Consider the following 61,140-nt stretch of genomic DNA (forward strand, 5'->3'; position numbering starts at 1 on the left):
AAAAACTGATATTCAGGTATTTCAAGAAAAAAGCTGCCCGAATGGAAGAGAAAAGTAAAGTGTTCATAAAAATACTGCCTACGCCAAACAGTAGCACGACTACTGAGGATCTGGAAAAGGTGATCCAATTATCATGAAGACATGGGAAGAAATTCTCTTCTGGCACATTGTACAGAAGTTGGTACAACTTAGACGGAGGCAATTCGGAGACTAAGCAGGAATTTGTTCCCATTGGTTCATTGTAAATTAATCAAACAAATCTCAAGATATATGCTGTATCTACTGGTTGTGCATCTGCTGGTATCAATTGGATTGGCTCAGACTAGCTTTCAGGACATAAGTGCTGTAGTTAGGATATAGCTTCACCGGCAAGAGGAAAAAGCGATAAACGAGCCGGAGAGGAATATGATAAACCGCAGCATCCAAAGATTGGCCGACTCGTGTTTTTGGGATTGGAAGGAGTCTTAGGGGAGGCATTGGAGCATATTCAGAAGATGACACGAAGAAAAGGTATAGACTAGTTACCTTTAACCATTCTAAAATACATTGATTATATTCTTTAATTAATATCTTTCATTATGTTATGCTTAGGATTTGGATGAGAAATGGAACAAAATTGGTTGCTTGGCTGGAAATACTTGCTTTTCCAGCAAGTAAGTGTAAAGGGAGACAGCATGGGCAACAGCTTAGAAGTGGTGGAGAGTTTCTAACTCATGCATGCTTCTCATGCACACATTTTGGCTTAACCGATCACTTTCTACAGCCAAATAAACAAGAAAAGTGAGGCTCATTGCCATAATTAATCACCAGTGCCCTCAAAAATATTTCTTTGTTGTTTTTACTCATCGATCACCAGAGACCTTTCTGTAATCATCCAATAATTTATTACTTCAGTCGTTGTATTAATAATTTATAATTGATTCTATGTGTTCACATCTATATCACCATTTGGATAGGTGAAATTGATCGGCTCCTATAAAAAAATAAAACATACTCTCGCACATTCATAGGATACAATGGATTTTATGTTAAAAGTTTAATTACATAGTAAGGGAAGTAATTTTGAGCCCCAACATTTTCCTCTTTAGTACCCTCTTCAATGTTAATGAGGATAGAATTTAATAAAAAAACTTATATTTCTCTTCATACTTTACTTCCAAGTTTTATATTTTCCGTTATAAATTAAAGTATTATATCAATCAGGATTAACAATAAACAAACAAAGTTCCTCAATAGAATTTGTGATAAGGTGTTTGTTTTAATGGTAAGAACCAATTTCTCTTCTATTAAAATTGTGATTTAGAAGTGATTACTTGATTTTAAGAGCATGAGGTTGTGATTCTATAAACAATTGTCCACAATTGTTGATAATCTTAGGAGATTGGTAGATCATGTTCAATAGTGACATGACTCGTCCCACTCTCCATATCCAACAGGCTCCGAGTACACCCATGAGACTCGAGTAACTGAGATGTATCATGTGGGAAAGTTGGAAGTTTAAAACCTGTTTTTCTCTTAACAACATAAAACATTTTTCCCATTCTTTCCATCATAATAAACTGTCCGAAAATTCAATTTAAAATTTGAAAGGTATCAGGTTTTCATATCTTTACAATCAAAATATAAAATACATATGAAAGAAATCATACTTTAGCAACAGATTCCAAACTTGACATGTTTCACTCAAATGATATGATGTCGTGTGACCCAACCTTAGTGCAATCACTCATCCCCCTTTGACATTGGGGTGGAAGGGAACAATTTGACAAAAAAGGTGGCGACCTAAAACTACTCAGTTATGGGTGTTTTGTGAAACATTTTCTAAAACATCATATCTATGCGATAAATATTCATGTTTTACTAGATCACTTTCCTAATATTCTTTACAACATTTAAACTATTTTTCATAGACTAATACTTTAAGCTAATATCATTTCTGATAACAACATTTAAGGCATGCAATAATATTGATGTTTTTCAGAAAACATTTGTATAATCATATTTAAAATCTAAAGCCATTTCTATGAGCTAGTACAATTCAATATCATACAAAACTAAAATGCTTTCTGAAAACTATCTCTCGTATCTAATATCGAAATCTCTCACCACAACTAGTACCCATAGGGATAATCTCTCAATACCTAGTGGGCATCACAGACACAGGTAGAATTGAAAATCTCTCATACTCAACAAGATCTATCATTGTGCAGGGCAGAGCCAATAATTTCTCTCAAAACCGGTAGAGCTCAATGCCTAGGCAGGCACCTGTAATCTCTCAATACCATGTAGCCATACACATGCGTAGAGCCAGAAAACTGAATCTCTCAATATGATGTGCGATTTACTATTATGCTTAGCCTTGTTCTCCAAGTAGTATTGATCATTTTGGGTGATCGCCGGAAGTACAATTACAAGTTTGGATAAAATTTTGTGTGGGTGTGCCTACTAACTGCAGACTCCGTGGCAACTGTTGCCCTTGGTGTACTCTCAAATAACCTTGAGATTTTTCTGGTGGAGTACTGAAATTTTGGATGCCACCATTCAATTAACTGCATTCTGGGCACCATTTCTCTTCTACACTTGGGTGGGCCCGCGCGCCATTACTGCTACTCCTTAGCAGACAATGCGTTGTGGTTGAGGCACCTTCTTCAGTATTGTTCAACAGGAGTGTTAGTCTATGTTGAGAATATGTCTCAGCTACTGATTTCATGATGAGGTGGCTGCTGATTTGGTCAAGGATTGCTGCATAATGGATGTTGTTGATTGGTGCTGAAAGTGTTAAACGTGTGTATTTCCAGATTTAGTCTTTGAAGTAGAGCTGGTCATGTGCTTGTTTTTAGGAATACGTTATCTCAGTAGTGATAATTGTTAGTGGAGTCATGTTCAGTGTTTTAGCAAGTTTGTTACGTATTTCTGTTACAAAATCCTGTTATATTTGCTGCTGTTCAATAAGATTGTGGCAGTTTGCAGTCTGTATTAAGCCTTTTTTGCATATAGTTGCTCAATTTTGTTCTTCACAATTAAGACTACAAATTGGTATAGAGCATTTATTTCTTTAGGGATCTGTGTGACATTTGTGAGTAGTGTTATTTGCAAACACCAAACCAGAAACAAAAACCTTGATTTAATGGCTTCCAATGCATTCTCTCCAGTTTCTCCACCATTTTCACTGGTGAAACTGCACACTATCATACATGGCAGTTAGAATGTCTGCTTATTTGCAAGCTGTGGACCTCTGGGAGGCAGTCGAGGAAGACTAGAAATTGACCCATTACCTGACAATCCCACTGTGCAGCAAATTAAGGTTCCAAGGAGAGAAGAACTAAGAAGTTCAGGCCATCATGCCTCAATTCAGCAGTGTCTGAAGCATTATTATACCAAATCATGACTTGAAGTCAGCTTTTGAAATCTGGCAGTATCTCAGGGAGGAGTTCAAGGCAACGCGAGAACAAGAAGTACGCGGTGTTAAATCTCATAAGGGAATCGAGCTCCAGAAGATGAAAGAATCTGAGACTGTCAAGGAGTATGTAGACAGGCTTTTGAGCATTGTTAACCGAGTGAAGCTTCTTGGAGAGCAGTTTTCTGACAGAAAGATTGTGGAGAAAATTCTGGGGACCTTCTTGAGAAGCTTGAAGCCAATATCGCTTTGGAGGAGTCTAGAGATCTTGCAGAGATCTCATGGCGAACTTTTAAATGCTTTGCAGGCACAAGAGCAAAGGAGACAAATTGAGAGAGGGGGTCTATTGAAGGTGCTTTACAAGCAAAGTTGCAAATCTATAAAAGTGGTAAAGACAAGAAGAAAAATGGAGGAAACACAAAGGTGCTGGAGCCAACAGCAGTAATGGAATGCAGGTGCTCAAAACAACACGGTAATGCTGGAATTTTCCTCATGTCCTCACTGTGGAATGACTAATCACTCTCAGAATAGGTGTTGGAGTAGGCCTGATGTTAAGTGCAATAGATCAATCAAATGGGCCATGTAGAAAGAATTTGCAAGAGCAGAAAGTAACCAGTAGGAAGATGAGCTAAGGCTGTGGTTCAAGAGGAGAAAAGCAATTGTTTGTTGCATCTTGTTATGCAAGTAGTAGCTTGAGTGAGGCTTGTTATAGATAGTGGTTGTAACATGACAATGATCCGGAGCTCTTCAAGGGTTGGATAAGTCTGTCTTCTCCAATCAAAGTTGGCAATGGAGAGTATGTTAAGTTAAAGGTCGAGGGACCATAGCTATTGAAAGTGTTACAGGTACTAAACAAATCAATGATGTTTTTATGTACCTAGGATTGACCAAAATTTGCTAAGTGTTGACAGCTTCTTAAGAAGGGTTTAAGGTGTTTTTTGAGAACAAGAGTGTATCATTAAAGATGCGGAGGATCAGGAGCTGTTTACTATAAGTTAGAGGCAAGTGCTTTCACTAGATCTCATGGAAGAGGAACATGCTACATATCAAATTTCATTAAACAATGCAGTGACATTGCTAAAGATTGGGCCATTTTCACCATCAAGCACTCTTGTTTATGTAGAAGCATGAGTTGGTACAGGCCGCACCTCCACCGGAAAATCACTTACCAAGCTGCAAAGCTTGTCAGTATGCAAGCAAAATAGGTTGCCATTCCCTCAAAATCCTGGAGAGCCTCACAGAAATGCAACTTGTGCATCTGACCTTGGAGGACCACTGAAGACTCCATCACTTAAAAGAAGCAGGTATTTATTGTTTTTTAAGATGATCTGACAAGATGTGTTGGTTATTTTTTTAAGTCAAGTCTGAAGTGGCTGGAGTGTTTCTGAGATACAAGGCTTTGTGAGAACCAAAGTGGCTACAGATGCAAATATTAATCAACATGGGAAGGATGTACACCTCAACTCATTCAATCAATTTTGTGAAGAAGCAGGCATTGAACACCAACTGACAGCCCCCTATACTCCATACAAAATGGAGTAAGTGAAGAAAAAATAGATCGATCATGGAAATGACAGGTGCATGTTGCATGAGAAGGGAATGCCTAAAAATTTTTGGGTAGAGGCTGCTAGTACTGCTTTTTTTTCCTCTTAACAGGCTGCCACAAGGGCTTTGGAAAATAAAACTCCTTTTCAAGTCTGGTATGGATTTAAACCCTCCTTATTGAATCTAAAAATATCGGTTGTTTTGTGCTTTTCACATGTTCCTCAAGTGAAGAGGGACAAGCTTGATAAAAGGGCAGAGCCTGGAGTGTTTATGGTTACCAGCACTCTTCTAAAGCTTACAGGATTTTCCAACCACAAATTGGAAAAATTCTGACTAGCAGAGATGTTGGTTCATGGAAGATGAACAATGGAATTGGGATCAACCAAGGAGGAGCAAAGTTCAGAAATTCTATGTACTCATGATAGCACATAGATCATCCCCTATAGAGGAACTAGATATCTCCAGACATCTATCAAAATGTAACGTTGCTGTGATGGAGCCTGCAGAGTACAAAGATGCTGAAACACCAAAGATGGTGGAAAGCCTGAAGGAAGAATGAGAATGATTGAGAAACCATACTTGAGAGCTTGTTATAAACCCCAAGATAGAATTATTGGGTTAATGGTGTTTTAGAACCAAATCAACTCAGATGGTTCAGTTAACAAGTATAAAGCAAACTTGTTGTTAAGGTATGCTCAAGTGTTTGGTGTGACTTCTCAGAGACCTTTGCACCTATGCAAGTTAGATACCACAGAATGTTACTGGCATTAGCTGCACAAGAGGGGTTGGAAAGTGTATCAACTGGTGTAAAGTCAGCATTCTTAAATGGTTTCTTGCAGGAGGAGATTTATGTTGAGCAACCAGAGGGATTTGTGGTGAAAGGTCATGAGAACAAGGTGTATCTACTAAGGAAGGCTTTGTATGGTCTTAAAGCGCACCAAGAGCTTGGTACAGCCGATTAATGATCACTTGTTAAGCCTAGCTTTGATAAGAGCCTTAGTGAAGCCACTTTGTATGTGAGAAAGTGGATTCTGACTTAATTATGTTATCTGTATGTTGATGATTTGCTTATCGCAGGAGGAATGAAAAACTTATTAAGGACTTCAAGACAGAAATGTTCAAGGTGTTTGAAATGACTGATCGGGGCCTGATGTCTATTTTCTTAGAATAGAGGTGAGGCAAAGCAACAAGACATTTTTATTTGTCAGACTAAATATGCAAAGGAGATTCTAAGAAGTTTCTATGGAGAGTTGCAAGGCTAAACAACTCCTATGGTTCAGAAGGAGAAGGTCAGCAAGGATTAGGTCAAACAAAGTGATAAGGTTTATATCAAGCTAATGCTTTAGGCTGCCTGATCTATCTCACAGCAACCAGGCCATATCTTTAATGCTGTGAGTATGCTCTCTCAAGATTTAAGCACTGTGCTAGTAAGTGCATCTTCAAGCAGCAAAGAGATTGTCAGATATGTGAAGGGCACTGCAACTGTGTGGTTAAGTTCTCACAGTGTTCAGTCCTTGAATTTCATGGCTTCTCAGATAGTGACTGGGCAGGTTCAATTGATGATATGAGGAGCACAACTAGATTTTTGTTTCTTTTTGGTTCAGGGAGGGTGTTCTCATGGTGCTCTAAGAAGCAAGAGTTGGTTGCTCAAAGTACTGCAGAAGCTGAGTTTGTGGCTGCTACAGTAAGCTGTCAATCAAGCTCTTGGTTTAAGAAAGTGCTAATTGATCTGCATATGGAGCAAACGAAGGCACAAAGATTTTGGTTGACAACAAGGCAGCAATTTCCATTTCAATATCCTGTCTTTCATGGCAGGACAAAGCATTTAAAATCAATTATATTTCCTAAGAAATACAAAAAGGAGAAGTTGTTGGCTTACTGCAGAATCGAACAATAGTTGCTGATAATTTACCAAGGCCTTTCAAAACCAGTACAGGTTTGAGTTTCTAAGAAAAAGCTAGGAATGTTAGCATCTGATCAAGAGGAGTGTTGAGAATATGTCTCAGCTGCTGATTTGGCATGATGAGGTGGCTTGGGCTGCTGATTTGGTCAAATTGCTGCATAATGGATGGTTGCTGATTTGGTGCTGAAGTTGTTAAACATGTGTATTTCCAGATTTAGTCTTTGAAGTAGAGTTGGTCATGGCTTGTTTTTAGGAATACGTTATCTTAGTAGGAAGTTGTTGTTAGTGAGTGATGTTCAGTTGTTTTTAAGCAAGTTTGTTACTTTTCTGTACAAAATCCTGTATATATTGTGTGCTGCTGATTCAATAAAGATTGTGGTAAGTTTGCAGTCTGTATTAAGCCTTTTTTTTTGCATTAGAGTTGCTCAGATTTTGTTCTTGCACATATACCTACAGTCTATGTGATTTCATGGCATGGACACCTTCCAACTGGCACTACCCTTCTAATGTTTTTTGCAGGGCTGATCATATGAGAAAAGGACATGGGCACTCTCGGCAAGTAGTGAACACTTTGAGAGTCCTCCTAAAGCACCAAACTATCCGCTGAGACTTTCACACAGTTTTACAGGGATTCAGAATCAGGACAGTGAGGGATACATAATGGAGAAAGAAACGTATGAAGAAAGGTAATCAGCAAGTTCGGCCTAAAGTTGATATCCAACCTCGCTCATTATTAGTTCAAGACTATGGTTACTAGACCTAACCAATGTCTTTCTTATTGGACTCGATGTTAACTTTTGGAGAAAAAGAAGAAACCCATTCCATTTCAAACAATTGTCTTTCAAAAGTGCTTTTCAAGTAATTGAAATAAAGCTTGGATTGATCTATGATTGATGTACACTAAGGCACCTCTTCTCTATACTCCTTTTGGTCTATGCCTGCGTCTCATCACTTTTTTGTTACCTTTATACCTTGCTTTCATTCATTGTCCGTGTGACAGGCATAGCTTCACTAAACTGATCTTCTCATAACATTATGTAGGTTTTTTGGTCGATTATGCTAAGAAAAGAAGGTTAACATGCATGAAAGAAGAGATTGAAAGGAGAGGAAAAATTATGTTCAAAGTGTACTCTGTTTTTCGTTCATAAACAGAGAAATATAAAGACAAGTTTTCATCACTATTCAACACCACTCTACACGTGAGAACTTTTTTCAATACAATACAATCTAACTAATACACATTTTAATGACATATGCTGGCCTAAATCACTGGCTGTCCTCACCTAAACTATCACATTTATATTCAAAAATAACCAAAAGGGCATTGACAAACACCTACAACCAGCTCAAATATGGCGCCAACATTCAAACTTGAATTGTAAATAGTTTCCAGCAAAATATCACATACTTTAACACTCCTCCTTGATATTCTTGCTGGAAACTCCAAGTCTGAATCTATTATTCAACTTGGATTTCCTAAGGACTTAGTCATTATATCTGCCACTTGTTCTCTCCTTACAATGAATCAGCTTTACTCACCCATTTTTCTTACCTCTCCACTGCATGGTATTGATTTTGATGTGCGCAATTGTTGATTGGTTGTCACAATACAGCACATTAGCCTCAGTATGTTCCAAGCTTTAAATCCTTCAGAATTTTTCCTCAGCCAAACCAATTGGTTGGCTACAGCAGCAACAGCAACATATTCTGCTTCTGAATTTGATTGTGCTACACAACTTCCGCGTTTTTGAGATCCGCTTATAGCCCTGCATTTAAAAAAAAAACATATCCAGAGGTACTTCTTCTATCATCCAAAGAGCCACCTTAATCACTGTTGTGAAACTATACAAGCTCAGGTTTTCAGCTTTCTTGAACCAAATTCCTAGGTCTGGACAGCCTCTAACATACCTAAAAACCCTTTTTGCTGCTTGCAATGCAGCTCACTTGGTCCATTCATAAATCTGGAAAGTAAGCTTGCTGCATACATGATGTTAGGCCTTGTTGCAGCCAGTACAACAACACCCCACAATGCTTCTGTACTTAGTTTCATCAACCTTAGCAGCTCCATCATCTTTACAAAGCTTCTTATTTTACGCCGTGCTGTGTGTGACAGACTTGTAATTCTCCTTCCAAATTTCCAAAATCGAGTCATTAGCTATTTCTTTTGAGAAATGAATATGCCATTAGGAGATTGACGCACTTCCATTCCCAAAAAGAAACTCATTTAACCTAAGTCAGCATCTCAAATTCATTATGCAACTCATTCTTAAGTCATGCAAGCCAAGTGGAATTGCTTCCTGTCACCAGGAGGTCATCAACATACAGGATACAAATATTGTCTCATCACCAATCTCTCTAACATTATGTGTATCCTTGGACTCCTTACAAACCCCAAACTCACCAGTATTCATTGATCCTGCTATACCAGGCCAAGGCCCTGTTTTAGACCACAAACCTTCCTAAGGAGATCACCTATCCTCTTGTCCTTCAACTTTATACCCTTCAGGTTGCTCTACAAAGATTTCTTCATTAAGCCACCCATTTGAAAGCAACTTCACTCAAGTTGGAAAATTTTCCACTTGAATTGGGCTCAATTGCAAGTAGAAGTCGGATTGTGTCATGCCTTGCAACTAGGGTGAAGTGTCAGAAAAGTCCACCCCAACTGTTGGCCTAACCCTTTACTACAAGCCTTGCTTTGTACCTATTACTGAACCCATATGTATTCAGTTTCTCTTATAAATCCACTTCACCTGAATAACTTTCTCCCCGGCAGGTTTGTCCACCAATTCCAAGGTTACTTTTTCTCAATCATCCCAAGTTCCTCTTCCATTATTGTCCTCCACCTCTTTTACTTGGCTGTTTCAGAGTAGCATGTTGGTTCTATCAAGGCCATGTTGCATTTCTCAGATCCTACCAAAGTCCTTGTTCCCTGACTAGAATTTGCTTCAAAATCTGAATTGACATCTAAAGCATCCTGGTTGTCTGCCAAATCTCCTCTTGCTCCAGCATCTTACTCTCTCAACTTCATTTATTTCCCAATTCCATAGAGCTCCTTCTTTACCCTCACATCTCGATTGACCAGAAACTTTTTTGTTTTAGGATTTAAAATCCTATATGCTTTAGACAAGCTGTTTTACCCACAAATATTGCAGTTTTTAGCTCTCTCATCCATTTCCTTCTCTGGCCGACTGTATGTGGGCATAACAAATACTTCCAAACACTTTTAAGATGTTAATGCTGGCTTCACTCCATACCAGGCCTTAAATGGTGTTTTTGTTGTCAGGGCTTTTGTTGCAATCTATTCAACAAGTATACTGCTATATTTACAGCTTCTGCGAAGAAAATTTAGAAGCCTTTTCTCAAATAGCATACATCTTGCCATCCTCCATTATGGTCATGTTTTTCCTTTCACTCACACCATTTTTCTGTATTGTGGTAAGCTACTCAATTGATGCTTTATTTCAGCTCCACACATAGTTCTTAAATAGTTTGAGGGTGTATTCTGCACTATTATTATCTGGATAGTTTTCAAGCTTAGACCAGTTTCATTCTCCACCTTTTGTTTAATCTTTTGAACATTGCTGCCTCTTCTCCCTTTTGCTTTAGAAAATACACCCAGCACAACCTAGAGAAGTTTTTATTTAATAACAAAAGGAATACCTATTGCTATTCAAGAAGACACCTGCATGGGACCACACACATCTGTGTGTATGAGCTGAAGTTTTTTCAATAGCTCTCCAAGCTTGCTTTTCTAGAATTTGTCTACTAGTTTGCCATTTGACGATTTGTGCACACCCCTTCTTTTCCTCAATTTCAGGCATATTTTGAACGGTCTCTCCTTTTCATTCCTTAAGACCTATGAAATGAAATGGCCAAGTCTCTTGTGCCAAATTTCAGTTTCATCAAGTTTGGCACCAAGGCTTGTGAAACTGATTTTTTTCCATTCAATTGGAAACCTTTCCTAACATGCTCACTTTCATCAATTCATTGCCAAGGTTATCAACAATACATGCATGACATGTTCTGAAAATGCAAAGAGTAGTTTCTTTTCTAACATTTGACCCACACTTAGCAAACTTGATTAATTTCAGACATAAAGACATTTGAAATGTATTTTGTACCTAATGGAGTTGGACAGCAACTTCACCTTTCCCCTGACTTCCACATTCTCCTTACCAATCTTGACTCTAGATTAAAAAAGACTTGTCAATGCTCACAAGACAGATTTGGGGTCGCAATCGACAATCACTGTCAATCCCATACATCACCACACATCTTCTTATTCGAGCATGAGGCCATCAAAAACTGTTCACTTCTAGACTTGGCTGCCGAACCTCCACTACCACACCTGCTAATCCGCTGATTCCCTCTATTTTTTTCCACCTTTTTCTATGTGATGATGTTACATGACCTGCATGTTGCCAGTCTGAACTAGAACCTATTTTTTGATGGTTCCTCTTTTGCAGTGCAACATGAGGAAATGATTTCATTCCACCATGATTTCCTCCTCAATCATTGCTCTTCTCTTTCCCTTCTTCTCACCACCTATTTTCTTGTCTTCCCTTTGGGACCATCTTCCTTCTGACTTGCAACCATATATGGCTGCCTCCATTGAGTCTTCTTGACTAAGCAGCCTTCTCTACTCTAGGCTTGAAATGAGTGAACTGATTCAGCCAAGCTGATCTGGGACAGGTCTTTAGGTCTTATAGGGAAGATTTTTGCTTCACCTTTCAGGCAAATTGACCAGGACCTTCTCCTTATCCTCTTGTTAGTCAGCTCTCCCTAAGCAGCTTATTTTTGTTTACCACAATCATAACTTCTCCATATCCTCTTGTTAGTCAGCTCTTCCCTAAGCAGCAATTTTGGTCACCACAATCAAAGTATGTCCACATATTCCTTGACAGATTCAACCTCTTGCATCTTGAGTACCTCAAATTCTCTCTCAAGTTTAAGACTTCATGTTGCGAGTCTGGCTACTCCCTCTAAACTCCTCCTTGAGGATGTCCCAAGTTTGTTTAGGGGTCTCACCGCCATGATTCTAGAGAAACTTGGTTGCACAGCCGAGTGTATACAACAAAGCTCTTAGAGCCTGGCTCTCTCCCTTCATGGATTCTAATTTGGTTCAACGTGGGTTGGGTCAAGTTGGGGACTGCTTCTCCTCCTCCACATTTTCCCAAACCATGGCCTCTCAAGTAGTTTTCATCTTGACAGCCCAAACATGGTACTGGGCACCATTAAGAATAGGAGGAGAAAGTGGGGGTTGATTTGATGCCATGAGGAATCTTCACTTATGTGTTTTTTTGGTCCTGAAAGATCAAGATTAGCTCTGATACCAATTGTAGGTTTTTTAGTCTGATTTTGCTAAGAGAAAGATGTTAAGATGCATGAAAGAGAGAGTTGAAAGGAAGGAAAAATTAGTGTCAAAGTTTGCTCTGTTTTTGTTCTAAACAGAGAAATATAAGACAAGTTTTCATCACTGTTACAACTACTCTACAGTGAGACCCTTTTCAACAAATACAATTAAACAACACTAACTAATACACATTTATAATGACATATGCTAGCATAAATCACCGACTGTCCTCACCTAAACTATCATATATATATTAAAAATACACAAAAAACAACTTGACAGATAGCCTACAACCAACTCAATAGGCGCCAAACATTCAAACTTGAATTGCTAAATAGTTTCTAGCAAAATATCACATACTTTAACACATTCTCCTTGGCTAGTTGTTGGTATTTCTTAAGATTTATGTAGCACTGATGTAATCCTCCTCCGACCGATTTGTTCTTTGGTTAAAATGCAAATAACAACCTCCATCTTGCAAATAAAACCACAAATTCTTCACTATTTCCTAAGAGTCGAGATGGTCAAATAAAATGACACAATACCTTCTGATAAAGTTCTCTCTGAAGAAAAATCCTGCCTTGCATAAATCTCTTCAAGTTATTAACATTGAATTTAAATATGAAAAGTGGGTGTGTCTATGTCTCAATATAGAAGTTCTCGGAAGATTTCAATAAATTGATGTTCAAGTATTTCAAGAAAAAAGCCTGCCGAATGAAGGGAAAAGTAAAGTTTCCTTTAAAACACTGCCTATAGCCAAAACAGTAGCATTAGACCCTGGGAACCATGATCCATTGTCAATGGAGACCTTGGGAAGAGATTCTCTCTGGCACATTGTTATTGAAGTTTGGTACCACTGATAGGCCGTTCGGAGACTAAGCAGGAATATTTGCCATTCAGGTTTGTTATGCCTGAAAAGTAAGGGCTGACGTGGGAAGTCACGTGAAGAGTGACTTGCTCTCCTCCAGAGTAACAAGCACACGTCAGGCCTGCCAAACGATGTGAGGCTCCCAACGCGTCCCTTTCCCCTGCAATAAACATGCAAAATCAGCTTGGAAGAGAGCAATGGGATGTAAAGCCGGATTATATCCTGACAATCACACCAACCCATGGATTTAATGATGATTACACGCTTCAGTTTGATATAAAATGAAGAAGACCCCTTCATTAAGGGGATTCGGCCATTTTTCACTGAAAACTCTCTCTCCTATAAACAACACATTTACTTTTTCTAAATCTTTTGTAAGTCAGTCCTCTGTTGCGACCTGACCCACACTATCAATATCAATAACAATCAGTGACTAGGACTTGCTACCTTGCATCCAACCACTTTAAAACTCTCATAGCATTTATTTCGCATTCTATATTCGTATTCACTTGTGCTTCTTGCCAATCAACTCTAGCCACGTGACAATTAGTTGTGCCAAAACCAAGCATCACCAGGGTTCATTGTAAAATATCAAACGATCTCAAGGTACATGCTGTATCTACTAGTTGTGCATCCTACGATGGTATCAATTGGATGCTGAGACTAGCTTTCACGACATAACGCGCTGGTAGTTAGGGGTATAGTTTCACCGGCAAAAGATCAGTCGAAAGGCAAAAATGGAGGCCCGCCCATTGATAAAACCATAACATGCAAAAGATTGTTGACTTATATTTTTTGGATTGGAAGAGTCTTAGGGGAGGCTTTGGAGCTATATCAGAAGATGAAACTGTAAGAAAAGGTGAAGGCTACCTAGCTTTCACCATTCTTATACATTGATTACATTCTTTAATAATATCTTGATTAATTTTATGGTCAGGATTTGGTGAGAAATGGAAAAAAATTGTTGCATTTGGCTTCAAATACTTGCTTCTGTAGCAAGTTAAGGTGTAAAAGAGAGCATGCGCAAAGCTTAGAGTGGTGGAGAGTTTCTAACTCATGTATGGCTTCTCATGGCACATTTTGGCTTAATTGATCACTTTGGACAGCCAAATACAAGAAATAGTTGGTTCATTCCAAGTAATTAATCAACCAAGTGCCTCAAAAATATTTCTTAGTTGTTTTTACTTCATCGAAACCCAGAGACCTTTCTATAATCATCAAAATAAATTTAATTACTTCAATTGTTGTATTAATATTAGAATTTATTTGATGTCTCACCATCTATATCACCATTTGGATGAGTTGAATGATCGGCTACTATAAAATAAACCATATTATCTCTCTCCTAATACTTCATGATATAAGTAATGATATAGTAAGGGAAATATTTTGGCCCCAACTATTTTCCTCGTTAGTCCCCATCTTGAATTTTAAGTGCAGGAAGAAGTTGTAATAAAAATTCTTCTCTTCTCTTCTTCTTCGTACTTTTACTTCAAAGTTTTATATTTGTTGTTATAAAAGGTTCAGTATATTTACACAATCACAATTAGCATAACAACGGAAGTTTCTTAATAGGATTCTGTGATACCGAGTGTTTTGTTTTGATGTGTATAAAAGCCGGATTTCTCTTATGTTAAAATGCCAATTAGAATTGATTACTTGATTGTAAGAGTATTGAAATTGTCATTCTATAACACATTAAATCTGTAATGTGTGTAATCAACTATTGATTGATTTTGTTTCATGCGTTAATTTTTATATTTGATTTATTAATATTTATTTCCAATTAACATAAATTTATAACATAAAATATAAAGCTTTGCAATTAAATGTATGGAAGAAAACCCTATGGGGTTGGTCCTGATGGTCAAGGATTCTGCTCCCTTTATTGACTTTCTGGTTAAACCACGTTGTGACTTACTTGGTCCTTTGGATTTGTAAGGTTTCAATGGATCTCGAAAATTAATTGAGGTTGACAAGCTATCCCAAACATCTCGATTACCATATCTATATATATTATATCTATATAGATTATTATATATATTTTTATATATAATCATTATATATATATATATATATATAATAATTATAATCCTCATTCAAAATTGAAGATGAGGGTTAAACATTCCCATTATATATGCTCATGGATCGAGTGCTTGTTTGGCTTTCTGTTTAAGAAATATTCCAATTATTAAGTGGAATGTTTTGAACAAATGCTAGAGATAATTTTAGGAGATCCGTAGATCAAGTTTCGATGATTTCATGGTCTCTTGAACTTGAATAGTGTAATAAAAGTGTGATGGGTTCAAACACCTAGCCACATAAAGGGTTGTGGGTTCAGTTGAACTCACCCAACTTTTTAAAATTTTCAAAAAAGTATTAATATTTTATGAATTTTATAATTTTAACCCCACTTAATTTCATATTGACCTCTTAAATTATTAATTAACAGTTTTTTAACTTTTCTTTCTTCTTCATTTCCTCTCCTTTTTTCTCATATTATATTTTTCCTTTGGTTAAAAACTCAAGAAAGGCCACTCCTTTGGATTACAAGGTAAGATGATGCTCATTTTATTTTTATTTTTTTTTACTAAAAATTCTTTTCTTTTAGCTTTCTTAATTGATGAAAAATCATGAGCTATGAGTTTTTGCTGAGTTTAATGAATGAGTTTGAAACTAGAAGATTAAATTACTAGATTTTAATGTGGGTTTTGATTTAATCTTATTTATGTTGATGTATGAGTTAATTAGTTGTTGTTTTAAGTTGAGTTTGATAATTTTTTGTTAGTTCTTGAGTTAATTTTGAATAGTTTAAAGAATTAATGAAACCGTAAGTTGTAGATATTTGGGGATTATGCAAAGTTTTCAGAATATGAAAAAACGTTGAGGACAATTGTAGAATTGATAATTTAGTATGTATAACTTTTAAAAGTACATTTTTTACGCTTATTACTTCAGTATATATTTTATTGTAAATTTATCAATTTTAATGTTTTGAACTTGACTCAGAATCCTGACTACGTCATCCCTAGATGGGTTTGTCACTTCTACTATCTCTAGCAAATGAGAGCCCGAGTAAGTTGATAAACCTTTGGTTCTCCTAACTAAGATGATGTGTTCTTGGTGAATGATATTTGTGTGCGGTTAAAAAAAGATCTGTGTGGCGTTTGTTCAAAGCAAACAATCTCTGCTTGGTTTGATATGACCTCTAACGGTAAAAATTGCCTATAATATAATAGGCTTGTAGTGGGGCTCTTCTGAATAAAGTAACCACCCAAAGCATATGCTAACATACTGTTCATATCATTAGCCTCAGTCACTCAATATCTATTACTATTTCCTGAATATTCAATTTATGAATGCATGGTTTTTTTCATCAATGTTTTCAGTGTTATAAGCGAGATACTTTTGTTTGGATTAAGAGAAAATGAACGAGAATAAAGAGAACCATAGAGATAATGAATAAAGAAAATCGAAATAAACCATATTAGCTTGCTCAAATAAGCTTATGTGACAAGTAATGGAAAAGATGAAAATCATGTTCTCACATGGAAGAAGAGACAGAAAATTTATTGGTGGGAGAATTACAAACTAAATAGAGGAGAATAGAAAATACCAGGACGAAAGAAGCAATGACATCAACAGAATGGTATTTGTCCCAGAGTGGCATTTCAATCCTAGAATAGATAGAAGAAAATTAGAAAAACAATGATTAAATTTACACACAGGATATATAGTTAAACAAGGCAAAGCTATAAAAACTCACCCATCGAATTTTCACAATATTATTATTTTGTTTTCCAGTTGGACGAGTGATGGTTCCTTTCTTACCAAAGGATTCTTCGATTTGAACGACACAATCCTCTTTCACATTGGTCAAGGTCAATTCCTTCAAGAAGGTCACATTCTTCAACGCCTCAATCACAAAATTCTCTGTCATATTGGTCAAGGTCAATTCCTTCAGGGAGGTCACATTCTTCAACGCCACAATCTTCTTTAGTTTATGGCAATCTCTCAGTTCCAAAGATTTCAGCAATGGCATCGCTTGTTCATTGATTTGCCAGTCTCTCAGTTCCTTCAGCTTCCATAACTTCAGGACGCAGAGTTCCGGAAAATCATCCCTTTTACACGTCATTTGTTTCCCCTGGTAGGAATCCGCAAAAAGCCTGAGGACCTTCAACTGCTTCAGCTGCCCTAGTGTGGCAATCGAATCTTCATTTAGTCGTGTCAATGACAAGGTAAGGATTCTGAGATTTGGGGGAGGTTGGATTGACTTTTGTAACTTGCCGACCAAATACATCTCCTTCAGCTCCTCGTGACTCTTCAGCGATCCCAAATCGAGGTCAGAAGGTTCATCATTATCATTTATTGTTCTCAACCTTAAGGAACGAAGAGTGGTCCGTTCAAGAATCCATTCGGTTATGATCTTGAGTGATTTTGTGTGGGCTGTCAGCCCCACTTTCCGAAGACACTTCAGTTCATTCCACCATTCACGTTTCGGGCACTCAGTCTCGCGGATGAAAAGACCCCACAAAGTCAGAAGCTTGCTTAAAGAACCATGCTTTAGACTCTTTAGAGTCGACAATGGAAAACTAATCTCGTTGAGGTATAGATGCCGTAGATGCTTTGCTTCCAAGATGCCCTTAGGAAGAGTTGTGATATTAGTGTTTTTGACATCTATAATCTGCAGGCAGGGAAGATCACCAACTGATGTGGGGATTGAGTCCACAAAGGTCTTTCTAAGGCCTATGTGCCGAAGAAGAAGGAGTTTTCCTAGTAATTTAGGAAGAACTGGTTTGTATACACCTTCAAGATCAAGCACTCTCAGCACTTGAAATCCTTGTTTAATGATGACATTATTCAGAAAATTGCCTACACTCTCTGAAGTTTTGCCTCCCTTTTGGGTGTTGCAAGATATATATGAATGTAGATTTTTAAACCAATCATCCAAAGGAGTGCCGTCCTGGATATCCCAATGTTCTGCAAGCCTCCGGATGCATGAGATGGAGGAAGAATTTTTTCCTTTATGGAGGTAGAAAAATTCCATCTGCTCAGCCTTTTCAATGAATGTACTATACAAAGTTTTCGGCAGACGACAAGTTTTAGGGCTGTCATCTAATCTGCGTTTTGTTACTTCAATCAAGTTCCTTTGCACCAGTTCGTCAAAATCACTCTTCACCTGATCTTCAGGGGCCATTTCTGTCACTTCCCCTGGTATTCCTAATCCTTCAGGAGTCATTTCTGTCACTTCCCCTGGTGTTCCTAATCCTTCAGGAGTCATTTCTGTCCCTTCCCTTGGTGTTCCCAATCCTTCAGCAATCCATAAATGAAACAACCTCCTTACAGGGATCTCATCCGATTTGGGGAAAAGATATAAGTAATTTACTAATGCTTTCAATCGGGGAGGTAGATACTTATAGCTCAAAGTCCAGATATTTTTATTATCCTGTTTCTCCCAGGTAGTACGTTGTTCTGTATATTCTTCTTCATCAGAAGCTTCCTCTTGTTTTTCAGTATCTTCAACACTTCTTTCTTTTATGATTTCTCCTTTCATTTTCTTCTCAATCTCCGTGAACCATTTATAATAGTCCATGTCTTTTTTAGTACCGGACAATAAACCTCCCAGCACATGTATTGCAAGAGGTTGTCCGCGACAACATTTCCAGAATTTTTCCTTGAGATCCGACTCTTTATCTTCCAAACTTCTATCTCCTCGCAACTTCTTCAAGATCAACTTCCAAGAATCATCTGCATTCAGTGTTTTTAGCTCCAGAATATTAATTGATGGACTGAAAATGCGGGCTATAAAAGCGTCAGAGGTATTTATGATCACCCTGCTACCATTTGATTAGCCTTGTGAACAGATCTTCTGGAGATCATACCAAGCAGCGGGTAGGTCGAGATTATCCAAGACAAGCAGGAACTTCTTCTGAGACAAGAAATTAGTGAGCTCAGCTTCCAAGTTTTCATTTGAGGACAATTTCTTTGCATCCGAATCCTTCGTAACCTGCTGCCACATCTCAATCAAGATACTTCTCTCGTCATAATCATGAGAAATGTTAATCCAGGCTCGGCAAGTAAAAGTCCGCTGTATATATGTGTTTTTGAAAACAGTCTTCACTACAGTTGACTTGCCTGAGCCTACCTCGCCCACCAGTGCGATTAAATTCTTGTCACTGGGAAGAAGAGTTAGTTTAGCTAACTCCAGTATTTTATCCTTTTTTACTCCAATAATGTCGGTTTCCTTGTTCAAATAATCAAAAGCTTCCTTCAGACGCCCTGAAACTTCTGTTTCATTGACAACAAGAGCCTCCTTAGCAGGAACTGTTTTTTCGATTGCAACAGAAACCTCCTCAGCTGAAATTTCTCTTTTAATTTTAATAGAAGCCTGGCTTTCATGTTCATCAATGGATGAAATTCCAGCTCCAACATCCTTGCTTCTAGCATACAGCGATAGATCTCTTCCGAAGAATCTTATATCTGGATACCGTTCTGCATCAGCTTCAGGGAAACTGAAAATCACCCGGCTACCGTTTGATGAATTCGGAAGAGCAAACTTGATAATCTCCCAAAGATCCGGTGTCCGAACATCAATTAGTACTACTAGGTACTTCTTCTTGATTAAGAAGTCATGGAGGTCTTGTTGCAGTGAATCAGAATGCTCCTCCGTTCTCTCAGATTTTTCTGTAACTTTTTTAAATATATCATGGAGAAGTAGTCGTTTGTCAAACTCTTGGTGAACATGAACCCAAGCACGACAATCAAAATGATTCTTGACTTTCTCATCTTTGTAAATCTTGAGCAACGTTATTCTCTTAGAATCATACTCTACCACTGAAATTTGAAAAGGTGAAGCTTCTCCACTGAGGATTAGTTCTTGTAAGTCTTCCATCCCGTCCTCCGAAGGGAAAGTTCTACTTTTCTTATCAGAATAACCTTTGGAAATGTGGTTAGCCTCTTCTGCTTTTCTAAAACTAATGGATCCAATTAGAATTTTCTTTAGTATAGGCTCCTTGTTTTGATTCCCCAATAATTTTTTTAATTGGGTCGAGAAACGAGTTTTCTCATACTTCAAATGCACGTAAGGCAATGCCTTCTCGTTCTGAATTGATGTTGTTACGTGGAATTTGTCAATGGCATCTTCTACCATGTAAACAGCTTCCATAAACCCAGGATCCAAGACGCCCCTTGAATCACTTTTCCGGAATTCCTGTACCTCTGATAGTTTGTTAATGAACTGGTGGAGTTGTGGGAGCAGTGGATCAAAGTTTGCCTCGCCATGAACCAGACTATTTAGTTTTTCCTTCACATGCAAAATAGTTGTGTCTACTGCCATGGATTCTGAACCTCCTCTGTTTCTTTTTCTGAAAAAAATTAAGCAACCACTTTCATGAGCTTCCGTAGATGAAGAAGACAAACAGAAGAACAGAATGAAAGACAAGGAAAAGAAAAATCAAAGAAACAAGTTCAATTTATATAGTGAGTGATATGTAACCTAATCAAAGTTTGTGCCAAAGAAGTAATAATAAAAGAAAACATTATGCACTATAAAATGATTTCAATACCCTACAGAAACATAAGTGTGGTAGAAAGTTAGAGAGTGAACTCAAAGGAAGCTGTTAGAGACTAAGAATGAGGGGCACACATAGTAAACAAAACCTTATACACGAGAAATTTTGAAGCAGAAAGATTAAGACCTAGAAGGAGAAATATTTGTGTGTGACAACAAAGGAGAAAGAGAAAATTAAAGGATTTTGAAAAAAAGTATACATACATATACACTATAACTCCTTTGATAGTGACTTCTAGTGAGTGTTTAGTTCGGGGTCATAAAAGATAACACCGGTAATTTATCTTTTAATCCGGTTATTACCACCTTTGGGTGTCAAGTAATAAAATATTATGGTAATTGACCAATACCAATAGTGATTACTGTAGGTAATATTGGGGCAATTCGATTACGATCTAAAATTGTGTTATTTTTTTATTACTGAGGCGATCCACTATTCATACCAATTTTATCCTTAATTAAAGAAACATTTTGGACACAAATGCCCTCATATGTTTATTAAATAACAATTAGCCTAAATGTGTGAAATGACTATTGTAACCTCATATATTAATTTTTTAGACAGAAATATCCTCACTATTTACATGAATAATACCCAAAATACCCCTAGCCACCCAAGATGACTATCAATCGTTGACCATCATTGTCGAAACTGTGCACAGACGGTCAGATCTAGCCGAACCTGCACCGATCTAGCCAGAAATGGCCAGATGGTCGTGGATCGAACCAAAAACAACCGGATCCATTTTGGCCGTTTTCGACCAGATCTATGGCTAGATCTGATCGGTCTTGTGTTGTTTTGTGACTGCCAGCGACGACCGGCAGTGGTGGCTAGTGGCCAACAACCTTCTTGGGTGGTTGGGTGTATTTTTTAAAATTTTAAACTTTTATTATTAAGGTGTTTTAACTAAATTCTCAAATGTACGAGGTTAAAAGTAATGCTCTAAATAATAATAATAATATTAAAAAGAAAGGCAATTTAGTAAAAACCTTTTTCGATAATATTTTTTTCCTCTTAACCGTACATATTAATTATTTATATTCACCAATCTAATTAAACATTCAAGTGTAATCTATCTCAGTGGTAATCTTACCCTTTTAGTAATAAAAAAATTATTCAAACCAAACACTAAGCTAAGGTAAAGAAAACTTACTAGGATATATGGTACAGAATTTGAGTTTGAAGTAGAATAGAGTTATTATCTTATTAGGAAAATAATCATGAAATCATTATTAATTAGGGAAAGGCAAGTTATAAATTATTATTTAATTAATTAGAAATTTTAAATTAAAGCGCAAAAAAGTTTGACGTGACTTTTAATATAAAAAAATATTACTCTTCCCAAATGATATCTTAAGGGAGCGTTTGGTTACTTATTTCTATTCATATTCTCAATCCTACTCCCCAAAAAATGTTTGGCACATTATTTGAGAAATATTAGTCTATTTTTTTAATTACCTTTAGACCTTTTAAGTTTATTAACTTCATAAATACCCCAAAAAAATTTTAAATTAATAAAAACACCCCCACCCACCCATACTTACCAAATTCCTGCAACTATCATCGGTGGTAGCCGGAATCTGTCACAACGGCCTACACTACCACCGGAAAAGGCTAGAAAGAAATGGCCATCGTTGACAGGCAACGACGGCCATATCTTTGATCGTCACTGACGGCCAAAAATGGACTTTTTCGGCTGTCGATCTAGCCTTTTCCGGTCAGATCTGTGGTGAATCTGACCGGAAAAAGCCATATCGATGCCCTACTCGCCAGATCCTACTGGTCTGTGGTGTAACGCAATTTTTCGGCCAGATTTTAGCAGTGGTGGCCGGAATCTGGCTCTACGGGTGGTGGGGTGTTTTTGTCATATTATAAAATTTTATATATTTGGGTGTTTAGTTAAATTAGCAAACCTATGAGGTTTTTTATAAAGTTTTAAATTTTATCTCGTAATATTCCCCTATTCAAATACTCAATATTATTCACAAAATCCTACCTAAAATAATAAAACAAACGAACCCTTAAATTTCTCATCTCAAGTGATGTGTTGTCTTCTGTGGCTTAGAGATGTTAGATGATATGTCAATACCGATTTGGGATTTTATTTGCGAATAATAATAATACTCAAACCAAAATGACTATTATACTCGCGTATAGCAATTCTATTTTATTTTTTTCTAGTTCCAATCCACCCAATAATTGTGCAACATTGATATATAATAAGAAATGATAAAGATTGTATAAGATTAAGTGATGATAGGAATATATGGTTTGTAATATTAATTGTTATAGGATCCCTTACCTTGCTCTCTGTCTTTTATGCAATCGAAAATCTCCAAAGCAAAGCTAGTAGATTATTACTTCTCTTCTCGTTAATTTGCATGAATCCCAAAACCGTAGCTACACGATTGGATTGAAATGTTAAGAATTTCCTCAACTAAAAGGGCGTACAGGAAATCTCAAAACAAATTAACTAATAATCTTCAGGATTTGTAAGAGAAGATGACTTGCCTGAAAACTCCACCGGAGAGCTAATTGATCCTGTTGCTTCAAATGTTTAGCAATGGCTTCTTGGTGAAACAAAACTGTTGAGTTTTTTGTTTTTTGTTTAAAGTAAGGCTCTAATATCAAAGTTAGGGCCTTATTAACTATAATTAATTTTGGTAAACATTGTAATTATATTAACTATAAATGTGGATCTCGTGGTTTGGTAGATCCAAGATTATGTGCATAGCTTTTCAATTTTCCCAATACAAGAATATGATGCTAATAGTGGAAAGCAAGTAAATGAATAGACAAAAGCAAAATGTAGACAAAGTCTTGTTGGAATGTTGGAGGGCTTTTTTGAGGATTAACAATTACTCAAAGAATATCACTTTAACTTGGTTCTATGTATATTTTGGACTTTAGGACCTTGAGAAAATTGAATACTTAATGAAATAAGAATTGTAAATCAAAGTAAAAACCAAATGGGCTAATCTGTTCATTTCATAATTTGTGGTATGTACTTCATTTGTGTCAAAAATCATAAACACATACCTTATATTCAGACTTGCAAAAAATATCTAGAATATCACGAAGAACTCAAAGCTTGAGCGACTCTATTCCATACTCATTGCTTTAGATTAGTCTATATTCATCTTATAAAATAAACACTTCTGTGCTGTCACTCTCTCTCTACTGTGCTTGCCCACCACGTTTTGTAAATTGATCAGGAAGCTTCCTGAATTAGTTATGTAAATGTGTATAAATCAATTGGTTTGTAAGATGAACACTATCTTCCATAATACAAGCTTAATATTCTTGCGTCTCTCGCTGGGCACTCTTTTCTCTTCTCCACTCTGCTTTCTCTTTTTCTCACGAGGAGAAAGAAGAGCAGATTGGTTGTCACCCAAGCTCGGATTCAGAAGAGAAAGTGGAGGAGACATGAACTGAAATTTTTCTCTCTTTTCAACTCTCTCTTTCATGCATGTTAACCTTCTTTCTCTTAGCACAATCAGACTCAAAAACCTACATGTTATATATACGAAATGAGTCAACATGCATATGGTCACGAAGAAATTTCCCAATCTAGAGTTACAAAATGGGCTTGAAGGTTAAGTTCCAAGCTGCTTCGCGCTTGGACTTCATCACATACAAATCATAAATCCAAAAGCATGCAAGGGATCTGATGCAAAGGAGTAGAAGACAAGAAAATTAGGGGAAAAAACAAAAGAAAAATAATAAAAAACTTTAAAAGATGTTAGGGGAAAAATGGGTTGATTGCTCCTGGGAACAGAAAACATATATGCAGAGAATCATCATCTTTACTGCTTTATATCGTATTAGTTTCCTTTAATTTGTACGATCTTACTTTTATATAAGCTTTAGCTTATTTTCAACAAGAATTAGACGTTTTAACTCATTTTCAAGCAACAAGAAGTATGCTTTAATTGATACTCAAGCAAGATTTAAATTTTTGCAGGCTATATACGCGGCTGCCCTTTGTATATGAATAAACTATCTAGTGCTACTTGCAGAAGCAGTATCGCCCGTTAGTGTTGCTCCCAAGTAAGTATAATTTACTTCTTAATTTGTTTCTTGTTTGACTTATTTACCTCATTTACTTTTCTGATATTTTGTAACACTCCGCAGTTTGATACATTGGGAAAAGAGGACAGCCATGGATATATTTTCTTCAAGCTGGTTGAGAAAAGTGTGGAAAGAATACGATGTGCGATTTACTGTTATGCTTAGCCTTGTTCTCCAAGTAGTATTGATCTTTTTGGGTAATCGCAGGAAGTACGATTACAAAGTTTGGATAAAATTTTTTGTGTGGTGTGCCTATCTAGCTGCAGACTCCGTGGCAACTGTTGCCCTTGGTGTACTCTCAAATAACCTTGGAGATTTGTCGAGTGGAGCAGCTGAAGTTTCGGATGCCACCATTCAACTAACTGCATTCTGGGCACCATTTCTCCTTCTACACTTGGGTGGCCCCGACGCCGTTACTGCTTACTCCTTAGAAGACAATGAGTTGTGGTTGAGGCACCTTCTTCAAGTAATTGTTCAAACAGGAGTGTCAGTCTATGTGATGTACATGGCATGGACACGCTCCCACCTTTCATTTCTATCTCTTCTAATGTTTTTTGCAGGGCTGATCAAGTATGGAGATAGGACATGGGCACTCAGGTCGGCAAGCAGCGAAAAACTCAGAGAGTCCTCGCTAAAGCACCAAACTGTCCGCAGAGACTTTCATCAGCTTTACAGGGATTTCAAAATCAAGGTCAGTGAGGGATACATAGTGGAGAAAGAAACGTGTGTAGAAATGGTTAATCGGCGAGTTCAGCCTGAAGTTGAAAACCAACCATACTCCTTAGTTCAAGCCTATGGGATAGACCTAACCAAACGTCTTTTCTTAGATTCTACATTAACTGTTAGAGAAAGAAAAGAAACCCAGTCCATTTTCAAACAATCTTCTTTCAAAAGTGCTTTTCAAGTAGTTGAAATAGAGCTTTCATTGATCTATGATTTGATGTACACCAAGGCACCTCTTCTCTATACTCCTTTGGGTCTATGCCTGCGTCTCCTCACTTTCTTTCTTACCTCTATAACGTTGCTTCTATTCACTTTCCTTGTCGAGAAGCACAGCTTCACTAAAGCTGATCTCCTCATAACATTCTTCTTGCTAGTTGGTGGTATTTCTCTCGAGATTTATGCAGCACTGATGTTAGTCTTCTCTGACCGTTTTTTTCTTTGGTTAAATATGCAAAAAAAAACTTCGACCATCTTTCAAACCATAAATTCTTTACCACTTCCTCAGATTCGGAGATGGTCAAATAAAATGACACAGTACAGTCTGATAAAGTTCTCTCTGAAAGAAAAACCCATGCCTTGCAGAGATCTCTTCAAGTTATTAAACATTGAATTTAAGATTGAAAAGTGGTGGTCTATGTCTCAGACACAAGTCTCGGAAGATTTAAAAAAACTGATATTCAGGTATTTCAAGAAAAAAGCTGCCCGAATGGAAGAGAAAAGTAAAGTGTTCATAAAAATACTGCCTACAGCCAAAGCAGTAGCACGAGCATCTGAGGATCTGGAAAGAGGTGATCCAATTATCAATGAAGACATTGGGAAGAGAATTCTCTTCTGGCACATTGTTACAGAAGTTTGGTACAACTTAGACGGAGGCAATTCGGAGACTAAGCAGGAATTTGTTCCCATTAAGGTTCATTGTAAATTAATCAAACAAATCTCAAGATATATGCTGTATCTACTGGTTGTGCATCCTGCAATGGTATCAATTGGATTGGCTCAGACTAGCTTTCAGGACATAAGTGCTGTTGTTAGGGATATAGCTTCACCGGCAAGAGGAAAAAGCGATAAACGAGGCCGGAAGAGGAATATTGATAAAACCGCAGCATCCAAAAGATTGGCCGACTCGTGTTTTTTGGGATTGGAAGGAGTCTTAGGGGAGGCATTGGAGCATATTCAGAAGATGACACATGAAGAAAAGGTATAGACTAGTTACCTTTAACCATTCTAAAATACATTGATTATATTCTTTAATTAATAATCTTTCATTAATGTTATGCTTAGGATTTGGCGGAGAAATGGAACAAAATTGGTTGCATTTGGCTGGAAATACTTGCTTCTGCAGCAAGTAAGTGTAAAGGGAGAGAGCATGGGCAACAGCTTAGAAGTGGTGGAGAGTTTCTAACTCATGCATGGCTTCTCATGGCACATTTTGGCTTAACCGATCACTTTCTACAGCCAAATAAACAAGAAATAGTGAGGCTCATTGCCAAATAATTAATCAACCAAGTGCCCTCAAAAATATTTCTTTGTTGTTTTTACCTCATCGATCACCAGAGACCTTTCTGTAATCATCCAAATAAATTTAATTACTTCAGTTGTTGTATTAATAATTTATAATTGATTCTATGTGTTCACATCTATATCACCATTTGGATAAGGTGAATTGATCGGCTACTATAAAAATAAAAATAAAAACATATTATTTCTCTCGCACATTCATAGGATTACAATGGATTTTATGTTAAAAAGTTTAATTGACATGAGTAAGGGAAGTAAATTTTGAGCCCCAACTATTTTCCTCTTTAGTACCCATCTTCAATGTTAACTGAGGATAGAATTGTAATAAAAAAAACTTAATATTATTCTTCCTTCATACTTTTACTTCCAAGTTTTATATTTTCCGTTATAAAATTAAAAGTATTTATATCAATCAGGATTAACAATAAAACACAAAAGTTCCTCAATAGGAATTTGTGATAAGGTGTTTTGTTTTAATGGGTAAGAAACCAAATTTCTCTTCTATTAAGATGTGATTTAGAAGTGATTACTTGATTGTAAGAGCATTGAGGTTGTGATTCTATAAACAAATTAGTCCACAATTGTATGATAATCTTAGGAGATTGGTAGATCATGTTTCAATAAGTGACATGACTCGTCCCAACTCTCCATATCCAACAGGCTCCGAGTACACCCATGAGACTCGAGTAACTGAGATGTATCATGTGGGAAAGTTGGAAGTTTTAAAACCTGTTTTCTCTTAACAACATAAAACATTTTTCCCATTCTTTCCATCATAAATAAACATGTCTCGAAAATTCAATTTAAAATTTGAAAGGTATCAGGTTTTCATATCTTTTACAATCAAAATATAAAATAACATATGAAAAGAAATCATACTTTAGCAACAGATTCCAAACTTGACATGTTTCACTCAAATGATATGATGTCGTGTGACCCAACCTTGAGTGCAATCACTCATCCCCCTTTGACATTGGGGTGGAAGGGAACAATTTGACAAAAAAGAGTGGCGAGCTAAAACTACTCAGTTAGTGGGTGTTTTGTGAAACATTTTCTAGAAACATCATATCTATGCGATAAATATTCATGTTTTACTAGATCACTTTCCTAATAGTCATTTTACAACATTTAAACTATTTTTCATAGACTAATAACTTTAAGCTAATATCATTTCTGATAACAACATTTAAGGCATGCAATAAATATTGATGTTTTTCAGAAAACATTTGTATAATCATATTTTAAAATCTAAAGCCATTTCTTATGAGCTAGTACAATTCAATATCATAACAAAACTAAAAATGCTTTCTGAAAACTATCTCTCGTATCTAATATCGAAATCTCTCACCACAACTAGTACCCATAGGGATAATCTCTCAATACCTAGTGGGCATCACAGACACAGGTAGAATTAGGAAAATCTCTCAATACTCAACAAGATCTATCATTGTGCAGGGCAGAGCCAATAAATTTCTCTCAAAACCTGGTAGAAAGCTCAATGCCTAGGCAGGGCACTGTAATCTCTCAATACGCATGTAGCCATACACATGCGTAGAGCCAGAAAACTGAATCTCTCAATATGATGTGCGATTTACTATTATGCTTAGCCTTGTTCTCCAAGTAGTATTGATCATTTTGGGTGATCGCCGGAAGTACAATTACAATGTTTGGATAAAATTTTGTGTGTGGTGTGCCTATCTAACTGCAGACTCCGTGGCAACTGTTGCCCTTGGTGTACTCTCAAATAACCTTGGAGATTTTTCTGGTGGAGTAGCTGAAATTTTGGATGCCACCATTCAATTAACTGCATTCTGGGCACCATTTCTCCTTCTACACTTGGGTGGGCCCGACGCCATTACTGCTTACTCCTTAGCAGACAATGCGTTGTGGTTGAGGCACCTTCTTCAAGTAATTGTTCAAACAGGAGTGTTAGTCTATGTTGAGAATATGTCTCAGCTACTGATTTGGCATGATGAGGTGGCTGCTGATTTGGTCAAGGATTGCTGCATAATGGATGGTTGTTGATTTGGTGCTGAAAGTTGTTAAACGTGTGTATTTCCAGATTTAGTCTTTGAAGTAGAGCTGGTCATGTGCTTGTTTTTAGGAATACGTTATCTCAGTAGTGAATAAGTTGTTAGTGGAGTCATGTTCAGTGTTTTTAGCAAGTTTGTTACGTATTTCTGTTACAAAATCCTGTATATATTTGCTGCTGATTCAATAAAGATTGTGGCAGTTTGCAGTCTGTATTAAGCCTTTTTTTGCATTATAGTTGCTCAGATTTTGTTCTTGCACAATTAAGACTACAAATTGGTATAGAGCATTTATTTCTTTAGGGATCTGTGTGACATTTGTGAGTAGTGTTATTTGCAAACACCAAACCAGAAAACAGAAACCTTGATTTAATGGCTTCCAATGCATTCTCTCCAGTTTCTCCACCAGTTTTCACTGGTGAAACTGCACACTATCATACATGGGCAGTTAGAATGTCTGCTTATTTGCAAGCTGTGGACCTCTGGGAGGCAGTCGAGGAAGACTATGAAATTGACCCATTACCTGACAATCCCACTGTGCAGCAAATTAAGGTTCACAAGGAGAGAAGAACTAAGAAGTTCAAGGCCAAATCATGCCTCCATTCAGCAGTGTCTGAAGCATTATTTACCAAGATCATGAACTTGAAGTCAGCTTTTGAAATCTGGCAGTATCTCAGGGAGGAGTTTCAAGGCAACGCGAGAACAAGAAGTACGCAGGTGTTAAATCTCATAAGGGAATTCGAGCTCCAGAAGATGAAAGAATCTGAGACTGTCAAGGAGTATGTAGACAGGCTTTTGAGCATTGTTAACCGAGTGAAGCTTCTTGGAGAGCAGTTTTCTGACAGAAAGATTGTGGAGAAAATTCTGGGGACCTTACTTGAGAAGCTTGAAGCCAAGATATCTGCTTTGGAGGAGTCTAGAGATCTTGCAGAGATCTCATTGGCAGAACTTTTAAATGCTTTGCAGGCACAAGAGCAAAGGAGACAAATTAGAGAGGAGGGGTCTATTGAAGGTGCTTTACAAGCAAAGTTGCAAATCTATAAAAGTGGTAAAGACAAGAAGACAAAATGGAGGAAACACAAAGGTGCTGGAGCCAACAGCAGTAATGGGAATGCAGGTGCTCAAAACAACAACGGTAATGCTGGAAGGTTTCCTTCATGTCCTCACTGTGGAATGACTAATCACTCTCAGAATAGGTGTTGGAGTAGGCCTGATGTTAAGTGCAATAGATGCAATCAAATGGGCCATGTAGAAAGAATTTGCAAGAGCAGAAGTAACCAGTAGGAAGATGAGGCTAAGGCTGTGGTTCAAGAGGAAGAAAAGCAATTGTTTGTTGCATCTTGTTATGCAAGTAGTAGCTTGAGTGAGGCTTGGCTTATAGATAGTGGTTGTAACATGACGAATGATCCGGAGCTCTTCAAGGTGTTGGATAAGTCTGTCTTCTCCAAAGTCAAAGTTGGCAATGGAGAGTATGTTGAAGTTAAAGGTCGAGGGACCATAGCTATTGAAAGTGTTACAGGTACTAAACAAATCAATGATGTTTTATATGTACCTAGGATTGACCAAAATTTGCTAAGTGTTGGACAGCTTCTTAAGAAAGGGTTTAAGGTGTTTTTTGAGAACAAGAGGTGTATCATTAAAGATGCGGAGGATCAGGAGCTGTTTACTATAAAGTTGAGAGGCAAGTGCTTTTCACTAGATCTCATGGAAGAGGAACATGCTACATATCAAATTTCATTAAACAATGCAGTGACATTGCATAAGAGATTGGGCCATTTTCACCATCAAGCACTCTTGTTTATGTAGAAGCATGAGTTGGTACAGGGCCTACCTCCACCGGAAAATCACTTACCAAGCTGCAAAGCTTGTCAGTATGGCAAGCAAAATAGGTTGCCATTCCCTCAGAAATCCTGGAGAGCCTCACAGAAATTGCAACTTGTGCATACTGACCTTGGAGGACCACTGAAGACTCCATCACTTAAAAGAAGCAGGTATTATATTGTTTTTATAGATGATCTGACAAGAATGTGTTGGATTTATTTTTTAAGGTTCAAGTCTGAAGTGGCTGGAGTGTTCTGGAGATACAAGGCTTTTGTGGAGAACCAAAGTGGCTACAAGATGCAAATATTAAGGTCAGACAATGGGAAGGAGTACACCTCAACTCAATTCAATCAATTTTGTGAAGAAGCAGGCATTGAACACCAACTGACAGCCCCCTATACTCCATAACAAAATGGAGTAAGTGAAAGAAAAAATAGATCGATCATGGAAATGACAAGGTGCATGTTGCATGAGAAGGGAATGCCTAAAAATTTTTGGGTAGAGGCTGCTAGTACTGCTGTTTTCCTCTTAAACAGGCTGCCAACAAGGGCTTTGGAAAATAAAACTCCTTTTCAAGTCTGGTATGGATTTAAACCCTCCTTATTGAATCTAAAAATATTCGGTTGTTTGTGCTTTTCACATGTTCCTCAAGTGAAGAGGGACAAGCTTGATAAAAGGGCAGAGCCTGGAGTGTTTATTGGTTACAGCAGCTCTTCTAAAGCTTACAGGATTTTCCAACCACAAATTGGAAAAATTCTGACTAGCAGAGATGTTGTGTTCATGGAAGATGAACAATGGAATTGGGATCAAACCAAGGAGGAGCAAAGTTCAGAAATTCTATGTACTCATGATAGCAACATAGATCATCCACCTATAAGAGGAACTAGATATCTCTCAGACATCTATCAAAAATGTAACGTTGCTGTGATGGAGCCTGCAGAGTACAAAGATGCTGAGAAACACCAAAGATGGGTGGAAGCCATGAAGGAAGAAATGAGAATGATTGAGAAAAACCATACTTGTGAGCTTGTTGATAAACTCCAAGATAGGAAAATTATTGGAGTTAAATGGGTGTTTAGAACCAAATACAACTCAGATGGTTCAGTTAACAAGTATAAAGCAAGACTTGTTGTTAAAGGGTATGCTCAAGTGTTTGGTGTGGACTTCTCAGAGACCTTTGCACCTATTGCAAGGTTAGATACCATCAGAATGTTACTGGCATTAGCTGCACAGAGGGGTTGGAAAGTGTATCAACTGGATGTAAAGTCAGCATTCTTAAATGGTTTCTTGCAGGAGGAGATTTATGTTGAGCAACCAGAGGGATTTGTGGTGAAAGGTCATGAGAACAAGGTGTATCTACTAAGGAAGGCTTTGTATGGTCTTAAGCAGGCACCAAGAGCTTGGTACAGCCGAATTAATGATCACTTGTTAAGCCTAGGCTTTGATAAGAGCCTTAGTGAAGCCACTTTGTATGTGAGAAAGGTGGATTCTGACTTAATTATTGTATCTGTTTATGTTGATGATTTGCTTATCGCAGGAGGAAATGAAAAACTTATTAAAGACTTCAAGACAGAAATGTTCAAGGTGTTTGAAATGACTGATCTGGGCCTGATGTCTTATTTTCTTAGAATAGAGGTGAGGCAAAGGCAACAAGACATTTTTATTTGTCAGACTAAATATGCAAAGGAGATTCTAAAGAAGTTTCATATGGAGAGTTGCAAGGCTACAACAACTCCTATGGTTCAGAAGGAGAAGGTCAGCAAGGATGATAGGTCTAACAAAGTTGATGAAGGTTTATATCGAAGCTTAATAGGCTGCCTGATCTATCTCACAGCAACCAGGCCTGATATCTTATATGCTGTGAGTATGCTCTCAAGATTTAAGCACTGTGCTAGTGAAGTGCATCTTCAAGCAGCAAAGAGAGTTGTCAGATATGTGAAGGGCACTGCCAACTGTGGTGTTAAGTTCTCACAGTGTTCAGTCCTTGAATTTCATGGCTTCTCAGATAGTGACTGGGCAGGTTCAATTGATGATATGAGGAGCACAACTGGATTTTGTTTCAGTTTTGGTTCAGGGGTGTTCTCATGGTGCTCTAAGAAGCAAGAGTTGGTTGCTCAAAGTACTGCAGAAGCTGAGTTTGTGGCTGCTACAGCAGCTGTCAATCAAGCTCTTTGGTTTAAGAAAGTGCTAATTGATCTGCATATGGAGCAGAACGAAGGCACAAAGATTTTGGTTGACAACAAGGCAGCAATTTCCATTTCAAATAATCCTGTCTTTCATGGCAGGACAAAGCATTTTAAAATCAAATTATATTTCCTAAGGGAAATACAAAAGGAAGGAGAAGTATGTTTGGCTTACTGCAGAATCGAAGATCAAGTTGCTGATATATTTACCAAGGCCTTGTCCAAAACCAGGTTTGAGTTTCTAAGAGAAAAGCTAGGAATGTGTAGCATCTGATCCAAGGAGGAGTGTTGAGAATATGTCTCAGCTGCTGATTTGGCATGATGAGGTGGCTGCTGATTTGGTCAAAATTGCTGCATAATGGATGGTTGCTGATTTGGTGCTGAAAGTTGTTAAACATGTGTATTTCCAGATTTAGTCTTTGAAGTAGAGTTGGTCATGTGCTTGTTTTTAGGAATACGTTATCTTAGTAGTGAATAAGTTGTTAGTGGAGTGATGTTCAGTGTTTTTAGCAAGTTTGTTACGTATTTCTGTTACAAAATCCTGTATATATTTGCTGCTGATTCAATAAAGATTGTGGTAGTTTGCAGTCTGTATTAAGCCTTTTTTTGCATTATAGTTGCTCAGATTTTGTTCTTGCACAATTAAGACTACAGTCTATGTGATTTACATGGCATGGACACGCTTCCAACTGGCACTATCCCTTCTAATGTTTTTTGCAGGGCTGATCAAGTATGGAGAAAGGACATGGGCACTCAGGTCGGCAAGTAGTGAACACCTTTGAGAGTCCGTCCTAAAGCACCAAACTATCCGCTGAGACTTTCACAAGTTTTACAGGGATTTCAGAATCAAGGACAGTGAGGGATACATAATGGAGAAAGAAACGTATGAAGAAATGGTTAATCAGCAAGTTCTGCCTAAAGGTGATATCCAACCTCGCTCATTATTAGTTCAAGACTATGGTTACTAGACCTAACCAAATGTCTTTTCTTGGACTCGATGTTAACTTTTGGAGAAAAAGAAGAAACCCATTCCATTTTCAAACAATTGTCTTTCAAAAGTGCTTTTCAAGTAATTGAAATAAAGCTTGGATTGATCTATGATTTGATGTACACTAAGGCACCTCTTCTCTATACTCCTTTGGGTCTATGCCTGCGTCTCATCACTTTTTTTGTTACCTTTATAACTTTGCTTTCATTCATTGTCCTTGTTGACAGGCATAGCTTCACTAAAACTGATCTTCTCATAACATTATGTAGGTTTTTTGGTCTGATTATGCTAAGAGAAAGAAGGTTAACATGCATGAAAGAGAGAATTGAAAGGAGAGGAAAAATTATGTTCAAAGTGTACTCTGTTTTCGTTCATAAACAGAGAAATATAAAGACAAGTTTTCATCACTATTACAACCACTCTACAGTGAGAACTTTTTTCAAATACAAATACAATCTAACTAATACACATTTATAATGACATATGCTGGCCTAAATCACTGGCTGTCCTCACCTAAACTATCACATTTATATTCAAAAATAACCAAAAAAGGGCATTTGACAAACAGCCTACAACCAGCTCAAATATGGCGCCAAACATTCAAACTTGAATTGTAAAATAGTTTCCAGCAAAATATCACATACTTTAACACTCCTCCTTGATATTCTTGCTGGAAACTCCAAGTCTGAATCTTAATTATTCAAACTTGGATTTGCCTAAGGACTTAGTCATTATATCTGCCACTTGTTCTTCTCCTTTACAATGAATCAGCTTTACTTCACCATTTTTCTTAGCCTCTCTCACTGCATGGTATTTGATTTTGATGTGCGCAATTGTTGATTGGTTGTCACAATACAGCACATTAGCCTCAGTATGTTCCAGCTTTAAATCCTTCAGAATTTTTCTCAGCCAAACCAATTGGTTGGCTACAGCAGCAACAGCAACATATTCTGCTTCTGAAGTTGATTGTGCTACAACTTCCTGCTTTTTTGAGATCCGGCTTATAGCACCTGCATTTAAGAAAAAAAAACATATCCAGAGGTACTCTTCATATCATCCAAAGAGCCACCTTAATCACTGTTGGTGAAACTATACAAGCTCAGGTTTTCAGCTTTCTTGAACCAAATTCCTAGGTCTGGACAGCCTCTAACATACCTAAAAACCCTTTTTGCTGCTTGCAAATGCAGCTCACTTGGTCCATTCATAAATCTGGAAAGTAAGCTTGCTGCATACATGATGTTAGGCCTTGTTGCAGCCAAGTACAACAAACACCCAACAATGCTTCTGTACTTAGTTTCATCAACCTTAGCAGCTCCATCATCTTTACAAAGCTTCTTATTTTACGCCAGCTGTGTGTTGACAGACTTGTAATTCTCCATTCCAAATTTCCTAAAAAGTTCATTAGCATATTTCTTTTGAGAAATGAATATGCCATTAGGAGATTGACGCACTTCCATTCCCAAAAAGAAACTCATTTAACCTAAGTCAGTCATCTCAAATTCATTATGCAACTCATTCTTAAAGTCATGCAGCCAAGTGGAATTGCTTCCTGTCACCAGGAGGTCATCAACATACAAGGATACAAATATTGTCTCATCACCAATCTCTCTAACATATATGGTATGCTCATTTGGACTCCTTACAAACCCCAAACTCACCAGGTATTCATTGATCCTGCTATACCAGGCCCTAAGGCCCTGTTTTAGACCATACAAATCCTTCCTAAGGAGATACACCTTATCCTCTTGTCCTTCAACTTTATACCCTTCAGGTTGCTCTACAAAGATTTCTTCATTAAGCCACCCATTTAGGAAAGCAGACTTCACATCAAGTTGGAAAATTTTCCACTTGAATTGGGCTGCAATTGCAAGTAGAAGTCTGATTGTGTCATGCCTTGCAACTAGGGTGAAAGTGTCAGAAAAGTCCACCCCAAACTGTTGTGCATAACCCTTTACTACAAGCCTTGCTTTGTACCTATTAACTGAACCATATGTATTCAGTTTCTTCTTATAAATCCACTTCACCTGAATAACTTTTCTCCCGGCAGGTTTGTCCACCAATTCCAAGGTTACATTTTTCTCAATCATCCCAAGTTCCTCTTCCATTATTGTCCTCCACTCTTTTACTCTGGCTGTTTCAGAGTAGCATGTTGGTTCTATCAAGGCCATGTTGCATTTCTCATAACTGTCTACCAAAGTCCTTGTTCCCCTGACTAGAGAATTTGCTTCAAAATCTGAATTGAAATCTAAAGCATCCTGGTTGTCTGCCAAATCTCCTCTTTGCTCCAGCATCTTACTCTTCTCAACTTCATTTATTTCCCAATTCCATAGAGCTCCTTCATTTACCCTCACATCTCGATTGACCAGAAACTTTTTTGTTTTAGGATTATAAATCCTATATGCTTTAGACAAGCTGTTGTACCCAACAAATATTGCAGTTTTAGCTCTCTCATCCAGTTTCCTTCTCTGGCCGACTGGTATGTGTGCATAACAAATACTTCCAAACACTTTTAAGATTGTTAATGCTTGGCTTCACTCCATACCAGGCCTTAAATGGTGTTTTGTTGTCAAGGGCTTTTGTTGGCAATCTATTCAACAAGTATACTGCTATATTTACAGCTTCTGCGAAGAAAAATTTAGGAAGCCTTTTCTCAAATAGCATACATCTTGCCATCTCCATTATGGTCATGTTTTTCCTTTCACTCACACCATTTTTCTGTAGTGTGTAAGGACTACTCAATTGATGCTTTATTTCAGCTCCCACACATAGTTCTTCAAATAGTTTGAGGTGTATTCTGCACTATTATTACTCTGGATAGTTTTCAAGCTTAGACCAGTTTCATTCTCCACCATTTGTTTAAATCTTTTGAACATTGCTGCCTCTTCTCCCTTTTGCTTTAGAAAATACACCCAGCACAACCTAGAGAAGTTATTTATAAACAAAAGGAAATACCTATTGCTATTCAAAGAAGACACCTGCATGGGACCACACACATCTGTGTGTATGAGCTGAAGTTTTTCAATAGCTCTCCAAGCTTGCTTTTCTAGAAAAGGTTGTCTACTAAGTTTGCCCATTTGACAGATTTGGCACACCCCTTCTTTTTCCTCAATTTCAGGCATATTTTGAACAAGGTCTCTCCTTTTCATTTCCTTAAGACCTATGAAATGAAATGGCCAAGTCTCTTGTGCCAAATTTCAGTTTCATCAAGTTTGGCAAACAAGGCTTGTGAAACTGATTTTTTCCATTCAATTGGAAAACCTTTTCCTAACATGCTCACTTTCATCAATTCATTGCCAAGGTTATCAACTACAATGCATGACATGTTCTGAAAATGCAAAGAGTAGTTCTTTTCTAACATTTGACCCACACTTAGCAAACTTTGATTAATTTCAGTACATAAAGGACATTTGAAATGTATTTTGTACCTAATGGAGTTGGGACAGCAACTTCACCTCTTCCCCTGACTTCCACAAATTCTCCATTACCAATCTTGACTCTAGATTAAAAAGACTTGTCAATGCTCACAAGACAGATTTGGGGTCATGCAATCTGTACAATCACTGTCAATCAGCCATACATCACCACACATCTTCTTATTCGAGCATGAGGCCATCAAAAACTGTTCAGCTTCTAGACTTGGCTGCCGAACCTCCACTACCACAGCCTGCTAATCCTGCTGATTCCCTCTATTTTTTTCACACTTTTTCTATGTGATTGAATTGTTTACATGACCTGCATTGTATGCCAGGTCTGAACTAGAACCTATTTTTTGGATGGTTCCTCTTTTTGCAGTGCAAACATAGAGGAAATGATTTCAGTCCACCATGATTTCCTCCTCAATAATTGCTCTTCTCTTTTCCCTTCTTCTCACCACCATATTTCTTGTCTTCCCTTTGGGACACTCTTCCTTTCTGACTTGCAACCATATATGGCTGCCTCCATTGAGTCTTCTTGACTAAGCAGCCTTCTCTACTGCTAGGCTTGAAATGAGTGAACTGATTCAGCCAAGCTGATCTGGGACAGGTCTTTAGAGTCTTATAGGGAAGAAATTTTTGCTTCAAACCTTTCAGGCAAATTGACCAGGACCTTCTCCATTATCCTCTTGTTAGTCAGCTCTTCCCTAAGCAGCTTAATTTTGTTTACCACAATCATAACTTCTCCATTATCCTCTTGTTAGTCAGCTCTTCCCTAAGCAGCTTAATTTTGTTCACCACAATCATAAGTATGTCCACATATTCCTTGACAGATTCAACCTCTTGCATCTTGAGTACCTCAAATTCTCTCTCAAGTTTAAGACTTGCATGTTGCGAGTCTGGCTACTCCCTCTAAACTCCTCCTTGAGGATGTCCCAAGCTTGTTTAGGGGTCTCACGCGCCATGATTCTAGAGAAAACTTGGTCTGCCACAGCCGAGTGTATACAAGACAAAGCTCTTAGAGCCTTGGCTGCCTCCTCTTCATGGATTCTAATTTGGTTCAACGTCGGGTTTGGTCCAAGTTGGGGAACTTGCTTCTCCTCCTCCACATATTTCCACAAACCATGGCCTCTCAAGTAGGTTTTCATCTTGACAGCCCAAACATGGTACTGGTCACCATTGAAGATAGGAGGAGAAAGTGGGGTTGGATTTGATGCCATGAGGAATCTTCACTTATGGTGGTTTTTTTGGTCCTGAAAGATCAAGATTAGCTCTGATACCAATTGTAGGTTTTTTAGTCTGATTTTGCTAAGAGAAAGAAGGTTAAGATGCATGAAAGAGAGAGTTGAAAGGAGAGGAAAAATTATGTTCAAAGTTTGCTCTGTTTTTGTTCATAAACAGAGAAATATAAAGACAAGTTTTCATCACTGTTACAACTACTCTACAGTGAGAACCTTTTTCAAATACAAATACAATCTAAACAACACTAACTAATACACATTTATAATGACATATGCTAGCATAAATCACCGACTGTCCTCACCTAAACTATCATATATTATATTAAAAAATAACCAAAAAAACAACATTTGACAGATAGCCTACAACCAACTCAAATATGGCGCCAAACATTCAAACTTGAATTGCTAAATAGTTTCTAGCAAAATATCACATACTTTAACACATTCTCCTTGCTAGTTGTTGGTATTTCTCTTAAGATTTATGTAGCACTGATGTTAATCTCCTCCGACCGATTTGTTCTTTGGTTAAAAATGCAAAATAAAACCTCCATCTTGCAAAATAAAACCACAAATTCTTCACTATTTCCTAAGAGTCGGAGATGGTCAAATAAAATGACACAATACAGTCTGATAAAGTTCTCTCTGAAAGAAAAATCCATGCCTTGCATAAATCTCTTCAAGTTATTAAACATTGAATTTAAATATGAAAAGTGGTGGTCTATGTCTCATATAGAAGTCTCGGAAGATTTAAAAAAACTGATGTTCAAGTATTTCAAGAAAAAAGCTGCCGAATGGAAGGGAAAAGTAAAGTTTCCTTTAAAACACTGCCTATAGCCAAAACAGTAGCATATGAGGACCTGGGAAAACATGATCCAAGTGTCAATGGAGACCTTGGGAAGAGAATTCTCTTCTGGCACATTGTTATTGAAGTTTGGTACCACTTAGAGGCCGTTCGGAGACTAAGCAGGAATTTGCCATTCAGGTTTGTTATGCCTGGAAAAGTAAGGGCTGACGTGGGAAAGTCACGTGAAGAGTGACTTGCTCCCGTCAGAGTAACAAGCACACGTCAGGCCTGCCAAACGATGTGAGGCTCCCACGCGTCCCTTTCCCCTGCAATAAATCATGCAAAATCAGCTTGGGAAGAGAGCAATGGGACATAAAGCCGGATTATATCCTGACAATCACACCAACCCATGGATTTAATGATGATTACACGCTTCAGTTTGATATAAAATGAAGAAGACCCCTTCATTAAGGGGATTCGGCCATTTTTACACTGAAAAACTCTCTCTCTCCTATAAACAACACATTTACTTTTTCTAAATCTTTTGTAAGTCAGTCCGCTGTTGCGACCTGACCCACACTATCAATATCAATACAAATCAGTGGACGTAGGACTTGCTACCTTAGCATCCGAACCACTTTAAAAACTCTCATAGCATTTATTTCGCATTCTATATTCGTATTCACGTGTGCTTCTTGACCAATCAACGCTACGCACGTGACAATTAGTTGGTGCCAAAACCAAGCATCAACAGGGTTCATTGTAAATTAATCAAACGAATCTCAAGGTACATGCTGTATCTACTAGTTGTGCATCCTACGATGGTATCAATTGGATTGGCTGAGACTAGCTTTCACGACATAAGCGCTGTAGTTAGGGGTATAGTTTCACCGGCAAAAGATCAGTCGAAAGGCAAAAATGGAGGCCCGCCAATTGATAAAACCATAACATGCAAAAGATTGGTTGACTTATATTTTTTTGGATTGGAAGAAGTCTTAGGGGAGGCGTTGGAGCATATTCAGAAGATGAAACATGAAGAAAAGGTAGAGGCTATCTAGCTTTCACCATTCTTAAATACATTGATTACATTCTTTAATTAATAATCTTGAATTAATGTTATGGTCAGGATTTGGTGGAGAAATGGAAAAAAATTGATTGCATTTGGCTTCAAATACTTGCTTCTGTAGCAAGTAAGTGTAAAGAGAGAGAGCATGCGCAACAGCTTAGAAGTGGTGGAGAGTTTCTAACTCATGTATGGCTTCTCATGGCACATTTTGGCTTAATTGATCACTTTGGACAGCCAAATAGACAAGAAATAGTTAGGTTCATTCCCAAGTAATTAATCAACCAAGTGCCCTCAAAAATATTTCTTAGTTGTTTTTACTTCATCGAAACCCAGAGACCTTTCTATAATCATCAAAATAAATTTAATTACTTCAATTGTTGTATTAATAAATTAGAATTTATTTGATGTCTTCACATCTATATCACCATTTGGATGAGTTGAATTGATCGGCTACTATAAAAATAAAACCATATTATCTCTCTCCTAATACTTCATGATATAAGTAAATTGATATAAGTAAGGGAAATAATTTTTGGCCCCAACTATTTTCCTCGTTAGTCCCCATCTTGAATTTTAAGTGAGGATAGAATTGTAATAAAAAAATTCTTCTTCTTCTTCTTCTTCCGTACTTTTACTTCAAAGTTTTATATTTGTTGTTATAAAAGGTTAAAAGTATATTTAAATCAATCACAATTAGCAATAAAACACGGAAGTTTCTTAATAGGATTCTGTGATACCGAGTGTTTTGTTTTGATGGGTATAAAGCCGGATTTCTCTTATGTTAAAATGCCAATTAGAATTGATTACTTGATTGTAAGAGTATTGAAATTGTCATTCTATAAACAAATTAATCTGTAATTGTGTAATAACAATATTGATTGATTTTGTTTCATGCGTTAATATTGTTATATTTGATTTATTAATATTTATTTTCAATTAAACATAAATTTGATAACTATAAATATAAAGCTTTCAAGTAAATGTATGGAAGAAAACCCTATGGGGTTGGCCTGATGGTCAAGGATGCTTGCTCCCTTTATTGACTTTCTGGGTTAAAACCACTTTGTGACTTACTTGGTCCTTTGGATTTGTAAGGTGTTCAATGGATCTCGAAAATTAATTGAGGTATGTACAAGCTATCCCAAACATCTCGATTACCAATATATATATATTATATTATATATCTATTATACCTATAATCAATTATATATATATATAGATATATATATATATATATCCTCATTCAAAATTGAAGATGAGGGTTAAACATTCCCATTATATATGCTCATGGATCGAGTGCTTGTTTGGCTTTCTGTTTAAGAAATATTCCAATTATTAAGTGGAATGTTTTGAACAAATGCTAGAGATAATTTTAGGAGATCCGTAGATCAAGTTTCGATGATTTCATGGTCTCTTGAACTTGAATAGTGTAATAAAAGTGTGATGGGTTCAAACACCTAGCCACATAAAGGGTTGTGGGTTCAGTTGAACTCACCCAACTTTTTAAAATTTTCAAAAAAGTATTAATATTTTATGAATTTTATAATTTTAACCCCACTTAATTTCATATTGACCTCTTAAATTATTAATTAACAGTTTTTTAACTTTTCTTTCTTCTTCATTTCCTCTCCTTTTTTCTCATATTATATTTTTCCTTTGGTTAAAAACTCAAGAAAGGCCACTCCTTTGGATTACAAGGTAAGATGATGCTCATTTTATTTTTATTTTTTTTTACTAAAAATTCTTTTCTTTTAGCTTTCTTAATTGATGAAAAATCATGAGCTATGAGTTTTTGCTGAGTTTAATGAATGAGTTTGAAACTAGAAGATTAAATTACTAGATTTTAATGTGGGTTTTGATTTAATCTTATTTATGTTGATGTATGAGTTAATTAGTTGTTGTTTTAAGTTGAGTTTGATAATTTTTTGTTAGTTCTTGAGTTAATTTTGAATAGTTTAAAGAATTAATGAAACCGTAAGTTGTAGATATTTGGGGATTATGCAAAGTTTTCAGAATATGAAAAAACGTTGAGGACAATTGTAGAATTGATAATTTAGTATGTATAACTTTTAAAAGTACATTTTTTACGCTTATTACTTCAGTATATATTTTATTGTAAATTTATCAATTTTAATGTTTTGAACTTGACTCAGAATCCTGACTACGTCATCCCTAGATGGGTTTGTCACTTCTACTATCTCTAGCAAATGAGAGCCCGAGTAAGTTGATAAACCTTTGGTTCTCCTAACTAAGATGATGTGTTCTTGGTGAATGATATTTGTGTGCGGTTAAAAAAAGATCTGTGTGGCGTTTGTTCAAAGCAAACAATCTCTGCTTGGTTTGATATGACCTCTAACGGTAAAAATTGCCTATAATATAATAGGCTTGTAGTGGGGCTCTTCTGAATAAAGTAACCACCCAAAGCATATGCTAACATACTGTTCATATCATTAGCCTCAGTCACTCAATATCTATTACTATTTCCTGAATATTCAATTTATGAATGCATGGTTTTTTTCATCAATGTTTTCAGTGTTATAAGCGAGATACTTTTGTTTGGATTAAGAGAAAATGAACGAGAATAAAGAGAACCATAGAGATAATGAATAAAGAAAATCGAAATAAACCATATTAGCTTGCTCAAATAAGCTTATGTGACAAGTAATGGAAAAGATGAAAATCATGTTCTCACATGGAAGAAGAGACAGAAAATTTATTGGTGGGAGAATTACAAACTAAATAGAGGAGAATAGAAAATACCAGGACGAAAGAAGCAATGACATCAACAGAATGGTATTTGTCCCAGAGTGGCATTTCAATCCTAGAATAGATAGAAGAAAATTAGAAAAACAATGATTAAATTTACACACAGGATATATAGTTAAACAAGGCAAAGCTATAAAAACTCACCCATCGAATTTTCACAATATTATTATTTTGTTTTCCAGTTGGACGAGTGATGGTTCCTTTCTTACCAAAGGATTCTTCGATTTGAACGACACAATCCTCTTTCACATTGGTCAAGGTCAATTCCTTCAAGAAGGTCACATTCTTCAACGCCTCAATCACAAAATTCTCTGTCATATTGGTCAAGGTCAATTCCTTCAGGGAGGTCACATTCTTCAACGCCACAATCTTCTTTAGTTTATGGCAATCTCTCAGTTCCAAAGATTTCAGCAATGGCATCGCTTGTTCATTGATTTGCCAGTCTCTCAGTTCCTTCAGCTTCCATAACTTCAGGACGCAGAGTTCCGGAAAATCATCCCTTTTACACGTCATTTGTTTCCCCTGGTAGGAATCCGCAAAAAGCCTGAGGACCTTCAACTGCTTCAGCTGCCCTAGTGTGGCAATCGAATCTTCATTTAGTCGTGTCAATGACAAGGTAAGGATTCTGAGATTTGGGGGAGGTTGGATTGACTTTTGTAACTTGCCGACCAAATACATCTCCTTCAGCTCCTCGTGACTCTTCAGCGATCCCAAATCGAGGTCAGAAGGTTCATCATTATCATTTATTGTTCTCAACCTTAAGGAACGAAGAGTGGTCCGTTCAAGAATCCATTCGGTTATGATCTTGAGTGATTTTGTGTGGGCTGTCAGCCCCACTTTCCGAAGACACTTCAGTTCATTCCACCATTCACGTTTCGGGCACTCAGTCTCGCGGATGAAAAGACCCCACAAAGTCAGAAGCTTGCTTAAAGAACCATGCTTTAGACTCTTTAGAGTCGACAATGGAAAACTAATCTCGTTGAGGTATAGATGCCGTAGATGCTTTGCTTCCAAGATGCCCTTAGGAAGAGTTGTGATATTAGTGTTTTTGACATCTATAATCTGCAGGCAGGGAAGATCACCAACTGATGTGGGGATTGAGTCCACAAAGGTCTTTCTAAGGCCTATGTGCCGAAGAAGAAGGAGTTTTCCTAGTAATTTAGGAAGAACTGGTTTGTATACACCTTCAAGATCAAGCACTCTCAGCACTTGAAATCCTTGTTTAATGATGACATTATTCAGAAAATTGCCTACACTCTCTGAAGTTTTGCCTCCCTTTTGGGTGTTGCAAGATATATATGAATGTAGATTTTTAAACCAATCATCCAAAGGAGTGCCGTCCTGGATATCCCAATGTTCTGCAAGCCTCCGGATGCATGAGATGGAGGAAGAATTTTTTCCTTTATGGAGGTAGAAAAATTCCATCTGCTCAGCCTTTTCAATGAATGTACTATACAAAGTTTTCGGCAGACGACAAGTTTTAGGGCTGTCATCTAATCTGCGTTTTGTTACTTCAATCAAGTTCCTTTGCACCAGTTCGTCAAAATCACTCTTCACCTGATCTTCAGGGGCCATTTCTGTCACTTCCCCTGGTATTCCTAATCCTTCAGGAGTCATTTCTGTCACTTCCCCTGGTGTTCCTAATCCTTCAGGAGTCATTTCTGTCCCTTCCCTTGGTGTTCCCAATCCTTCAGCAATCCATAAATGAAACAACCTCCTTACAGGGATCTCATCCGATTTGGGGAAAAGATATAAGTAATTTACTAATGCTTTCAATCGGGGAGGTAGATACTTATAGCTCAAAGTCCAGATATTTTTATTATCCTGTTTCTCCCAGGTAGTACGTTGTTCTGTATATTCTTCTTCATCAGAAGCTTCCTCTTGTTTTTCAGTATCTTCAACACTTCTTTCTTTTATGATTTCTCCTTTCATTTTCTTCTCAATCTCCGTGAACCATTTATAATAGTCCATGTCTTTTTTAGTACCGGACAATAAACCTCCCAGCACATGTATTGCAAGAGGTTGTCCGCGACAACATTTCCAGAATTTTTCCTTGAGATCCGACTCTTTATCTTCCAAACTTTTATCTCCTCTCAACTTCTTCAAGATCAACTTCCAAGAATCATCTGCATTCAGTGTTTTTAGCTCCAGAATATTAATTGATGGACTGAAAATGCGGGCTATAAAAGCGTCAGAGGTAGTTATGATCACCCTGCTACCATTTGATAAGCCTGGTGAACAGATCTTCTGGAGATCATACCAAGCAGCTGGTAGGTTGAGATTATCCAAGACAAGCAGGAACTTCTTCTGAGACAAGAAATTAGTGAGCTCAGCTTCCAAGTTTTCATTTGAGGACAATTTCTTTGCATCCGAATCCTTCGTAACCTGCTGCCACATCTCAATCAAGATATCTCTCTCGTCATAATCATGAGAAATGCTAATCCAGGCTCGGCAATTAAAATTCTGCTGTATATATGTGTTTTCGTAAACAGTTCTCACTACAGCTGTCTTGCCAGAGCCTACCTCACCCACCACGGCGATGTGTAAATTCTTGTCACTGGGAAGAAGAGTTAGTTTAGCTAACTCCAATATTTTATCCTTTCTTATTCCAATAATGTCGGTTTCCTTGTTCAAATAATCAAGAGCTTCTTTCAGAGTCTCTGAAACTTCTATTTTAATAACAACAGGAGCCTCCTCAGTAGGAACCTTCTTTTCAATTGCAATAGGAGCCTCCTCAGCATGCACTTTTTCTCCGATTGCAACAGAAACCTCCTCAGCTGAAATTTCTCTTTCAATTTTAATTGGAGCCTGGCTTTCATGTTCATCAATGGATGGAATTCCAGCCCCAACATCCTTGCTTCTAGCATACAGCGATAGCTCTCTTCCGAAGAATCTTATATCTGGATACCGTTCTGCATCAGCTTCAGGGAAACTGAAAATCACCCGGCTACCGTTTGATGAACTCGGAAGAGCAAACTTAATAATCTCCCAAAGATCCAGTGTCCGAACATCAGTTAGTACTACTAGGTACCTCTTCTCGATTAAGAAGTCATGGAGGTCTTGTTGCAGCGAATCAGAATGCTCCTCCATTCCCTCAGATTTTTCTGTGACTTGCTTAAATATCTTACGGAGAAGTAGTCTTTTGTCAAACTCCTGAGGAACACGAACCCAAGCACGACATTCAAAATGCTTCTTGACATTCTCATCTTTGTAAATCTTGAGCAACGGTTTTCTCTTAGAATCATATTCTACCACTGAAATTTGGAAAGGTGAAGCTTCTCCACTGAGGATTAGCTCTTGTAACTCCTCCATCCCGTCCTCCGAAGGGGAAGTTTTACTTTTCTTATCAGAATAACCATTGGAAATTTGGTGAGGCCCTTCTGCTTGGCTAAAACTTTTGGATTCATCTAGAACTATCTTTAGTATTGGCTTCTCGTTTAAGTTGTTGGTTTTTAGAGCTGGAGTATACTAAGGAAAGAGGACCAAAAACTGACGTGAGAGAGAGCTGTAGAGAGAGAAAATCTGAACTGAAATTTGCTCTGTTTTACATTCAAAAAACAGGGGTGGATTTATACAAGGCACACGCCACTGTTCCACCTAAATCTGCAAATTTAAAATTTAAACTAAACACACCAACTAATGCACGTACAAACATATCAAAATACATCATTTTATCAACCTAATTCACCTAAACACATCACTGAAATATTTCTTAAACAGTGACCAAAAATCAACTTCTGCATGCACAGCAGCATTTCAAACCGTGGCGCCAAAATCTTGCAACTCCCACCATGCGTTGACTTCATCATTTCCAGCATGGTATCACCATTCAACATAAGTTCCCCAATAATTTTTTTAAGTGGGTCAAAGAACGAGTTTTCTCACTTTTCAAATGCACGTAAGGCAATGCCTTCTCGTTCTGAATTGATTTTGTAACACGGAATTTGTCAATGGCATCTTCTACCATGTAAAGAGCTTCCATAAACTCAGGATTCAAGATGCCACTTGAATCATTTTGCAGGAATTCCTCTACATCTGATCGTCTGTAAATGAACTGGTAGAGTTGTGGAAGCAGCGGATGAAATTTTGCCTCGCCATAAACCAGCTTCTTTAGTTTTTCCCTCACATGCAAAATAGTTATGTATGCTGCCATGGATTCTGAACCTCGTCTGTTTCTTTTTTCTGAAAAAATTAAGCAACCTCTTTCATCAGCTTCTTTAGATGAAGAAGACAAAGAGAAGAGGAGAATGAAAGACAGGGAAAAGAAAAACCACAGAATATAGTGAGTGATATGTAACCTAATTAAAGTTTGTGCCAAATGAGTAAAAATAAGAGAAACCATTATGCACTATAAAATGATTTTAACACCCTAGAGAAACATAAGCTGCTTAAAGACTAAGAATGAGGGGCACAGAGAGTAAACAAAACCTTATACACAAGAGAAATTTTGAAGACCTCGAAGGTGAGAAATATTTATCATTGTTTATCTCTTATCTAGTGATAACCTGACTAAAAGTTTCATCACAATAGCAATATTTGTGTGTGACAACAAAGGAGAAAGAGAAAATTAAAGGATCGTTTTGGAAGAAAAAAATACTGTTACTCCTTTGATATTGATTTTTAAGGTAAAGAAAAATTAATAGGATATATGGCACAAAATTTGAGTTTGAAGTAGAATAGGGTAATTATCTTATTAGGAAAAGAATCATGAAATCAATATTAATTAGGAAAAGGCAAGTTATAAAACTGTTATTTAATTAGAAATTTTAATTTAAAGCTCAAAACAGTTTGATGTGACATTTAAAATAAATAAATAAAATACTACTCTTCTAAGATGATATCTTAAATTTCTTATCCTATGTGATGCGTTGCCTTACTAGACTTTGAGATGTTAGATGATATGCCAACACCACATAAAACGACACATTAATTGAGATGAAAAATTTGGGATTTCATCTAGAAACAATAATAACATTCATAATAAAATGACTATTATACTCCCGTATGTAAAGCTTTCTTAAAAGTTTTCAAAGTTAAAATAGATAGGTGCAATTTTATTTTTATTTTCTCCCTACCCAATAATAATAAGAAATGATAAACATAGTATAAAATTAAGTAATGATATGAATATAGTTTTGTAATGACATGGGATCCCTTACCTTTCTCTCTCTCTTTTAGTTAATGAAAACTCTGCAAAGCAAAGCTAGTTGATTATTACTTCTCTTCTCGTTTGCATGAATCCCAACACGTATCTACACAAGTGGATTGAAATGTTAAGAAATTCCTCAACTAAAATGGCATACAGGAAATCTCAAAACAAATGAAGATGTTGATATTATTATCAAATTTATGTTATGGTGTATGCACAGATATTTTGTGCTGGCACACTAATATCAGAAATATGCATGTTATAGTTTATTTAATAGCTATTTTTCTTCAATCTACACTATACATAGCTATTTTTCTTCGATCTACACTATACATAGCTATTTTTAGATGATCCCTCTAGAAGAAGGGGATTCTAACATATCAATCTTTCTAGTAAACCAAAGTTATCCTTTAATAGCTATTTTTCTTCAATCTACACTATACATAGTAACAATTTGAAATAGACTTTTCTATCTTTATCCATAGATCCCTTACTTTTTCAATTGGAAGTACGGATACACAAGTGTATATGAGGAGGATTCTTATATATAACAATTAAAAAAAAAAAATAATAGAAACATCTTAAAATTAAATTTTTTTTTCTTTATTGAACAGTCTTGTAAAAGTTTCACACAAAATCATATATATATGTTTGCTTAATCCCAATGGACTAAGGTAATTGCACAAATGTGGTAAACCTATGACTCGAATACAAGGCACTTTAGATATAACTAACCGTAGAGGCTAAAGAGTTTTTCATCTAACCACGAGGGGAGAGGTCACGAGAACAATATTTGTGTGTGACAATTAAGGAGAAAGCGAAAATTAAAGGAGTTGGGAAAAAAAATACTAAAACTCCTTTCAAATTGACTGCTAGGGTAAAGAAAAACTAATAGGATACATGGCATAGAATTTGAGTTTGAAGTAGAGTAGAGTAATCATGGGTCTGTTTGTTTGTTATTTTGGATATGATTTTGGGAATAATATTGGATAGTTGAATAAGAGAGTATTACGAGGTAAAATTTAAAAATTAACAAAAAAAAAAAACCCCTATGTTTGCTAATTTAACTAAACACCCCAATATATAATTTTTTTGTAAAATGACAAAAACACCCCCACCCACCTACAGTGCCAGATTCTGGCCATCACCGCTGGAATCTGGCCGAAAAATGGTGTTACGATGCAAACCGGTCAGATCTGGCTGGTAGGGCGTTGATATAGCCTTTTCCCGCCAGATCCACCACGGATCTGGCCGGAAAAGACCAGATCTACAGCCATATCTAGCCGTCAACGCAAAAGTCCAGATCTGGCTGTTAGTGACGGCCAAAGATATGGTCGTCATTGTTGGTCAATGACAGCCATTTCTTTGGCAGTCAGATCTGGCCTTTTCTGGCCAGATTCACTGTGGATCTGGCCGAAAAAGGCTAGATCGGTGAATTACTAGCCAGTTCCAGTCATTTGTAGGTCGTTGTGACACGGTGGTAGCCAGAATCTGGCAAGTATGGGTGGGTGGGGGTGTTTTTGTTAATTTTTAAATTTTTTGGGGGTATTTGAAATTAATAAACTTAAAGGGACTAAAAGTAATTAAAAAATATACTAATATTTATCAAATAACAAAACAAACAAGTATTTTGAGAATATGATTGAGAGTATAGATAAAAATAATAAGCCAAACGGAGCCATGTTATTAGGAAAAAAAATCATGAAATCATTATTAATTGGGGAAAGGCAAGTTATAAAATTATTATTTAATTAGAAATTTTAATTTAAAGCTCAAAAAAGTTTGATGTGACATTTAAAATAAAAAATAATACTATTTTTTCCAAATTATATCTCAAATTTCTCATCTCAAGTGATGATCTGCTGTCTTAAGTGACTTTGATATGTAAATGAAGAGTTAAGATGTTAGATATACCCACATGAAACGACACCTTATTTGACAAGAAAAATTTGGAATTTCATTTGGGAATGATAATACTGTAAAGCTTTCTTAAAAGTTTTCAAAGTTAAAAAATAGATAAACTGCAATTTTACTTTTTATTTTCCCTAGATGCAATGTTTTAATTGATTAATAATTTTCTTTTTCTCCCCACTCAATAACTGTGCAACCTTTGAGTCTTTGACCAATGTCCCCACTTTTAAATATTTTTTTGCTTTGACAACTTTAACATTATTGATAATTATTGGAAATACTTCAATATTTTTAAGTCACTTTTATTCTATTTAAAATTGGGAAAAAGTGGTGTAAGCAAAAAAAAATAATAATTAAGTTTGAAATTAAGGAAAAGATGTACAAACCAAAAACCTAATCAAATGAGGTTTAAAGAGATTTTCTTTTTTTAAAATATAATGGAGTGTGTTTAGTAAGGGAGGGTACTGATCAGTTTGACAGGGGCTAAAAATCACTTCCCTAACATTAATTTTTAAGAGTAATTAATTGTCAAATATCACATCCAACTAAGTATAAATTGTCTATTTTGGGTCTAAGATTTGACAATTAGTATGAGAGCAGATAAGCGGTGTGACAACGCGAGGTCTATAAACATGGGATGAGCAGTTTATAAAATCTAAATCGCTAGCAAATGAAATTGGGAATTGGGATTCAATTTATAAGGCTTGAACGTGTTTTAAATGAAAAATGTTTTACACTCGTAGAGGTCTCGACAGTCGACACCTTATTTGAGATGAAAAATTTGGGATAAAAGTTTTCAAAGTTAAAAATAGATAACTGAAATTTTACTTTTATTTTCTCTAGATGCAATGTTTTAATTGATTAATAATTTTTCTTTTTCTCCCCACTCAACAACGGTGCAACATTGATATATAATAAGAAATGATAAATATAGCATAAAATTAAGTAATATTAGGGATCTCTTACCTTCTCTCTCTTATTTAACGAAAAACCTCCAAATCAGAGCTAGTTCTCGTTTGCAAGAATCCCAAAAGGTATCTACACGATTGGATTGAAATGTTATACGAAAAAAAAAAAATTTATAATTATTTGATATCATAGAATTTCCTCAACTAAAAGGGAAAACAGGAAATAAATCTCAAAACAAATTAGCCAATAATCTTCAGGATTTGTAAGAGGAGATGACTTGCCTGAAAAACTCCACCGGAGAGCTAATTGATCATGTTGCTTCAAATGTTTAGCAATGTCTTCATATTATCTTCACTTCTTGGTGAAACAAATCTGATGAGTTTCTTTGTTTTTTGTTTAAAATAAGGCTCTGATATCAAAGTTTTGTCATCCACTCCAAATGGGGGATGCACTTGCTTTATGACTTGTAAAGCTTCACTTTATCATAATGTATTTAATTTTGGTAAACATTGTGATTATATGAACTATACATGTGGATCTCGTGGTTTAGTATAGCTAAGATTATGTGTATAGCTTTTCCATTTTCCCAATGCAAGAATATGATGCTAATAGTGGAAAGCAAGTAAATCAATAGACAAAAGCAAAATGTAGACAAAAGTCTTGGAATGTTGGAGGGCCTTTTTTAGGATTGACAATTACTCAAAGAATATCACTTTAACTTGGTTCTATGTATATATTTGGACTTTAGGAGCTCGAGAAAATTGAATATTTTATGAAATACGAATTGTAAATCAAAAGTAAAAACCAAAATGGGCTAATCTGTTCATTACATAACATGCGGTTCCATTGATTTAGATTAGTCTTATCTTCATCTTATGAAACAAATACTTCTAGCATCCATCAACTTCAATAAATCGATCCTTTGCAATAGCTTCTGTCCCGTTCGGACTTCTTTAACTTCACAGTAATCTCCATTTCCTGTTTCATATTTAAGAGTGTTGCTTAAACTTTAGATATCTCAACAAAAATAAATATGTTTTGGGTGAAGCTGGATTGGAGGTAATAGCCGTGTTCCATTCAACTACAAGGGTGTATGTAAGTGTTCCATTTTGAAACTTGTGGGTCTCCTTTTTATTTTTACTAAACCTCAAAGGTGTCCATGTAAAAGCCTCTGGGTCTTATTTTGAGGTGTACTTTTATAACACATTAAGAAAAAAGAACTACAGTGCCAAATCATTAACAATATTCTAAGTTTTAAGAGCTTTGCCATAGGATGGATTAATTTCTATGAAAGAAAACCTGAAAATTATACGGATATGTTCCATTTCGAACCTGTAGATGGTAAAATCTACGGTCACAAATACAGGGTCAAATCTAGTGATGCAAGCCACTGGCAGCCTAATGGACCTGCGAGGAAAGTAGCGAAGGTTGTGGAGACTTGGGACGGAATGATGCTATGGTTTTAGAGCGGAATGATAGGGCTTCCGGAGATCCCACATGAGAGGGTTTGCCTCTGTTTATATATTGAACCATGAGGGTTCCCATCCCAAAAAGTTCCTAAATCCTGTTTTTGGAGGACTTCTCTTCCAGGAAGAGATATGACTCCTCGCCTTTATCGGATTAGGCTCACCAATTTCAGCAAGAATCTAGGTCTTACCAGAAGAAGAAGCAAAATTAGATTCTGATTCTCTGTTTATTAGACTGCTTTGGGTTGATGGGTCAGAACTCAATCAAGCTTAATTTGCAGGGTAGCCCAACTCGTGAAAATGGTAGTTCGCAAAGTAGATTTAAGCGTAGGCCTAACCAGAATTGGGCTAAGGCCTTAGGTCATAACATGTCTATTTTGTTATTGGGCCTCGTCGGGTCCAATACGATTTTTGGCCCATACAGTTTGTCCCTCACTCTCTAAGTTAAAGGGTATTTAGCTTAGAGAGTATGTTCATTTGCCCGCAAACGTAAAGCGAACAAGTCGCTATCCTCTCGAAGAGGGTTTGATCCAAAGTATTTGCCATTGTCATAAAGACACAAACCATATGAGACTGGGGGTGATGAGTACGAAAGGGGTCCCACCATGGTTATGCTCCCTGAAGGTGACGAGTAGACTCCAACAGAGGGTGTGAGTATAGCCTTCCATGTAGGGCGTATGCTTGGGGATCGAGGTGTCGAGTTGAGCTACAATGACCCAAGTAGTGTGGATTTGGGTGATGACTCCGAATCTGATAGTGAGCCTAAGATTGATCACTCTTTTACGAGTTATATGCCATCGACAGGTGGTGGCAATGGCGATAAGCTGAGCCATCTTGGAGGTGGTATGCTGACTGATAATTTGCCCTCCAAGCTTGTCCAAGAAGAGATGTTGAGGCTCAGGTATCTCTATAAGATACTTGAGTTTATAGACATTAGGGCCCCCACTAGATATGAGAGAGTGGACTAGTATGTGCCGGGTTGGATTAGCATGTATGAGCAAACTTTGATCGAGGGAATGCGATTCCCCATACCAAGGCTAGTGTGGGAGGTGTTGAACCATTATTTGATTGCTCTCAGCCAGTTGATGTCGAATATGTAGAGGTGCTATTATCACTGGAATGCTTATGCATGGGATTAAAAATAGAGTTTAGGGTGATGGATTTGCTCTATAACTACTACATTAAGAAGCATGACAAAGAGAAGGGCCAATATCTTTTTATGCTATGGTACAGTCGCAAACACTTGGTTACGGGGCTTAAGACTTACGATGAAAAATGGAAAGACACATACTTCTTTGTTGGAGGGGTTGGTCTTTTGTAAGAGTGGCGCCGAGGAGATTCCCTTCTATTGGCAAGCAACAGGTGATTATCCTTTGAGTTTTTTGATATTCTCTAGTGTATTAAGTCTTATTGTTCCTTCTTTTGCAGACTTATCTTACAACCAAACATTACCGAGGCTACTTGCCGAGGAGAAGAGCAAGGTCATTCTTGAGGTTCCTGGGGGGGGAAAGGGATTATCGATGCGTGCTGTTAGAATTGAGTTTGAGGTGGAGCCATTTATGGAGATATGTTCCAGAAATACAGCAAGGTATCCTATTTCTGCCTTGGGAGCTGTTGTTGTATACCTTGTTGGTTTGATACTACAACATCCTTATCTTTGGTAAGTCATCTCTCCACCTTCTAACTCCCAGGGAATTCTCCCTTATAGAGGAGAGAATGAAGGGGACCTTCCAAGTGCCAAGTGCTAAAGAACTATAGGAAAAGCACCGGGCCGAGAAAGGGAAGAAAAGGAAGAGGTCAGAGCCAGTTGTAGGTTTGTCTACAGCCGCTGATATTGTCCCATCTGGTTCCATGATGCTATTTGCACAAAGGGTGGAGTTCTCAAAAAGTTACGATTCCTGATGATGAGGAGTCGTTAAAGATAGTTGTACCTTCAACCACCTCAGCTTACTCTGACACGTCCTTTGTCAATAGAGTAATGGATTCGTTATTGTTGTCAAAGGATGAGCACCAGGTAATCAAGATTGGCATCCATCAAGTAGCCGACTGGTTTTCCACTCGTTTTTTTGACTTACCCGAGCTGATTGTCTTGGTTGTAGGCGATTGCCTGTAAGATACACTTGAAGAAATTGGTGTCCGCTCAGGAGAAGCGGAACCAATATTTAGTCGACATGAACTCTCAGCTTAGGAAGCAGTTGGTCAAGGTAGGAGAAAAAAATGAGTTACGTGAGAGCCGAGCCAATATCACGTCTCAATTACAATAGGCCCGAGCCGAGCTAGAGTCTAGCCAGATGGAATGGGAAGTTGAGAGAGCTACCTTGTTGAAGAGGCTAGAATATGTGGCCACCGAAGCTGTTTTGAAGACTAGAGCCAAGCTAAGGAGGATTTCAAGGTCAGCAAGCAGGATGAATCGGATCTAGAAGAGGAAATCGAGATGTACAAGTCCTTGCTCACAAATTTGGAGGAATACGCCGAGCAGGATATGGGTGGTACTGAACCAATGACACAACAGGAGGATTCAGTCGGCTTAGAGACTCAATTGGAGGAACCTAGTGATCAGCGGCGTGATTCTGGGACCCAGCTATCGCAGATTGAGGATGACCTGGGTATCGGTGAGACTCAGCTATCAGTGGACGGGGCAAGGCTGAGTGGCAAGGGTGATGAAGACTTATTGCACTTGGTTCACTTTGTATTTATGTCTTGGCTCTATGCCTTTGTATTCGAGGTGTTAAGTGCATTGGATGATGTATTTTGCCTTTGACTTACCTATTACCATTTTGCATGTCGGGTTCCTTTTTTTTTGCAAATGTTTTCATACATTTTGTTTACGTGCTTTGGTCAAGTGCGACACTAAACATGTGTGAACCCCTATTGTTCTTAAGACGATTTTTCAAAAACCCATATTTGAGATGCTTGTCTTTGCCATATCTCTTATCTTCATTTATTAATGAATAAATAAAACAAAGTAATAAAGATAAACCCAAAAAGAAATAAAGGAAATGGAAACATAGGTCACCCTTGGAGTGGAGTTTATTTGGATGGAACTAGGGGAATGGACAGGGCCACATTGTCTCCCGTTTGATAGAATTTTTTCAGGTTGTGGAGCAGAACTGGGTGCTTTCAGAAATGATAGGCTTTCAGGTGAGTCGCGTTCCAACTATTGGTAATGCTCTTTTCCTCTGGTGTTTGCAATCGGTAGGCTTTTTTTCCAACAGCCTTGGTGATCTTGTAAGGTCATTCCCATGTTGGGCCGAGTTTGCTAGCTCCCAACTCCCTTCTGTTTTGGAACACTCTAGTTGGACCCAATCACTGACTTTGAAAATCTTTACTCAAAGTTCTTGTTATAGTGTTGAGCCACCTTTTGCTAATAGGCGGTGTTGCAAATGGGTGCTTGGTCTCTTAGTTCGTCAACGGTGTCGAGGTTGTGGTGCAACTGCTTATTATTTGTGTTTATGTCTTTCCATTGTAGCCTAGCTAAGGGGACAGACACCTCTGTCAAGATCACGGCTTCTGAGTCGTAGGCTAGAGAGAATGGTGTTTCGCCTGTGGGGGACTAGGCTTTGGTGCGATATTGTAATACTCTGTATTCTCTTTATGGGTTTTATTTAATTTTATTTATGTGAATCTAGAGGGTAATATGTAAGAATTGAAACTTTTTGGAGACATTTTAGTGAGAAATAAGGCCTAGTAGGTTTATTAAATAATTTTGCAAGAGCACTTATGTGAAATTGGAAGTGTGAAAATCTTTCAATGACATTATGAAATTGATTAAAGATGAGGGGTCTTATTAATACTGTGTCATGCAAGGGCACATGCATAATTTTCTAGGGGTGAGATCGTGATAAAACATAACTTTAATTAAAGGATTTTGGGGTGCAAGATGTAAGAATCAAAGACTAAGGGATGCATGCATAATTGGCCATTGCAAGATGGATTAAAGGTAATTAATTTCTTTTGGAGAATTAGCCCCTGGTTTTGGCACCTTGTTTTGCCACTAATGGTTGTAAATTTTTATTAAATTGAGATGAGAAGAAGAAGAATGGGGGAGTGGAGAAAGAGATAGCCAAGAGAATAAAAGGAAAAAAAAAAAAAGGTGAGAGAGGAGAAGCTTGTTTTTATTCTTTTTCTCTTTCACAGTTCACGTGCATTCTCCTATGTAAATTGAAAGAGAGAAAAACAATATTTGAGCTAAAATAGAGAAAGGTTGAGAGATGCTTTGTAGGAGAAGAATTTTCAGAGAAATTTTGGGGTAAAGGAATAAGTGTTACGTATGCATTTTCAATCCTTTATCGTATTTAATCGATCTTTCATTTTCTGTTTGATTAGATCTTAATTCCTATAACAATTTTGAATCAAATAGGTGAAGAAGATAGGAGAACTAAGCATTTGAGATGAAAGTAAAGGAGAAATTTGTGAGTGGACTAGTAATTGCATTAAAAATTCCATGCATCTTGAATTCACATTTGATTGGGTTGTTTTTTTATTTGTGCTGACTGATTTATTGTTTGTATAATATGTTTGAGTTATAAGAATATAAAGTATATTTTGAAATAAGTTGTCGGCATGCGTTTGGTCAATTATATATATATATTGTTAAGTTCGGCTATGTGTTGAATTATGGGAGGTATTCATGTATGTTATGAACTTTTTGGTTGGAATTTGAAGCCTAATTCAGATGCTGCAGGCAAGGTATTTTGGGTTATGTGTGTGTGATATGTGTGAGATGTTTTGCTAAAATATGGGATTTGGTAATGGGTGGTGTGGAGCCTTATTGCATGCTTGTAATTGTTATGTGAATTTGAATTTTGCTGGAACTATGTTACATGTATTGGGCTACCTTTTTGGCCTCGTTTGGTTTGGTTTATATATACATGTGTGGTTGTGGACAATTCGGGTGTTATGCATGTTGTCATTCTTCAATATTTTTGTTGTGTTGGTTTATGGGCCGGGAATGCTAAGCAACGTATTGTGATGAGGAGAAGACATGAAATCGATAATTGATTGGTTAAGTTGGTTTGACACAATGAAATTTAAGAATAGGCAGCATTTGTGTTTTGGTACCGTCATATTGATGATTTATTGTTATGGGTTTAGTTTATGAATTTTGCAAATTGGAGTTGCCGGAAGTTTATCTTGCGTGTTTATATATTTTCTGTTTCAATGTTATATTGTTGGCTGGAATTGTTTCTTAAAAAGAAATTTTGGTATGAAAACATGAACTAGAAGCTTACCTTGGTATGTAAAGATTCTCTGTTTTATTTTCATTTTGTTGGCTGGAAGTTTATTTTGCTTTGTAGTCAATGAAATTTGGAAGAAACATTTTGTTAAGCTGCTGGGAAAATTTGGGGAAGAGATGCTGTTTGAGTTATTGAGTTTAATTATAATAGTGGCGGGCCTAATAAAATAAGGCCAGATTTTGTTGATTGGGTTTTAGTCCCATAAAAGAATGAATGGACTTGGGTTTTGGAGCCTTATTGGGTTGTAAAAGGATAATGAGGCCCAGTTATTGTTTAGGGTTTTGGATGAATTTGTTTATATTGGTGGGCTGACTTATTGTTAATGATAAGGCCCAATATATCAATTTGTTAGGAATTGAATTTGTCTATGTTAGTGGGCCGGTTTATCAATAATGATGAGACCAATTATATTATTTTGTAGGGTTTAGGCTTTGATGATAATTAGTGGGGAGGATATTATGGGAAAAGAAAATTTTGTGAGGCATTGTGTTCTCAGTTATGGGTGTGTAACTGTCAAGGTCGAAAGTCAGTTTGGGGGTTGATTGCAAAGATTAAAAGTTTTGGGATTTTAGTGAAATTGATGTAAATATAGGGTGTGAATAGAATTTTACATATTTTTGTATTTTGACGTGGTGAGCATTGCATTCATGATTACATGCCTTTTTATTGAAATTTTATATCATATTATACTTTATATATGCATAAGGCATGCATGATGCATATTTGGAATAAAATTGTGGATGCATGATTGTTATTATGTTTGACTCCTAGATTAGAAACCGTACCCATCCCCCTCCAGATATCAGCTAGTATTTGATATTTATACTCATGCGCGCATTGAGATGGTTCATTCTATCGAACGATTGGGATATCCTACTAGGACAAGACGGATGCTTGACGAGCTCTGGGTGGGATTATACTAGGCAATTATTGGCCGGTGTGGGATTTTGGACACCTTGAGGGTAGACCGTGGGCAAGATTATATTTGATATCATATCATGACTCCCCGAGGGTAGACTGTGGATTGAGCATGGTCATCTAGTGATTTTTGTACCATCCCGAGGGTGGACTACGGATGGTGCCACCCCGAGGGTAGATTGTGGGTGGTGTAGCTTCATGTTTGAGTTAGGGACTAGATCGGATAGTTATGATCCAGGTCCCTAAGTGCTAGTAGGGTGGTGATAATTGATTTATTTTATATGATAGTGGTGTGTGATTTCATGGCATCCGAGGATACTATATATTGTTTGTTGCCTATGTAAGTGCATTAGTGTTGTGTGGCATGCAACTAGATTATTCATGCATGTTTTAAAAGTTAAATTTATTTTCGTATAAAATATTTTATCCACTCACGGGGCTTCCCAGCTCACTGTTTTAGGTTTCCTCCCCTAGGATCGTAGATCGGGGTCGTGCATGTGGAGCATACTCTACGCTCTAGGTTGGCCTTGACGCATGATGATCCACATCTTTTACAAACTTTAGTGGACTCTGATACTACGTTTCTTTTGTAACTGGATTTCAGTTCTCACTTTTAGAATAATTATTTGTGTATTTTCGCCTTCTAAACCTTAAACATGCAGATGCATTACTTTTCACTTTCATTTATAAACGGAATTGTTTTTATGAATGTTTTTTTTTTTTTTTTAATATAGAGTATTCACCTTCCTTTCAGGATCTTGAGTCTCCTAGAGCGCCCAGATCCGGTGGGATAGGGATACTTGGGAAGGGGTGTGACAGATATGACTACAGCACCCCTGGAAGTTCATCTACCCATGCTTCCTTAGCCTTTTGGAGCATTTTCTTTAGAGTTTGAAGGATGGTCTTATTGGATGATTCGGCTTGACCATTTGGCTAGGGATATCATGGTATGGAGAAGCTTAACTTGATCCCTCACATTCTGCAAAAGTCTTAGAAGTTGGAGTTGATGAATTGGGAGCCATTGTCGGTGACTATCTTTTTTGGTAGGCCGAACCGACGTAAGATGTTCTTCCATACAAAGCTTTTTACTTCCCGCTCTTTGACTTGGGCAAAGGCTTTTGCTTTTATCCATTTGGTGGAGTAGTCAATAACCATGAGCATATAGACTCTTTGGTCGAGTGCGGTGGGGAGATTACCTATGATGTCCATCTCCCATTTCATGAATGGCCAAGAGGCGATGATGGAACTAAGCTGTTCTGGAGGAAGGTGTGATACCTTTGCAAAGCATTGACAGCTATCGCATTTCTTAGAGTATTCGATGGAGTCAGAACGCATCGTAGGCTAGCAGTAGCCTACCGTTAACACTCTACTGGCGAGGCTGCATCCCTCGGCGTGGTTGCTGCATTCGCCTTCATAAAGTCTGGCAAGTACGTACTTTGCTTCGTCAGGAGTAATGCATTTGAGATAAAGGTCTCCTGAGTAAGCGACCCTTATGGATGGTAAACCGAGCCGTTTTAGCTTTCAGTCGTCAAGCTTCATTCTTGTCTGGGGGTAGCTCATCATTCTCCCAGTAGTTGTAACACCCCACTTGAGGTACATACTTAAGATTTGTTGTATTACTTAAACGTTCATTGACTTAGCTTCAAATGAGTTTGTATGTTCTCATGGTTGGTTGGTGAGTCTTTAATTGAAATGGTATGTTGTGTTGAGTTGGTTGATTGGTTGCCTTGAAATTGGTTGAAATTTGGTGAATTTTGGAAATCCAATCTTCGCCGGGGCAAAGAAGAAGCTTTGCCGCGGCGAGGAGGAGCTACAACCACAGGTAGGTTCTGCCCTGTTTCGCCAGGGTGACAGAAAGTTCTTCGCCGCGGCGACGAGCCTAATAAAAAGTTTCTTGAGTTTTCTAGAGAATTCTTCCTTTGGGGCACAATGACCATTCTACCCCTAATTAGTAGGAAAAGTAGGGAGTAAAATGTAAGGAAATTTCATGGAGAATAGGTTAGTGTGGGGGTGTATTTGTAACAAATCAAAGGATATAGATGGAATTTCTAAGGAAGGACAAGGGCGAAATAGGAAAGGAAAGTTATAATATGAGCTAAAAAGAGTTAAGTGTAGAGAAACCCTTTATTCATTCATTTCCACCGCCTCTTCCATTGCCTATTTTTCTCCCAATTTCTCCATCCAATTTTCCCAAGATTTCTAAGGGGTTTAAGAGAGCTTTTGAGTAATTTTGAGTAGAGATTTCATCTAAAGCATCCTAAGGTAAGGATTCATGCTTTAGATGTGAGTTTGCTTATAGTTATAGTGAA

At 37.1% G+C, this 61,140-nt stretch overlaps 5 protein-coding genes across 5 annotated transcripts; 3 read left to right on the forward strand and 2 right to left on the reverse strand.

Annotated features, from left to right (window-relative positions):
- Positions 1–16,615: 16,615 nt before the first annotated feature.
- Positions 16,616–20,402, reverse strand: LOC116105099 (disease susceptibility protein LOV1-like). The gene is made up of 3 exons (XM_031391519.1): positions 18,949–20,402; positions 16,833–18,855; positions 16,616–16,743 (listed from the first exon to the last, which is right to left on the reverse strand). The coding sequence occupies exons 1-3, from the start codon at positions 20,400–20,402 to the stop codon at positions 16,738–16,740; spliced, it is 3,483 nt and encodes a 1,160-aa protein (XP_031247379.1). The 3' UTR covers positions 16,616–16,737.
- A 4,252-nt stretch (positions 20,403–24,654) lies between these two features.
- LOC116105121 lies at positions 24,655–25,906 on the forward strand. Its single transcript, XM_031391545.1, has 3 exons — positions 24,655–24,687; positions 24,772–25,174; positions 25,269–25,906. Exons 2-3 carry the CDS (start codon positions 24,800–24,802, stop codon positions 25,272–25,274), a joined length of 381 nt encoding a protein of 126 aa, XP_031247405.1. The 5' UTR covers positions 24,655–24,687; positions 24,772–24,799; the 3' UTR covers positions 25,275–25,906.
- On the forward strand, positions 25,906–27,137 carry LOC116105120. Its single transcript, XM_031391544.1, has 2 exons — positions 25,906–26,629; positions 26,713–27,137. The coding sequence occupies exons 1-2, from the start codon at positions 25,958–25,960 to the stop codon at positions 26,923–26,925; spliced, it is 885 nt and encodes a 294-aa protein (XP_031247404.1). The 5' UTR covers positions 25,906–25,957; the 3' UTR covers positions 26,926–27,137.
- Positions 27,138–29,351: 2,214 nt separating this feature from the next.
- LOC116105100 lies at positions 29,352–30,263 on the forward strand. The gene has a single exon (XM_031391520.1). The coding sequence runs from the start codon at positions 29,352–29,354 to the stop codon at positions 30,261–30,263; it is 912 nt and encodes a 303-aa protein (XP_031247380.1).
- Positions 30,264–43,168: 12,905 nt separating this feature from the next.
- Positions 43,169–47,394, reverse strand: LOC116105101 (putative disease resistance RPP13-like protein 3). The gene is made up of 3 exons (XM_031391521.1): positions 47,152–47,394; positions 43,386–46,709; positions 43,169–43,296 (listed from the first exon to the last, which is right to left on the reverse strand). Exons 1-3 carry the CDS (start codon positions 47,392–47,394, stop codon positions 43,291–43,293), a joined length of 3,573 nt encoding a protein of 1,190 aa, XP_031247381.1. The 3' UTR covers positions 43,169–43,290.
- Between the last annotated feature and the right edge of the window lie 13,746 nt (positions 47,395–61,140).

The sequence above is a fragment of the Pistacia vera genome, unplaced genomic scaffold, assembly GCF_008641045.1.
Source record: "Pistacia vera cultivar Batoury unplaced genomic scaffold, PisVer_v2 Contig492, whole genome shotgun sequence".
Lineage (NCBI taxonomy): Eukaryota > Viridiplantae > Streptophyta > Magnoliopsida > Sapindales > Anacardiaceae > Pistacia > Pistacia vera.

What these genes read in the sequence shown, in the direction of transcription:
- LOC116105101 (XM_031391521.1), bottom strand. Translation starts at nt 47,394, where the DNA reads ATGGCAGCATACATAACTATTTTGCATGTGAGGGAAAAACTAAAGAAG. An exon ending in AATCAATTCAGAACGAGAAG is followed by an intron (nt 46,710 to 47,151) that starts GCATTGCCTTAC and finishes CTCTTTCCTTAG; the next exon opens with TATACTCCAGCTCTAAAAAC.
- LOC116105099 (XM_031391519.1), bottom strand. Translation starts at nt 20,402, where the DNA reads ATGGCAGTAGACACAACTATTTTGCATGTGAAGGAAAAACTAAATAGT. An exon ending in CTCGACCTACCCGCTGCTTG is followed by an intron (nt 18,856 to 18,948) that starts GTATGATCTCCA and finishes CCGCATTTTCAG; the next exon opens with TCCATCAATTAATATTCTGG.
- LOC116105121 (XM_031391545.1), top strand. Translation starts at nt 24,800, where the DNA reads ATGGATATATTTTCTTCAAGCTGGTTGAGAAAAGTGTGGAAAGAATAC.
- LOC116105120 (XM_031391544.1), top strand. Translation starts at nt 25,958, where the DNA reads ATGACACAGTACAGTCTGATAAAGTTCTCTCTGAAAGAAAAACCCATG. An exon ending in AGATGACACATGAAGAAAAG is followed by an intron (nt 26,630 to 26,712) that starts GTATAGACTAGT and finishes TGTTATGCTTAG; the next exon opens with GATTTGGCGGAGAAATGGAA.
- LOC116105100 (XM_031391520.1), top strand. Translation starts at nt 29,352, where the DNA reads ATGGCTTCCAATGCATTCTCTCCAGTTTCTCCACCAGTTTTCACTGGT.